Genomic DNA, 72089 nt, shown 5'->3' with positions numbered 1-72089 from the left:
TCCCATTCAGTTTCCCTTCCCTTCCCACATATGAATGAAACCATATGATAATGGTTCTCTAATTGACTTATTTCGTTTAGCATAATACCCTCTAGTTCCATCCATGTTGATGTAAATGGTAGGTAACCATCCTTTCTGATGGCTGAGTAATATTCCCTTGTATATATGAACCACATCCTTATCCATTCATCTGTTGAAGGACATCTCAGCTCCTTCCACACTTTAGCTATCGTGGACATTGCTGCTATGAACATTGGGGCGCATGTGCCCCTTCTTTTCACTACATCTGTATCTTTGGCATAAATACCCAGTAAGATAAAAAAGCTTCTGCATGACAAGGGAAACAGTCAAAAAAAACTAAAAGGCAACCTATGGAATGGGAGAAGACATTCTCAAATGGCATAACAGATAAAGGGCTAGTATCCAAGATTTATAAAGAACTTATCAAACTCAACACCCAAAAAACAAATAACCCAGTCAAGAAATGGGAAGAAGACATGAACAGACATTTCTCCAAAGAAGACACAAAATGGCCAACAGACACATGAAGAGATGGTCCACATCACTTGGCATCAGGGTTATACAAATCAAAACCACGATGAGATATCACCTTACACCAGTTAGAATGGCTAATTTTTTTTTTCTTTTTTGCTGCTGTTTGCCATTTTAATTACTATGTGTCTTGCTGTGCACATCCTTGAGTTGAATTTTTTGGGGGAACTCTGTGCCTCCTGAATAAATCTCTGTTTCCTCTCCCCAGATTAGGAGAGTTTTCAGCTATATTTCCTCAAATAAATTTCCTTCCCCCTATCTCTCTCTTCTTCTGAGATCCCTATAATGTGAATTTTATTATGCCTGATGGAGTCACAGAGTTTCTTAAGACTATTCTCAATTGCATGATTTTCTTTCCTCTCTTTTGCTTAGCTTTGTTACTTTCCATTACTGTCTTCCATGTTGTTAATTAATTTATCTGCTTCATCTAGCCTGCATTTTTTCTATCAACTGCATTTTTAATTTTATTAATTTTTTTCTTGATCTATGATCAATTCTTTTTTTGTCTTTGTGTTAAGGGTCTCATTGATGTCCTCTACTCTTTTCTTCAGTCTTGTGTGTATTTTTATGACCATATTTTAAATTATTTGTTAGGCATATTACTTATGCCTATTTCATTTTGGTCGCTTACTGTGGTTTGGTCCTGTTCTTTCATTTGGGAGATGTTTCTATGGCTCATTTTGTTTGACTTTGTGTCTGTTTCTATGTGTTAGGAAAGTCAGATACTTCTCTTGCTCTTAATGATAATAGCCTGGTGAAGAAGAGGTCTTACAGTGCCCTGTAATGCAGTGTTCCCTGTTCCCCAAGACCTGGTGTTTCTGGGAGTGTCTCCTATGTGTATTGTGTGTGTTCTGTTGTTTTTCCTTCATGCCAGTTGTCTGCAGAGGCTCCCTGCCTATTGTTGGCAGTGTTTTGTCCTCAGCAGGGGTGGTGTGTGTCTTAACAAGGTGTGAGGTGGCCTACTTGCAGAAGGATACTTGCCCCTGCTGGCACTGGAACTGTGGTCTCACACAATGTTGGAATTGGAAGATGTGGTATTGGTAGGGTTTGTGCAAGTCTTCTGGGGCAGGGGGGCCACAGCAGAAGAACTGAGGCAAGCATGCCTGGGAAGGGTGGATCCATTGAATGGGGAGGAGTGTGACTTGGTAAAAGTAAGTTAGGTAAAGATTCAGCATAGCACTGGTTTCCACAGGTGGCAGTTGTTTATGTTGGGGAACAGGGGAGGGAAATGGTTCCTGCCAACCACTTTTTTTTCCCTGGAGGACTCTTCCAACGATCCCTGTGTCTCTGGGCCATGGCTTGAGATGAGAAATTCACTTTTCCTTCTGTCTGCTCCTAGCATTTTTTAAATTGTTGGTTCTACACTGTATCTGTAGGGACTGTTTGTAGTGCCGTCTCTTTAAGGGTGGGCACAGTTTCCTAATGCATTCTAGGCTCTCCCAAATCCAAGGCTGTGTATTTTTTAAATTTCAGTCTTTAAGTCCTGCTGGTTTTAAGAACTCACAAAATTTGATGCCTCTCACTTTCAGTGGCAAATATTAGATATTTGTCCTCCCTGTTTGTGGGCTTCCTGGTATGAAAGTCTGTTTTCTGCCCTTCTCCATGCCACTGGTACCCTCCCCACCATGGACAGCCATGGTCCATTTTGGCCCCGGCCCATCTGTTCACCCTTCCTACCTTCTTTGATGTGGCCTCCTCCCTGCCTTTAGCTGTACAGGTTTTTTTCTCTATTATATTCTTTTTAATTAATTTTTTTTCTTTTTTTATCATAATTTTTTTATTATATTATGTTAGTCACCATACAGTACATCCCCAGTTTTTGATGTAAAGTTCCATGATTCATTAGTTGCGTATAACACCCAGTGCACCATGCAATACGTGCCCTCCTTACTACCCATCACCAGCATATCCCATTCCCCCACCCCCCTCCCCTCGGAAGCCTCAGTTTACTTCTCAGAGTCCATAGTCTCTCATACTTCATTCCCCCTTCTGATTACCCCCCCTTTCTTTATCCCTTTCTTCTCCTACTGATCTTCCTTGTTCTTATGTTCCATAGATGAGAGAAACCATATGATAATTGTCTTTCTCTATTGACTTATTTCACTCAGCATTATCTTCTCCAGTGCCGTCCATGTTGCAGCAAATGTTGAGAACTCATTCTTTCTGATAGCTGAGTAATATTCCATTGTATATATGGACCACAACTTCTTAATCCCATCATCTGTTGAAGCGCATCTCGGTTCCTTCCACAATTTAGCTATTGTGGACAATGCTGCTATGAATGTTGGGGTGCATATGGCCCTTCTCTCCAGTATGTCTGTATCTTTGGGGTAAATAACCAGTAGTGCAATGGCTGTATCATAGGGTAGCTCAATTTTTAACTTTATAAGGGACCTCCACACTGTTTTCCAGAATGGCTGTACCAACTTGCATTCCCACCAATGTAGGAGGGATCCTCTTTCTCCACATCCTCTCCAACATTTGTTGTTTCTTGCCTTGTCAATTTTTGCCATTCTAACTGGAGTAAGGTGGTATCTCAGTGTGGTTTTGATTTGAATTTCCCTGATGGCTAATGAAGTTGAACATTTTTTCATGTGTCTGTTAGCCATTTGTACGTCTTCATTGGAAGAGTGTAGCTGTAGAGTTTGTTCTGCCAGTCTTTGGGTGTTTCTTGGTTTTTTATTCAGATATTGGTGTTATGTAGTTGTATCTTTGAAACAAGGAGAGCCTAGGGTTCTCCTACTGAGCCAACTTGCCAGCCAACCAATTCAAGATAGAGCCATTGAGAGAGATGATTCACTATCAGATATCTACAGAGCTTAACAGCATTAACTCTACAAAACTTACTAACATTACGGGCTTCATTTTTTATAGCTTATTATGTGTAATCTTACATGTAATTCATGTAGCTCATTACCAAAGAAAGACTGAGGGATGGTTAGAGACAGAGTTACAATTAATGCTTATATTATAGGGCTCAATTCACCATCAATCATATTTAAATAACTGTATAGTAAGCAATATGGTATGTGCAGAGTAAAAACAGATGATTCTATTTCTTAATTATTGTGTCAGTTGAGTTTTTAGGCTTAAGCAACAGAAACTACTCCTGATTAATTTAAGCAAAGGATGTCTTTTGAAGATATTTGAAAGCTCAAAGGATTTCTAGGAAGACAAAAGAATCAAGCTTAGATTCTATGTGTCAGAAAATATGCTCCAAATAATGCCATAGTGTTAGGCTTCTAAAAACAACATAGTTATTGTTACTGTTCACAGACAGCACAACTTATTACAGTCACTAAGAAGAACTGTGATCAATGGTACTGCTATATCTGATGCCGCTCCAGCCTCTAGACATTGGATGTATCTATTGCTACTATAGTACATCATCACAATCAGTTATGCAGTGGCCCTACCTCTTCTAGCCAGTTTTCTTCTTCTTTTTAATTTTTTAATTTAAATTCAATTAGTTAACATATAGAGTATTATTAGTTTCAGAGGTAGAGGTCAGTGATTCATCAGTCTTATATAATACCCAGTGCTCATTAAATCACATGCTCTCCTTAATGCCCAGTTACCACATCCACCCAGCCACCTCCCCTCCAGCAACCCTCAGTTTATTTCCTATAGTTAAGAGTCTCTTATGGTTGGCCTCCCTCTGCTGGTTGTTTCTGATTCAAAATCTGAGACAGTGCATTCAATTAGTCAATATTAGTTCATATTCCTGCATCCTCATTGCAATGGGATTTTGGAATGTGAATATCTGACATTGTAAGTGTTTGTAATGAGAGAAAATCCTACATCATAAGGTGGAACATTCCTAAACATAGTAATTTTTGTCATCAGTCAACAACAACGGCTGGGATTTACAATGATTGGTCAACACAAAGTTCATTTAGTGTATCACACATAATAATTCAAGAGCTCTTCCTTCCATTCTTAAGGAAGAAGCTTTAGTTAACTTATGTTTATTTAATTATCATTCATTGAACCTTAAAATTGGAATTAGCCAGAGTTACTTAACATCATTGGAACACTATCACCACATAATTTCAAGTAACAACCTTACGGGAAAATTACTCTTTCCAGCTGGATCTTAGATGAAATGTGGTACAACGCACTTCCTTCTTCCTGCTACAATGATCCTTCAGCCAAGACTAATGTACCAAAATATGAGGACTTATTTCAAATTCTTTAGTGTAGAGATAGGAAAGTTTAATATCAAAATTATGATGGGATAGGGACAAAAATGAAAGTACTAACTTGAATGTCTCCTGAAGTTCATAATAATATAGGCTTTCTCAAAGACAGCTTTTCCCATGAATACTTCCTCTACTTCAATTATAGCTCTATTGCTTCAGTTTTGTTCTCATATGTTCAAAGAATCCTTTTCTTTAAGTATTTTAGTCAGAAACACTGCTTCCATTCTTCATTTCTGCCCCTTAGAGTTAAAAAAACAAAAACAAAAAAACAAAAAAAAAAACATCTCTAGATTCTCACCAAGGCCTACAGTTTGAACTTTGAACTCTGAATAGTGTCTTAGTCCACTCAATCTACCATTACAAAATACCACATGAAATTATCCACATACTGGGTGGCTTATAAACAACAGAAATGGAGCATTAAGATGACAGTGGAGTAGGAGGACCCTAGGCTTGTCTCACTCCTTGAACACAACTAGGTAACTATCAAATAATTCTAAATAGCTCAGAAATCAACCTGAAGACTTACAGAACAAACTCCACAACTAAAGGGAGAGAAGAAGCCACATCAATAAAGGTAGGAAGTGCAGAGATACGGTTTGGTGGGGGAGAAAGAACAGAAATATATTGCTCACACTTCTGGAGGCTGGTATCTGAAATCAGGGTGTCAGCATGGTTGGGGGGAGGCCATCTTGCAGGTTACAAACCTTTCATTATGCCCTCACATGGTGGAAGGAGTTCGAGAGCTCAGTCTTTTATAAGGGCACTAATCCCATTAATGAGGGCTTCACTTTATGATTTAAGTACCTCCCAAATGTCCCACTTCCTGTTACCATCACATCTCTCCTTTTGCTCTCTCTCTTTCTCTCTCTTTCTTCTCTCTTCTTCTTTCTCTTTCTTTGAAAATTCACTAAGCCAAGCTGAGATTTTAAAGGTTTTTGAAGTTTTGATATATATTATTTTTAAGCTTCAAACCATTAGGGAAATTGTTATTTTCATACAGTGTATTTAAATCCAATGTAATGTTCCAAATCTACAAATCTATAAAGAAAAGAAAAAGAGGGACAAATATGTTCAGTATGTAAACAAAGTTGTAAGAAAATTGGACTTGGAGGGCATGATAAAATTGAATAACCAAGATAAAGAAAAGTGTTGGTTGATTAGAATTACTTTCTGAAGATTAAATGATGTATTGGAATTACACATTAATTTATGCACATGGTAATATATATCCAAAAAGGCAATACAGTTAGAATTCCATGTGAGATGTACAAAACAGAAGGAGCATTCCTACCACAATAAAAAATGAGAAAATGTCAGATAATCTGAAATACCATTTATTTCTTTTAACTCCTCAAAGAGTTGATGTCACAGGGCAAACACAGCAAATGGGGCAAAGTGTTCTGAATTCTAAAGAGATACAAAACTTTCCAAAAAAGATCTGGTACACAAAAATTCTATCCTCAGAGGCAGAGCAGTTTTTGTCAGGGGCTAGGGGTGGAGGTAGGGATGGAAGAGAGGTCTGACTACAAAGTAACAGAGAGAACATTTTGTGATGATGAAAATGTTCTACATCTTGACTGTAATAAAGGTTACATTACTGTATGTGTTAGTTAAAATTCATAAAACTGTACATCTAAAAACAGTGAGATTTAGTATGTATAAGTTACAATTCAATAACCTGAGTTTTAAAAAATGTGAATATACAAGGTCTAATCTCAATTTTTTTGTGCTTGTTGAAGCCTGATTTGTAACCTACTGTGTGATCTATTCTGGAGAATGTTTTGTGTGCACTTGAAGAGAATATGTATTCTGTTTTAGGATGCAGTACTCTGAATATATCTGCTGTGTCCACCTAGTCCAGTGTGTCACTCAAAGGCATTGTTTCCTTGTTGATTTTCTGCTTAGATGATCTGTCCATTGATGTAAGTGGGGTTTTAAAGCCCTCTGCTATTATTGTATTATTGTCGGTTAGATCCTTTATGTTTGTTATTAATTGCTATATTAGCAGCAATATAGAATCTCCAAGAGCATAAATGAGATATAATCAGGCCAATCTTAAAAATGTTATGAATGAAATGCAGTCTAAGCTGGATACTCCGACTACCAGAGTAAATGAGGCAGAAGAATGAATTAGTGAGCTCGAAGATAAGATGATAGAAAAGAAGAAAACTGAGGGGTCCTGGGAAAGACAGATTAAAGCCCAAGAGATCAGACTGAGAGAGATTAATGACACCACAAAATGTTCTGATGTCAGAATTATTGGGCTACCTCAGGGGGTGGAGAGATATAGAGGTCTAGAAGATACATTTGAGCAAACTGTATCTGAGAATTTCCCTAATCTGGGGAAGGAAACCAACATTCATGTCCAAGAGGCAGAGAGGACCCCTCCCAAGATCAATGAGAACAGACTGACACCCCGACATACAAGAGTATAATCAGCAAAGCTTAGATCCAAGGAAACAATCTTGAAAGTGGCTATGGGGAAGAGATTTCCTACATACAGAGGGAGGAACATCAAAATAACATCAGACATGTCCACAGAGATATGGCAAGCCAGAAAGCACTGACAGGACATATTCAGGGTACTAAATGAAAACAAAACAAAACAAACAAACAAACAAACAAGCAAACAAACAAAAATCCATGCAACCAAAAACTACTTTATCCAGCAAGGCTGTCATTCAGAATGGATGGAAAGACAAGGAGCTTCCAAGACTGGCAAAAACTGAAAGATTTTGTGACCATCAAGCCGGCCCTGGAAGAAGTACTGTGGGGGGGCTCTATAAAAGAAGAAAGACCCCAAGAGTAATATAGACTAGAAATTTACAGAGAAGGGGCGCCTGGGTGGCACAGCGGTTAAGCGTCTGCCTTCGGCTCAGGGCGTGATCCTGGTGTTATGGGATCGAACCCCATATCAGGCTCCTCTGCTATGAGCCTGCTTCTTCCTCTCCCACCCCCCCTGCTTGTGTTCCCTCTCTCGCTGGCTGTCTCTATCTCTGTTGAATAAATAAATAAAATCTTTTTTTAAAAAAAGAAATTTACAGAGAAAATCTATGGAAAAAAAGGACTTCACAGGCAACATAATGGCAATAAAATCATGTCTTTCAATAGTCACTCTCAACATGAATGGCCTAAATACTCCAATGAAATGGGACAGGGTTGCAAATTGGATAAAAAGACATGACCTGTCTATATGCTGTCTACAAAAGACTCACTCTGAACCTAAAGATACATCCAGACTGAAAGTGAAGGGATGGAGAACGATTTTCATGTCAATGGACCTCAAAAGAGTGCTAGGGTAGCAATTCTCATATCAGACAAATTAGATTTTAAGCTAAAGACTGTAGTGAGAGATACAGAAGGACACTATATCATTCTTAAAGGGTCTATCCAACAAGAAGATCTAACAATTGTAAATATCTGTGCCCCCCAACATGGGAGAAGCCAGCTACATAAGCCAATTGTTAATAAAAAAAACCCTCAATAATAATACTTTAACAGTAGGGGACCTCAACACTCCACTCTCAGCAACAGACAGATCATCTAAGCAGAAGATCAACAAAGAAGCAAGAGCTTTGAATGACACACTGGACCAGATGGACGTCATAGATACATACAGAACATTCCACCCTAAAACAACAGAATACTCATTCTTCTTGAATTCACATGAAACTTTCTCCAGAATAAACCACATACTGGCTCCAAATCAGGTCTCAAATGATATCAAAAGATTGAGATTATTCTCTGCATATTTTTAGACCACAATGTTTTGAAAGTGGAACTCAATCACAAGAAAAGATTTGGAAGAAATTCAAAGACTTGGAAGCTAAAGTCCAATCTGCTTAAGAAAGTTGGGTCAACCAGGAAATTTAAGAATTTAAACAATTCATGGAAACAAATGAAAACAAAAACGTATTGGTCCAAAACCCATGGGATACTGCAAATGCAGTCCTAAAGGGGAAATACATAGCCATGCAAGCCTCACTCAAAGAAACAGAAAAATCCCAGGTACACAAGTTAACCTTACACCTTAAGGAACTATAGAAAGAACAAATAAAACCTAAACCAAGGAGAAGAAGAGAAATAATAAAGACTGAGCAGAGATCAATGAATTAGAAACCAGAAATGCAGAACAGACCAATGAAACTAGAAGCTGGTTCTTTGAAAGAATTAATAAGATAAAAAACCACTGGCCAGACTCATCCAAAAGAAAAGAGGAAGGTTCCAAATTAATAAAATTATGAATGAAAGGGAAATGACATACACCAAGGAAATAGAAACAATTATTAGAAATATTATCAGCAACTATATGCCAATAAATTAAGCAACCTGGAAGAAATGGATGCCTTCCTGGAAACCTATAAACTACCAATATTGAAACAGGAAGAAATTGACAATCTGAATAGATCAATAACCAGTAACAAAATTGAAGCAGTGATCAAAACCTTAAAAAAACAAGAGTCCTGAATGGATGGATTCCCAGGAGAATTCTACCAAACACTTAAAGAAGAAATAATACCTATTCTCCTGAAGCTGTTTAAAAAAATTGAAAGTAAAGGAAAACTTCCAGACTCATTCTATGAGGCCAGCATTACCTTGATCCCAAAACCAGGCAAAGACTTCATCAAAAAGGAGAATTACAGACCAATATTCCTGATCAATATAGGTGTCAAAATTCTCAAAAAAATCCTAGCCAACAGAATCCAATACTACATTAAAAGGATTATTCATCATGACCAGGTGGGATTTGTTCCTGGGATCCAAGGGTGGTTCAACATTTGCAAATCAATCAATGTGATAGAACACATTAATAAGAGAAAAAACCATATGATCCTCTCAATGGGTGCAGAAAAAGCATTTGACAAAATACAGCATCCTTTACTGATTAAAACTCTTCAGAATGTAGGGATAGAGAGAACATTCCTCAATTTCATAAAAACCATATATGAATATCCTACAGCAAATATCATTCTCAATGGGGAAAACCTGAGAGATTTTCCCTTAAGATCAGGAACACAACAAGGATGCCCACTCTTACCATTATTGTTCAACATAGTATTAGAAGTCCTAGCATCAGCAATCAGACAACAAAAAGAAATAAAATATATTCAAATTGGCAAAGAAGAGGTCAGACTCTCTCTCTTCACAGATGACATGATACTTTATGTGGAAAACCCATTAGACTCTACCCCCAAATTACTAGAACTCATACAGCAATTAAGTAATGTGGCAGGATACAAAATCAATGCACAGAAATCAGTTGCTTTTCTATACACTAACAAAACAACTGTAGAAAGAGAAATTAGGGAATCAATTCCACTTACAGTAGCACCATAAACCATAAGATACCTTGCAATAAACCTAACCAAAGAGGTTAAGGATCTATATTCTGGAAACTACAGAACACTTATGAAAGAAATTGAAGAAGACACAGAAAGATGGAAAAACATTCCATGCTCATGGATCAAAAGAATAAACATTGTTAAAATGTTTATGCTGCCCAGAGCAAGCTATACTTTCAATGCCATCCCGGTCAAAATACCAATGGCATTTTTCAAAGAGCTGAAAAAAAACAATCCTAAAATTTGTATGGAACCAGATAAGACCTCAAATCGCCAAGGAAATGTTGAAAAAGGAAAAGAAAGCTGTGGGCATCACAGTTGACTGATTTCAAGCTATATTACAAAGCTGTGATCACCAAGACAGCATGGTACTGGCACAAAAACAGACACATAGATCAATGGAACAGAAGAGAGAGCCCAGACATAGACCCTCAACTCTATGGTCAACTAATCTTCGACAAAGCAGGAAAAAATATCCAATGGAATAAAGACAGTCTCTTCAATAAACGGTGCTGGGAAAATTGGACAGCTATATAAAGAAGAATGAAATTTGACTATTTTCTTACACCATACACAAAGATAAACTCTAAATGGATGACAGACCTCAATGTGAGACAGGAATCCATTAAAATCCTAGAGGAGAACAGAGGCAGTAACTTCTTTGATATTGGCCACAACACCTTCTTGCTAGACACCTCTCCAAAGGCAAGGGAAACAAAGGCAAGAATGAACTATTGGGATTTCATCAAGATTAAAAGCTTCTGCACAGCAAAAGAAACCATCAACAAAACAAAGAGGCAACCCATGGAATGGCAGAAGATATTTGCAAATGACATTAAAGATAAAGGGCTGGTATCTAAGATCTATAAAGAACTCCTCAAACTCAACACACAAAAAGAAAGTAAAAAAAATGTGCAGAAGACATGAACAGACACTTCTCCAAAGAACACATACAATTGGCTAACAGACACATGAAAAAATGTTCAACATCATTATGTATCAGGGAAATTAAAATCAAAACCACCTTGAGATACCACCTTACACCAGTTAGAATGGCAAAAATTGACAAGGCAAGAAGCAACAAATGGAGAGGATGTGGTGAAAGGGGAACCCTCTTACACCATTGGTGGGAATGCAAGTTGGCACAGCCACTTTGGAAATCAGTGTGGAGGTTCCTCAAAAAGTTGGAAATAGAGCTACCCTATGACCCAAGAATTGGACTACTGGGTATTTACCCCAAAGGTACAGATGTAGTGAAAGGAAGGTGCACATGCACCCCAATGTTCATAGCAGCAATGCCCATGATAGCCAAGCTGTGGAAGGAGCCAAGAAGCCCTTCAACAGACGAATGAATAAGGAAGATGTGGTCCATATATACAATGGAATATTACTCAGCCATCAGAAAAGATGCATGCCCACCCTTTGCATCAAAATGGGTGGAACTCTAGGGGATTATGCTACGCGAAATAAGCGAAGCAGAGGAAGACAATTATCATGTGCTTTCACTTCTATGTGGAACATAAGGAATAGCAGGGAGGACATTAGGAGAAGGAAGGAAAAATGAAGGGGGGGCAATCAGCGGGGGAGATGAACCATGAGATACTGTGGACTCCAGGAAGAAATCTGAGGGTTTCAGAGGGGAGGGGCATGGGGGAATGGGTTAGCCCAGTAATGGGTATTAAGGAGGGCATGTATTGCAATGAACACTAGTTGTTATATGCAAACGATGAAGCATGGAACACTACATCAAAAAGTAGTGAAGTACTGTATGGTGACTAACATATAAAAAGAGGTGATTATATATAGATTATAAATTCTATATATAATAGATTTTATATATAGATGGATCTACCTATCTCTATATATAATAGAATATTACTCTGCCCTACAGAATAATGATTCTTCTTATTTGCAACATGGATGAATCTAGAGGGTATAATACTAAGTGAAATAACTCTGTCAAAGAGAAATACCATATGATTTCACTCATATGTAGAATTAAAGAAACAAAATAAACAATCAATGAAAAAAATAGACAAACAAAAAAACAGACTCTTGAATACAGAGAACAAACTGCTGTTTGCCAGAGGGAGGTGGGTGGGCTAAAATAGGTGTAGGGGATTAAGAATACACTTATGATGAGAACTAAGTAATGTATAGAATTGTTGAATCATATCATACACTTGAAACTAATATAATATAGTTTATTAGTTACACTTTCATTAATAATAATAATAAAACAATAACCTTGGGACCAGATTTCAATAAGATAATTTAAAACTTTGTTCATTTAGATAGGCCTTACAATAAATTGACATATAAACACATTAATTTAATTTTGAAATCTACTTTTCAGAAAATATGTAATTTTTCTCTTAAATTACTTCCCAAAATCTGAAAAATATTTTATGTATACCATGCATTTTTTAGAATTGCTTCGACCTGGAAAGTAGTTAAGTTGATACTTTTAAATAGATGCAGCTATTTATGGAAGATGATCTTCCTATTTTATTGTGTTATGAAAGAAGTCAAAGTACCACTGAAAACTACCCAAAGGTCTTTGATATAAGCCATCAGATGAGCATAGCTAAGTGTAGTTGGCTAGTGACCAGTGTCAAAGCCAATTTTGCTACTGCTTTAGAAAATATTTTTTGGAACTCCATGGTCATAGAGGCAGACCAATGGTTTCCAATGGTTGGAAACAACCTATGGCACACTTTGATCAGTAAGTTAAAATGGTTGCCAATTTCAAAGTTCCTCCTCTCTAAAAAAGAAGCTAGATGGTAAAGAGCAAGGCTGTAGCTCATTCAAAAGAAGACCAAAGGGAGCCACATCAAAAAGCTGCTGATGAGAGAAGTTTCTAAATGACCTTTAGAATATCATAATTGTGCCACATCACTAATTGACACCCTTTGATATTTTAAAAGCCTTAAAATATTCATTGAGGAAAATCAGATTCTCTGAATTTCAACTGTGGAATTTATTATTGTGATTGGAGAGAGATGGCCAGATTTCCTAGTAATACACCTAAAAATAAATGAATAAATAAAAGTGGAACAGAAGAAGATGAATGATTGATAAGTAAGGAGGGTTAGTCAGCATTTATTTGAATTCAGGACAGAGTTCTATCTCATATCATTAATTTATATTCTGGGACCAGTTACACTTCATTAAGAAAGAATATCACTCCTTTTTCACATAAATGTCATGAGAAATATACAGAAATTTACAAAGTAAGAAAATGTTCTGTGAATTTTGTTATGTGACTAACAGTCATAGATTACAGGTATTATAAATGAAAGGCTCTTAGAAATAAAATACTTATTTTTGAACTACCCATATGTTTTTGCTTTTTTAAATCAATATAAGCACATGAGATGGCTCTTCCAGGTTAAATAATTCACCTGGAAACACGGAGCAGAGATTTCTCCATTTTTTTTCCCTTTGTAGGCAATGTAAAACAATGGGGATAAGCATTAAATCAGGAGATAATAGCTTTATTATTAAAGTATCTAGGCTTACAATTGAGAAAATAGAAATTATGTATGTGTCTATACATATTCATACATGTTTAGTATACACATACCATCAAAATTTATAAATTTATCTTTCAAAAGTGGGAAAAAATAAATCTTAAATCCTCAATTTGAATCTTAAAGTACAGTACTACAAGGTTTTATTCAATTTCTAAAATAAAATTTTAAAATGTATACTTCATAGTTATATTATACTTACATGAGGAAAAACTGAACTAGTAGGGAAGAGTTGGAGAAGAAAGGAGATAGAGAAAAAAGCAGATGTACTATTTTAATATTTTTTCAAGGTCTGAAGAGGTAAATAACTCGTTTACAAATACCCATTTTTTTTCATTCAGGAAATATTTATTGAGAACCTATCATATGGTGTGTACTGCTCTGGGTATTGGTAAAACAAAATAAACAGAGAAAACACTTGCTCTCATGTAGCATAATTTTGTGAGAAGAAATTAAGTAAATATGTTCATATACGTGACATAAGGATGAAGCAAATAAAGCAAGGGAAAAGAAACAGAATGAAAGTATAGGTATAGGCATCAGAAGTGCTTTTATTTTGTTAACATGCAATATTATATTAGTTTCAAGTGTACAATATAATGATTCACCAATTCTATGCATTAGTCAGTTGCTCATCATGAAAAGTGTACTCTTAATCTCCTTACCTTGTCCATCCTCCCACCCACCTTCCCTCTGGCAACCATTAGTTTGTTCTCCTGTATTTGAGTCAGTTTCTTGTATCTTTGTTTTTTGTTGTGTTTCCACATATAAGTGAAATCATAGAGTATTTGTTTTTCTCTGTCTTATTTTACCTAGCATTATACCTTCTAGGTCCATCCATTTCAAATGGCAAGATTTCATTCTTTTTGGTGGCTGAATAATATTCCATTTTATATATAACCATATACTTATCATATATGTATATATGTGATGTACATATATATGTATTTTATGCATGTGTGTCACATATGTGATATATAAGTATATTATATGTGTACATGATACATATAACCTCTTCATATGTTAACATACATATACATGTATGTATGTATATCACATACATACATACTCAAAATGAAAACACTAATTGAAAAAAGATATATGCACCCCTATGTTTATTGTAGCTTTATTTTCAATAGCCAAAATATGGATTCAACCGAAGTGTTCACTGATAGAAAAATGGATAAAAAAGAGGTGGTGTGTGTGTGTATATATATATATATATATATATATATATATATATATATATATATAATATGTATATATTAGGTATGTATATATACTATTATAATATAATATATAATATATATTATATATATTAATATTATATATTATTATATATCATATATATATAATATTATTCTGCCATAAAGAATAATGAAATCTTTTCATTTGCAACAACATGGATGGATGTAGAGGGTATAATACTAAATAAGTGAAACAAAGACAAATACCATATGATTTCACCCATATGTGGAAATTAAGAAACAAAACAAAGAAAAAAAGAGACAAACAAAAAAAACCACAGACTCTTGAATACAGAGAACAAACTGGTGGTTGCTGGAGGGGAGGTTGGTACATCACATACATACATACATATGTGATAAATATATGATTATATATAAAATGGAATATTATACAATATATATTTATATCATATGTATCATATATAGTATATCTATATAGTATATATATCTATATCATATATATCACCTCTTCTTTATCCATTCATCTACTGATGGACATGGGTTGCTTCCATAATTTGGCTATTATAAATAGTGCTGCAATAAACAAGAGTGCATACACCTTTCAAATTAGTGTTTTTGTATTCTTTGGGTAAATGCCCAGTAGTGCAATTATTGAATCACAGGGAGGTTCTATTTTTAAATTTTTGAGGAATTATTCACAATTATTTACAACTTTTCTACATAATACTTCTAGAATTTGGAATAGCCTAATATAAAGATAATAAAGTGACAGGAAATGTAATTATTGACTGTAACAGAATATTGCCAAATGTCAGATTTTCTTTTTTGTTTTTACTTTAGGAGTATTTCATATCTTTTGGAAGTTGTCTACAAATTTAGGAGACTAAGAAGATGAAATAAACATCTTTTCACAAAGCTGATTTTAATATGATTTTGCCAAAATGTTGGTTTACCAATGGGTTATCCAAGAAATATTCAATATAACCCCCAAATTATCTGTTATCATTCTCTTCATTTCTTGCTGAATAATCAGTCAGCAGCATTATTCTAGTCTACATCATTTCTGCTTAAACACAAGTCATTTATGCAGTTTTGCATAGAAACATATCATTAATTTGGTAATTTCCCTTTAAATGACTCAAACAAAAGTAGATTTAGGGAACAGCAATGACTGTCCATATTCTACTAGCCTCTACCTTCTGTTCATGATTTATTAAAGCCAGGCATGCAAATCTGTACTCCAAGCCCCCAAGTCATAGATACACAGATAATAGTTGCAGAGGATATTAAACAATGTTTAAGAGGGAGCTTCTCTTTGAAGCATGAAACAAAAGATTTATACCTAACCCTTCACAGTTCTGTCCAAAGGTAATATAAAGAGTAGTATTTTTTATTTTTTTTAACATTTTAAAATTATATTTTATTTTTTAATAATAATATTTTTTATTATATTATGTTAGTCACCATGGAGTACATCCCTGGTTTTTGATGTAAAGTTCCATGATTCATCAGTTGTGTATAACACCCAGTGCACCATGCAATACGTGCCCTCCTTACTACCCATCACCAGCCTATCCCATTCTCCCACCCCCCTCCCCTCTGAAGCCCTCAGTTTGTTTAGAGTAAAAATTAAATTTGTTGTTCAATGAAAGCATTATCATAATTAATCATTCATTTTCTCTTATTACCTAACTTTTTCTTTTTCTGACCTCTGAGAAATAGAGAAATGATTATAAATATATGATATTTTCCCCGAACTTCCCCTTTGTAACCAGCTCCATTCTGTGTCCACATACCAGACAATAATTGCCAAAATAAACCACTTTGACTTGGCCCAACACTGAATAAAAATTATAGACCAGGAAACATTTATTTTCAGTGGATTTCCAAATTCTTTTCTATACCTAAATGACCTCATTCAATTCATTTTTTTTATTTGAATATAGTTGCACGATGTTACATTTTTTCAGGGAGATATATATATATATATATATATATGAAAGATATAAGATATATATAAGATAGAGATGGATATATCTATATCTGTATATCATATATATATATATATATATATATATATCTGAAAGATGTGAGATATACAGATATAGATATATCCATCTCACATCTTACTTATCCATTCACCTATTGATGGACATTTAGGTTGCTTCCATATCTTGGCTATTGTAAATAATGTTTCAATAAACATAGGGGTGCATATATCATTTCGTTTTTTTTTTAAGATTTTGTTTGTTTATTTGAGAGAGAGAGAGAGCAGGGGGAGGGACAGAGGGAGAAAGAGAGAAAGAATCCCATGCTGAGCACAGAGCCCAGTGTGGGGCTCAATCCCAGGACCCCAAGTTCATGACTTAAGCTGAAATCAAAAGTCAGATGCTCAGCCGACTGAGCCACCCAGGTGCTCCTGCATATATCACTTTGAATTAGTGTTTTTGTATTGTTTGGGTAAATACCCAATAGGAGATTTATTGGATCTATGACATTTCTATTTTTAATTTTTTCAGGAACCCTCCTGGTGGTTTCTATGTTGGCTGTACCAATTATCATTCCCACCAAGAGTGTACAAGGGTATTTTTTCTCCAAAACCTCACCAACATTTGTTGTTTCTTGTCATTTTGATCTTAAGCATTTTAATAGGTGTAAAATGTCTCTTTTTTTATAATATTTTTTTATTATATTATGTTAGTCACCATACAGTACATCCCTAGTTTTGGATGTAAAGTTCCATGATTCATTACTTGTGTATAACACCCAGTGCACCATGCAATACGTGCCCTCCTTACTACCCACCACCAGCCTATCCCATTCCCCCACCCCCCTCCTTTCTGAAGCCCTCAGTTTGTTTCCCAGAGTCCATAGTCTCTCGTGGTTCATTCCCCCTCTGTTTACCCCCTTTTTCTTCATTGTGGTTTTAATTTGCATTTCCCTGGTGATTAGTGATATTGAGCATCTTTTCATGTATCTGTTATCCATCTTTGTGTCTTCTTTGGAAAAATGTCTATTCTTGTCTTCTGCCCATTTTTAATAAGATTATTTGTACTTCTGATGTTGAGTTGTAAAAGTTCTTCAAAACATTTTGGATATTAACCGCTTATCAGATAAATCATTTGTAAATATCTTTTCCCATTCAGTAGTTTGTCTTTTTTTTTTCATGATTTCTTTTGCTTTGCAAAAGCTTTTTATTTCTTATTTTTCTTTGAAAAAGCATTTTATTTTGATGTAGTCCCTATAGGTTATTTTTACTTTAGTTTCCCTTGCCTTAGGAGACATATCTGGAAAAGTGTTGTTACTGCCAATGTCAGATAAATTACTAGATGTGTTATCTTGTAGAATTCCTATGGTTTCGGGTCTCACATTTAGGTCTATAATCCATTTGGAGTTTATTTTTGTGTGTGTGGTGTTAAAATATAGTCCAGTTTCATTCATTTACATGTAACTGTCCAGTTTTCTCAGTACCACTTATTGAAAAGACTGTTTTTCCCTCCTTGTATATTCTTATGTAATTTGTCACAGATTAATTAACCATAAAAGCATGGGTTTATTTCTGGATTCTCTATTCTGTTCTATTGATCTGTTTGTCAGTTTTTGTGTGAGTACCTTATTGTTTTGATTACTATAGCTTTGTTATATGTCTTAAAATCTGGAATTGTGGTACCTCAGCTTTATTCTTCTTTCTTAAAATTGCTTTGGCTATCTGGGGTCTTTTCTGGTTCCTAAAAAATTTTAGTATTATTTGTTCTAGTTTTGTGAAAAATGCTGTTGTTATCTTGATAGGGATTTCATTGAACCTGTAGATTGCTTTGGGTAATATTGACATTTTAAAATTTTTAATTCTTCCAATCCACAAGCATGGGATATCTTTCCATTTGTTTATCTTATCCTCAATTTCTTTTTTTAATGTTTCATAATTTTCCAAATACAAGTTGCTCACTCCTTCAGTTAATTTTATTCCCAGGTATTTTATTGTTTCTGGTGCAATAGTAAATGATGTTGCTTTTTTAATTTATTTTTCTTCTATATCATTATTAGTGCATAGAATCACTATTGATTCCTGACTATTATTTTTGCATTTTGACTTTGTTTATTACTTCTAGTAGTTTTGGGGGGAGTCTTTGGATTTTCTATGTATAGTATCATGTCATCTGGAAATAGTGACAGTTTAACTTATTTATCAAATTGAATGCCTCTTACTTCTTTTTCTTGTCTGATTGCTGTGGCTAGGATTTTCAGTACTATGCTGAATGAAAGCAGTGAGAGTGGACATCCTTGTTTTGTTCCTGATCTTAGAAGAAAAGCTCTCAGTTGTTCACCACTGACTATGATATTAGCTATGGTTTTTCCATACATGGCTTTTATTATATAAACCACTTCATTGCAAGTATTTATTGTGAATGCATGTTGAATCTTGTCAAATAATTTTACTGCATCTATTGAGATGATCATATGGTTTTTATCTTTTTTTGTTCTTGTTGTTGATATGGTACGTCACATAGATTTGTTAATATTGGGCCATCCCTGGAATAAATTCTACTTGATTGTGGTGAATGATCTCTTTAATGTATTGCTGTAATATGGTTTGCTAATATTTTGTGGAGGATTTTTGCATCTATGTTTATCAGGTATTTTGACCAGTAGTTTTCTTTGTTGTGCCTTTGTCTGGTTTTGTTATCAAGGTAATGCTGGCCTTGAAAATGTACTTTGAACTTTGGAATTTGGAATTTGAGAATGTATTTGTTCTGGACTTTCAGGTTTTTTTATAGTTTTTTTATTACTGATTCAATTTCTTTACTAGTGATTGGTCTATTCATATTTTCAATTTCTTTCTGATTCAATTTTGAAAGATTGCAAGTTTCTAGGAATGCATCCATTTCTTCTAGGTTGTCCAATTGTAGAAATACAATTTTTCATACCATTCTCTTATAATCCTTTGTGTTTCTGTGATGTCAGTTGTTACTTCTCTCTCATTTCTGATTTTCATTATTTGGATTCTTTCTCTTTCTTTCTTGATGAATAATTTGTTCTTGGGTTGCAAGTGTGGTTCAATCGTCACAAATGGATTAACATGATACACCACATTAATAAAAGAAAGGATAAGAACAATATGATCTCTTCAACAGATGCAGAAAAAGCACTTGACAAAATACAACATCCATTCATGATAAAAACCCTCAACAAAGTAGGGATAGAGGGAACATACCTCAATATAATAAAAGCCATATATGAAAAACCCATACCTAATATCATCCTTAATGGGGAAAAACAGCTTTTCCTCTATGGTCAGGGTCAGGAACAATACAGGGATGTTCACTCTCACCACTTTTATTCAAGATAGTAGTGCAAGTCCTAGCCTCAGCAATTAGACAACAAAAACAAATAAAAGGCATCCAAGTCAACAAGGAAGAAGTCAAATTTCCACTATTTGCAGATGACATAATACTCTATGTGGAAACTCAAAAGACTCCACCAAAAGATTGCTAGAACTGATACACAAATTCAGTAAAGATACAGCATACAAAATCAGCATACAGAAATCTGTTGCATTTTTATATACCAATAATGAATCAGCAGAAAAGGAAATCAAGGAACTGATCCCATTTACAATTGCACCAAAAACCATAAGACACCTAGGTATACACCTAACAAAAGAGGTAAAAGATCTATACTCTGAAAACTATAGAACACTTATGAAAGAAATTGATGATGACAAAAAGAAATGGAAAAAATATTCCATGCTCTTGGATTGGAAGAACAAATATTGTTAAAATGTATATACTACCCAAAACAATCTACACATTTAAGGTAATCTCTATCAAAACACCAGCATTTTTCAAAGAACTAGAATAAATGATCTTAACATTTATATGGAACCAAAAAAGACCCTGAATAGCCAAAACAATCTTGAAAAAGAAAAGTAAAGCTGGAGACATCATAATTCCAGACTACAAGCAGTATTACAAAGTTGTAGTTATCAAGACAGCATGATACTGGCACAAACACAGACACATAGATCAATGGATCATAATTAAAAAAAAAACAGAAATGGACCCACAACTATATGGTCAACTAACTAATCTTTGACATAGCAGGAAAGAACATCCAATGGAAAACAGACAGTCTCTTCAACAAATGGTGCTGGGAAAACTGGACAGCCATATGCAGAAGAATGAAACTGGACCACTTTCTTACACCATATACAAAAATAAATTCTAAAGGAATGAAAGACCTAAATGTGAGATAGGAAACCATCAAAATCCTAGAGGAGAAAATAGGCAGGAACCTCTTTGACATCAGCCATAGTAATTTCTTACTAGGTAATGTCTCCTGAAGCAAGGGGGAAAAAAGAAAAATAAACTATTGGGACTTCATCAAGATAAAACATTTGATGAGTCTTCTAAAGATTTATTGGTTTCATTGATTTTTTTATATTATCTTTTTAACCTCTATATCATTTATTTCTGCTGTGGCCTTTATTATTTGCTTCCTTCTACTCACCTTGGGCTTTTTTGTTGTTGTCGTTCTTTATGTAGTTCCTTTAGGTGTGAGTTTAGTTAGTTTATTTAGAGGTTTTTCTTATTTCTTGAGGTAGGCCTGTATTGCTCTATATTTCCCTCTTATAACTGGTTTTTCTGTGTCCTCCAAATTTTGAACCATTGCATTTTCATTTTAACTTATGTCCATGAATTTTTCTATTTCTTCTTTAATTGCTTAATTGACTCATTAGTTGTTTAGTACCATGTTGTTTAGTCTCCACATGTTTATGTTTTTTCTAGTTTTTTTTTTCTTCTTGTGATTTATTTCTAGTTTCATACAGTTGTGATCAGAAAAGATGCATGGTATGACTTCAGTCTTAAATTTATCAAGGCTGGTTAGGTGGCCTAATATGTAATCTATTCTGCAGAATGTTCCATGTTTACTTGAAAAGAATATGTATTATGCTGGTTATAGATGGGATGTTCTGTATATATCTTTATGTCCATATGGTCCAATATGTTATTCAAAAACATTGGTTTTTTTGTTGATTTTTTTGCCTGGATGATCTACCTATTGATGAAAGTGGAGTGTGAAATTTCCCTACTCTTACCCATATCATCAAGTTCTCTCTTTACATTCACTAATATTTGCTTCATGTATTTGCATTCTCCAGTGTTGGGTGCATAAATATTTACAATTGTTACATACTATTTGTGGATTAATAATGTTGTTATTATGTAATACCATCTGTCTTTTTTACTGTCTTTGATTTCAAATATATTTTGTCCTGTATAAGTATTGCCACTTTGACTTTTTTTTAAATTTCCATTTACATGCTAAATGTTTTTCCAAGCCTTTGCTTTCAGGCTGTATGAGTCTTTAGGTCTGAGGTGAGTCTCTTGCAAACATTATATAGATGGGTCTTTTTTTAAAAAAATTATTTATTTATTTGAGAGAGAGAGCACAAGCTGGGGGAGGGGCAGAAGGAGAGTGAGAAGCAGACTGCCCTGCTGAGCAGGGAGCTTGAGGTGGGGCTCGATCCCAGGGCCCTGGGATTGTGACCTGAGCCAAAGGCAGACACTTAACTGACTGAGGCACCCAGGTGTCCCAGGTCTTTTTTTTTTTTTAAACCATTCTGCCACCCTATGTCTTTTGATTGGAACATTTAGACCATTTACATTTAAGGTAATTATTGATAGGATTGTTATTTGTTTTCTGATTATTTTTGTAGTTCTTATCTATTCCTTTCTTCTCTTGTTTTCTTTCTTTGTGACTGATTAGTTTCTAGGGCATTATGTTTGGCTTTCTTTTTCCTTTGTGTGTGTGTGTGTGTGTGTGTGTGTGTGTGTGTGTGTGTCTATCTTAAGTATTGGGATTGTGGTTACCATGAGATTCATTTATAACATCCTAAGTAAGTAGCAATCTGTATTTATTTGATGGTCATTTATGTTTGAACAAATTATTTAAAAAAGAAAACAGAAAAAGAAAAAACTTTCTTCTTTTTCTTTTTTCCTTTCCCCCTTCTTTCATTATTCCACCCTCCTACAAATTTTATGTATATGTTATTATCTTTGCATCTTTTCATTCATAATTTTCTTATGTCTAATTATGGCCATTTCTTTTCCACTTGAAGTTCCTTTAACATTTCTTATAAGCTTATTTTAGTGGTGATAAACTCCTTTATCTTTTGTTTGTCTGGGAAAGTCTTTATCTTTCTCTCATATCTGAATGATAATCTTGCTGGGTAGAGTATTTTTGGTTGTAGTTTTTTGTTGTTGTTTTTGTTTTTTGTTTGTTTTGCTTTGTTTTACCTTTCAGAACTTTGAAAATATCATGCCACTCTCTTCTGGCCTACAAAGTTTCTGCTAAAAAAAATCAGCTCATTGTCTCATAGGTTTTCCCTTGTAGATAACTTTTTGTTTCTCTCTTGCTGCTTTTAAGATTCTCTATCTTTAACCTTTGCTATTTAATTATTATCTGTTATGGTATGGATCTTCCTGGGTTCATTTTTTTTGGCACTCTCTGTGATTCTTGGAGTTGGATGTCTATTTCCTTCTTTAGGTCAGGGAAGTTTTCAGCTATTATTTCTTCAAATAAGTTTTCTACGTCTTTCTCTCTTTTTCTTCTTCATAGATACCTATAATGCAAATGTTTGTTCACTTGATGTTGTCCAAGAGATGACTTAACTTATCCTCATTTTTTTTTAATTCTTTTATCTTTTTGCTGTTTAGCTTGGATGTTTTCCATTATCCTGTCATCCAGGACACTAATACATGCTTTTCCATCTGCTAATCTACTGTTGATTCCTTCTAGTGTTTTTTTTTTCCTTTTAATTTCCATTATTGTATTTTTTTAACTCTGGCTCTTTGTGTGTGTGTGTGTATTTTATATCTCTTTGTTGAAGGGCTTACTGAGTTCTTCCACTCTTCTCTTCAGCCTGTTATCCTTATGATCATTAATTTAGATTGTTTATTAGGCATATTGCTTATATCTTTTTCATTTGGTTCTTTTTCTGAGGGTTTGTGTGTATGTGTGTTCTTTTTTTTTGGAGGATATTTGTTTTTCCCCCTTTTTGCATGAATTTATGTGCTTGTTTTTATGGATTAGGTTGAACAACAACTACTAAACTTGAAGGAATGGTCTTTATGGTCATCCCCTATGTAGACTATGTATGCTTGGTGATTTTGCTGGATAACTGGAGCTGTGGCTGGCATGGGCTGGGGAATCTTGGGACATTCCACATAGTAGCAACCTACCAGGAGAGCTAAAACTGCCATGGATGCAAGCTGGCATATTCCAGGGTTCTGTTTACTAAGGGCTCCCTGGCAGGATAGCAAAAGCTAAAATGGGTGCAAGCCATGGTGTCCTGGTGCACTCCATGCATGGGATGCCTGGACAGGGTGGCTGGAGCTAATGTAGTATGTCAGCTATGAGGTTCCTTAGCACTCTGACATGGGGGTGCCCTGGCAGGATAGTTGAAGATAAAGTGGGTGCAATTTGGTGGACCTGGGGTTCTACACACAGAGGGCAACTTGACAGGATAACTAAAGCAGAAATGTATGTAAATGGAGTTGTTCCTGAGCTCTTCACACAGAGGGTTCCCTGAAGGGTCTGCTAGAACTGAGTGTGAGTATAGGCCTGGAGGTCCTGGGGTGTTCCACGCCTGGGATGTCCTGCTGAAACATCTAAAGCTAGAATAGGCACAGGATAGTGTGTTTCCTGTGGTCTCCATGCAAAATGTACCCTAGAAAGACAGCTGAAGGTGAATTGGATGCAAGCCAGAGTGTCCCAAGGTGTTTAGCACAGTAGGAGCCCTGGCTAGGCAGGTGGAGCCAAAACCAGCAAGGATAAAAGTGTTTCTGATGCTCCACACATAGGGTACCTTGAAGAGGTGGCTGAAACCAATATAGGCATGGGCCTAGGGTTCTTAAGACACTCCACATAAGGGTCACCCTGGCAGGATGCCTGGATCTGAGGTAGACATCAGTTGAAATGTTCTAGAGTTCTCTGCACTGTAGGTGCCCTAGCAAGTCATCTGAAGTCAAAGGGATGTAGGTCTGCAGTGTTCTGGGGTATCTTGTGTCTGCGTCACCTCGATGCAAAACCTGGGCCTATAGTAAGCACTAACCAGGGGTGTCCTGTTGTGCACTGTTCTGTGGCCACCTTGGTAGGAGAGCTGGGTGTGGTGTGGGCAAGGGGTCCAAGGCTCACTGAGTTATCACACTGGTTAGGGCACCTAGACTATGTGCTCTGGTCTGTGCTTTCAAGGTGGAAGGGGTGTGTAGGCCATGTCCATTAGCCCCACCCACACAGAGAATGGCCCAGCAGCTTCCCCCACCATTTGGCAAAGTTCCAGGGCTGAGTCTCATATTCTATTTGCTCTTCTAAACTGTAACTGTTTACATAAAGAAAAGGGGCACCTAGATGCCTCAGTCAATTGAGCATCTGACTCTTGGTTTTGGCTCTTGTTCATGAGATTGAGCCCGGGATGGACTCTGTACTCAGTGCAGAGTCTGCTTGAGATTCTCTCCCTCTCCCTTCCCATCTGCCCCTCCTCCTACTCTCCCTCTCAAACATATAAATAAAATTTTTAAAAAATAAAAAAGAAAGGAAGAAAGAAAAACTAAAATAAATTTTAAAAAGAAAATAAAAAAGAGAAAAGACAGAAAGAAAAAATAGAGAAAGAAAAAAGAAAAAAGAAAAAAGAAGAGGAGCAAAAAAGTAGAAAAGAAAATAGAAAAAAATGAAAGAAAAAGAAAAAAAAGAAAAACAAAACAAGACGAAAGAAAGAAAGAAAGAAAGAAAGAAAGAAAGAAAGAAAGAAAGAAAGAAAGAGAAAAGGTGGAGGGGGCTTATTTTCTGTGTCCCAGTGTGACTGGGGCTGATGTAGGCTTTTAGACACTGGGTTCACTGAGGTTTCAAACTCACAGTTGACTGGACCCTGCTCTGGTCTAGGCTTTTAAGGTGGTTTTGTCTTATTTCATTTTTTCCTCTCTTCCCCTATAATCCTCTGCCTCGTTTCTCAAATTCTACATATCAGTGAGATCATATGATAATTGGTTTTCTCTGATTGATTTATTTTGCTTAGCATAATACCCTCTAGTTCCATCCACATTGTTGCAAATAACAAAATTTCATTTTTTTGATGGCTGAGTGATATTCCATTGTGTATATGTATATATTTCACATCTTCTTTATCCATTCATCTGTTGATGGAAGTCTGGGCTCTTTCCATAGTTTGGCTATTGTGGACATTGCTGCTATAAACATTGGGGTGCAGGTGCTTCTTCAGATTACTACATTTGTAACTTTGGACTAAATACTCAGTAGTGCAATACACTGGGTCATAGTGTAGCTCTATTTTCAAAGTTTTGATGAACCTCCATACCATTTTCCAGAGCGGCTGCACCAGCTTGCATTCCCACCAACAGTGTAGGAGGGTTCCCCTTTCTCCACATCCTCACTAACATCTGTTGATTCCTGACTTGTTAATTTTAGCCATTCTGACTGGTGTGAGGTGGTATCTCATTGTGGTTTTGATTTGTATTTCCCTGATGCCAAGTGATGTTGAGCAATTTTTTATGTGTCTGTTGACCATTTGGATGTCTTCTTTGCACAAATGTCTGTTCATGTCTTCTTCCCATTTCCTGTTTGGATTATTTGTTCCTTGGGTGTTGAGGTTGATAAGTTCTTTATAGATTTTGGATACTAGCCCATTATCTGATATGTCATTTGCAAATATCATCTCCCATTCTGTCAGTTGTCTTTTGGTTTTGTTGACTATTTCCTTTGCTATGCAAAAGCTTTTTTATCTTTATGAAGTCCCAATAGTTCATTTTTGCCCTTGCTACCCTTGCCTTTGGCGATGTGTCTAGGAAGTAGCTGTTGTGGATGAGGTCAAAGAGGTTGCTGCCTATGTTCTCCTGAAGGATTTTGATGGATTCCTGTCTCACATTTATGTCTTTCATCCAGTTTGAGTCTATTTTTGTGTATGGTGTAAGGAAATGGTCCATTTTCATTCTTCTGCATGTGGCTGTCCAATTTTCCCAACACCATTTGTTGAAGAGACTGTCTTTTTTCCATTGGATATTCTTTCCTGCTTTGTCAAAGATTAGTTGACCATAGAGTTGAGAGTCTATTTCTGAGCTCTCTATTCTGTTCCATTGGTCTATGTGTCTGTTTTTTTGTGCCAGTACCATACTGTCTTATGATTATAGCTTTGTAATAGACCTTGAAGTCTGGAATTGTGATGCCACCAGCTTTGGTTTTCCTTATCAACATTCCTCTGGCTATTTGGGGTCTTTTCTGTTCCATACAAATTTTAGGATTGTTTGTTCCATTTCTGTGAAAAAATTTGATGGTATTTTGATAAGGATTGCATTGAATGTGTAGATTGTTCTAGGTAGCATGACATTTTCACAATATTGGTTCTCCCAATCCATGAGTAGGGGACATTTTTCCATTTCTTTGTGTCTTCCTCGATTTATTTCATGAGTATTCTATAGTTTTCTCGGTACAGATCCTTTTCCTTTTTGGTTAGATTTATTCTTAAGTATCTTGTATTTTTTGGTGCAATTATAAATAGGATTGACTCCTTAATTTCTCTTTCTTCTCTCTTGTTGTTGATGTATAGAAATGCAACTGATTTCTGTGCATTGATTTTATATCCTGCCACTTTGCTGAATTCCTGTATGAGTTCTAGCAGTTTTTGGGTGGAGTCTTTTGGATTTTCCACATCAAGTATATCATCTGCAAAGAGTGAGAGTTTGGTTTTTTTATTATTTGAAAGGCTTTTATTTATTTTTGTTGCCTGATTGCTGAGGGTAGGACTTCTAGTACTGTGTCGAACAGCATTGGTTATAGTGGACATCCCTGCCATGTTCCTGACCTTAGGGGAAAAGCTCTCAGTTTTTCCCCAATGAGAATGATATTCTCTGTGGGTTTTTCATAGATGGCTTTTATGATTTTGATGTATGTACCCTCTATTCCTGCATTGTGAAAAGTTTTAATCAAGAAAGGATGATGTACTTTGTCAAATGCTTTTTCTTCATCTATTGAGAGGAGAGTATGGTTCTTGTCCTTTCTTTTATTAATGTAGTGCATCACATTGATTGATTTGTGGATACTGAATCACCCTTGCAGCCCAGGAATAAATCCCACTTTGTCATGGTGAATTATCCTTTTAATGTACTCTTGGATCCTATTGGGTAGTATTTTGGTGAGAATTTTGGCATCCATGTTCATTAGGGATATTGGTCTCTAATTCTCCTGTTTGGTGGGGTCTTTGTCTGGTTTTGGGATCAAGGTAATGCTAGCCTCATAGAATGAGTCTGGAAGTTTTCTTTCCATTTCTATGCTTGGAACAGTTTGAGAAAAATAGGTATTAATTCTTTAAATGTTTGGTAGAATTCCCCTGGGAAGCCATCTGGCCCTGGACTTTTATTTGTTGGGAGATTTTTGATTTCTGCTTCAATTTACTTGCTGGTTATGTGTCTGTTCATGTTTTCTATTTCTTCCTGGTTCAGTTTTGGTAGTTTATACATCTCTAGGAATACATCCATTTCTTCCAGATTGTCTAATTTGTTGGCATATAGTTTCTCATAATATCTTCTTATAATTGTTTGTATTTCTTCAGTGTTGATTGTGATCTCTCCTCTCTCATTTATGATTTTACTTATTTGGGTCCTTTCTCTTTTCTTTTTGATAAGTTTGGTCAGGGGTTTATCAATCTCATTAATTCTTTCAAAGAACCAGCTCCTAATTTCTTTGATCTGTTCTATGGTTCGTTTGGTTTCTCTTCATTGGTTTTTGCTCTAGTCATTATTATTTCTCTTCTCCTGCTGGGTTTAGGCTTTATTTGCTGCTCTTTCTCCAGCTCCTTTAGGTGTAGGGTTAGATTGTGTGTTTGAGACCTTTCTTGTTTCTTGAGAAGGGCTTGTAGTGCTATATACTTTCCTCTTGGGACCACCTTTGCTACATCCCAAGATTTCGAACAATCGTGTTTTCATTCTCATTTGTTTCCATGATTTTTTAAAGTTCTTCTTTCATTTCCTAGTTGACCCATTCATTCTTTAGTAGGATGCTCTTTAGCCTTCATGTATTTGAGTTCTTTCCAACTTTCCTCTTGTGATTGAGTTCGAGTTTCAAAGCATTGTGGTCCAAAAATATGCAAGGATTGATCCCAATCTTTTGGTACTGGTTGAGACCTGATTTGTGACCCAAGTTGTGATCTATTCTGGAGAATGTTCCACGTGCACTTGAGAAGAATGTGTACTCTGTAGCTTGGGATGGAATGTTGTGAATATATCTGTGAAGTCCATCTGGTCCAGTGTGTCATTTAAAGCCCTTATTTCCTTGTTGATCTTTTGCTTAGATGATCTGTCCATTTCAGTGAGGGGGTTGTTAAAGTCCCCTACTATTGATGTATTATTGTTGATGTGTTTCTTTGATTTTATTTTTAATTGGCTTATATAATTGTCTGTTCCCATGTTAGGGGCATAAAGATTCACAATTGTTAGATCTTCTTATGGGATAGACACTTTAACTATAACATAGTGTCTTTCCTCCTCTCTTATTACAGTCTTCGGATTAAAATCTAATTTGTCTGATATGAGGATTGCCACCCCAGCTTTCTTTTGCTCTCCATGAGCATGATAAATGGTTTTTCACCCCCTCACCATAAATCTGGAGGTGTCTTTGGGTCTAAAATGAGTCTCTTGCAGACAGCATATTGATGGGTCTTGCTTTTTTATCTAATCTCTTCTGGGATCCAATTATTCTAATATTGTTTTGCTTTATGGTATCACTTATTTCTCAAATTCTCCCTTCATGATCCAGTAGTTGTTTATCTCTCTTTTTCTCAGATTCTTTATTCTCTATCATTTAGTTTTCTATGTCACTAATTCTCTCTTCTGCCTCATTTATCCTAGCAGTTAGAGCCTCCATTTTTTATTACACCTCATTAATAGCCTTTTTTATTTCGACTTAGTTAGATTTTGTTTCTCCAGGAAAGGAATTCTCTAGTGTCTTCTATGCTTTTTTCAAACCCAGCTAGTATCTTTATAATAGTTATTCTGAACTCTAGTTCTGATATCTTACTAATGTCTGTATTGATTAGGTCCCTGACAGTCAGTACTGCCTATTGTTCTATTTTTTGAGGTGGGTTTTTCCATTTTTGTCATTTTGTCAAGAGAAGAATAGTTGAGTGAGAGAACAAAATGCTAAAAGGGTAACAAAGACCCCAGAGAAATATACACTAAGCAAATCAGAAGAGACCTGAAATAGGGGGGAGGGGGGAGAAAAAAGAAAAAAAAATGATCATGCTGGTGAATAGAACAGAGCCATACACTAGATTTTGGGTATGTTTTGCTCTGTTAGAAGAAACTGCATTCCAGATTGTAAACAAATAAAAACTTACATATGTACAAAAATATTAGGGTAAATACAATGAAAGTGTAGAAAATAACTGTAAAAATTAAAATTAAAATGATTTTAAAAAAGGAATAGATAAGAAGTTGGCTGAAAAGGGAAGAAGAATAATTTTTAAAAAAGAAAAAGAAAAAAGGAAAAAGAAAAGAAAATTAAAAAAAATTAAAGTTGAAAGACAAAAGAATCACGGGGAAAAAGCTATGGATTCTATGTGCTGTATTCCCCTTGCTCTGGAGTTTTGCAGTTGGCTGGATGTTCTTGCTGATCTTCTGGGGGAGGGGCCTGTTGCATTGATTCTCAAATGTCTTTGCCCTAAGTGGAATTGCACTGCCCTTGCCAGGGGCCAGTCTAAGTTACCTGCTCTGGCTGTTCTCTGTAACTTGTTCCCTGAAGGCTTTCTGCACAACTTTAGAGGACGAGAATGAAAATGGCATCCTTCCAATCTCTGGCCCTGGAGGAGGCAAGAGTTTGGGGCCCCACTCCTCAGTGAGCCCTCAGAGAAAAGCAATCACTCCCCTCTCCCTGGTCTCTGTCTGTACTCTGTGCTCACTTGGCCTGTGACTGAGCTTTTCTGTCTCTGGCATGCAGCCCTGTTTGGAGTCTCCAAACCTAGCAGATTCCTGTGGCATGCTCCTGCGCAGCTCCTCCTGGGGGAGGAAGGGGCATCTCCCTGGATCTGCCATTTGTTGGGCCCCTGCAGAGGATCATGGTTTATGACAACCCCGAGCTGAGAGCCCACTCCTCAGCTCACTCTTTGTGGCTGGCTTCCCCAGTCTGATACCTGGGAGCTCTGCCACACTCAGGCACCCCTAGTCTTTCTGTGATCCTGAGGGTCCTGAGACCACACTGTCCCAACCGTGGCTCCACCCCCTGCTTAACCACTAGAGTGATGTTCCTCACCAGAGCAGACTTCTGAAAGTTCCAATTGTTTTGCTCCTCTGCTCTATCACTTGCCGGTAGCTGGCTGACGGAGACTCCCTTCCCTTCACTGTCTATCTTCTCATATATCACCTCGGATTCACTTCTCTGTACCTCCCACCTTGCAGAAACTGGTCGCTTTTCTGTTCATAGAGTTGCTGCTATTCTTTTCTTTGTTCTCCAGTTGAGTTCTTAGGTATTCAGAATGGTTTGATAGCTATCTAGCTGAATTCCTGGGACCAGACAAAATTTAGGTCTCCTTTGGGGCGCCTGGGTGGCACAGCGGTTGGGCGTCTGCCGGTGTTATTTTGATCAGGATTGCACTGAATGTGTAGATTGCGTTGGATAGCATAGACATTTTAACAATATTTATTCTTTCAATCCATGAGCATGGAACGTTTTTCCATTTCTTTGCATCTTCTTCAATTTCTTTCATAAGTGTTCTGTAGTTCTTAACATATAGATCTTTTACGTCTTTGGTTAGACATATTCCTAGGTATCATGTGCAATTTTGTATTTTGTGTACAATTGTAAATGGGATCAATTCCTTGATTTCTGTTTCTGCTGTTTCATTATTAGTGTATAGAAATGCAATAGATTTTTGTACATTCATTTTATATCCTGTGACTTTATTTTAATTCATGTATCAGTTCTAGCAATTTTTTGGTGGAGTCTTTTGGGTTTTCTACAAAAAGTATCATGACATCTGTAAAGAGTGAAAGTTTCACTTCCTCCTTGCTTATTTGAATGCCTTTTATTTTTATTGTTGTTGTTGTTTTCTGATTGTTGAGGTTAGGATTTCTAGTACTATGTTTAACAACAGTGGTAAGAATGGACATCCCTATTGTGCTCTTGACTTTAGGGGGAAAGCTGTCAGTTTCTCCCCATTTAGGATGATATTAGCTGTGGGTCTTTATTATAAGGTGCTTTTTGATTAAGCATAGACACAGAAGCAACCAGAGTAGGGATATCATTCCAGGAAGAGGTAATTGCATGTGTGAAATATCTTTAGCAGGATAAACATAATGGAATATGCTTAAAGGACTCAAGGAAAAGTCAGTGTGACTGGAGCTTGTAAGGAGAAGGAGAGATTGATGTATGATAAGGTGTGTGAACTAGGTAGAGAACAAATTCTGCAAAGCAATACAGCTGATCTTTGCAGTTTTTATAATTTAATAGGAGATTTGACATTGACTATCACAGTGATATCATGATAAACATATTATAAATATATATGAAATAAATTGCAAAACATGTATGTCAGATTTCAGTTTCTGAGAATATAGTTAACAATGTAATAGGAGAAGCTCTCCTAGTAAGAACAGCTAAAGATGCTGGGTGAAATGTAAAAGTACACTTTTAAATACATGAATAAATTATTGAGAATGAAAGGGGAACAATAAAGGGCAGGATTAATGAGAAATACAACATACAGATAGGTAAATGAGCCCTGAAACCAGAGTTTTCCCTGGGATTTCTCCCACCCCTTGTTGACTATAACTTTTTTAAAGATTTGATTTATTTATTTGAGAAGGAGAGTATGAGGGAGAGAGAGCATGAGAGGGGGAGGGTCAGAGGGAGAAGCAGGCTCCCCACTGAGCAGGGAACTTGATATGGGACATCCCAGGATCATGACCTGAGCCGAAGGCAGTCGCTTAACCAACTGAGCCACCCACGTCCATATAATTTGAATTTTAATAGGACACACACATGTGGGGATGAAAAGACAAATCCTATGATAGTCACTAGATCAACAAACCTTGAATGAAACTGATGTACTAGAAGGCTACAATTTTATAGAAGCAGAAAAAAGTGTGTGTCTGTGCCTGTGTGTGTGTGAGAGAGAGAGAGAAAGAGAGAAACAGAGAGATAGAGAGGCAGAGACAGAGAGGAAGAGTCTGAGACAGAGAAAGAGAGGAACAAACTTGATAAGGGAGATCAACACTTGACTATATTGGCCTTGGCCCTGAGTAGAGAAATAGAAAAAAGAAAAATAAATCCTCATGTAATCTCAATTCTCATGTGAACATGGATTATGGGGTTTTAATTCATACTATAAGTGTGGCCAGAAAAAAAAACTAAATTAAAATTTTAAAGTATTCTAATATTCAAAGACACTTGACAACGTGCAAACACCTCTTTTCCACAAAATTCTAAATAACAAAAATTAAAAATCCAATCTCAAGAACTATATATTACTCAGTCATCAGAAAGAATGATTACCCAACATTTGCATCAACATGGATAGACTGGAGGAGATTATTCTAAGTGAAATGAATCAAGCAGAGAAAGACAATTGTCATACGGTTTCACTCTTTTGTGGAACAGCAGGGAGATAGGTACGAGAAGGAAGAGAATAATGAAGGGGGGTAAACAAGGGGGAAATGAACCACAAGAGACTATGGACTCTGGGAAACAAACTGAGGGTTGGGGGTGGGCTGGCCCAGTGATGGGTATTAAGGAGGGCATGTATTGCATGGAACACTGGGTGTTATACACAAACGATGAATCATGGAACACTACATCCAAAAAAAAAAAAAAAAAAAGGGAGCAGGGATCGAAAATAGCTCGATTTTACCTGGGCTGTGGGAATGGTATTATGTGTGACTCCCACTCTTCATTCTATCACTTTCCAAGACAGACAACTGGGTTGCCAAATGAAATAATTGCCATCCTTCAAGAAAAAGAAAAAAAAAACTATATAAGAAAATCATTTATCATGAATGAGGATTAGCAATAATAATAAAATGAAGTATTAGATCCATAATAACTTTTGATTGTAAAGTTATAGGGAATACTACACAAAATATAGATGTTTAACACTTTAAAGTACCTGAAAAGGGTTACCAATATTATGAAAGCTGTGTAAAGTACTTTCACAAAATTTGAAAAATAAAAATAAAAAAAGAACAAAAATAACTCTTAGAATGAGAAAATTAATTATTTACTTTAGAAAGAAAATGGAGGGCTTATAAAGTAAACACAAGTGAGGAAAAAATTGTTAAAAAAGAAATATAGTCTGAAGAAATTATCAAAAATAATGATGAGACAAAAAAGAAACAAATATGAAAGGCAGTTTAAGAAACATGTAGAAGAAAGTTGAATTCGGTCATATATCTAAGCAACAGTATCAGAAGATAAAAAAAGAGCGCTAAGGAAATATTTAAAGAGAATGACAGAGAATTTCCCCAAATGTATCAACAACACCAATCTAAAGAGCCAGACAACCAGCAGCTCACAAGAAGAATAAAATCAAATAAATCTATATCACAGTACAACTACAAAAAGCAAAAAATGATAACATTTTTTAAAAAGCCAGAGAATACAGATAACCTACAAAAACTGACAAATACACTGACTTCTCAAGAGCAATAATTTGAAGCCAAAAGACCATGAAATAATATCTTTATCAAAATGAGAGACAGGGGTGCCTGGGTGGCTCAGATGGTTAAGCATCTGCCTTCAGTTCAGGTCATGATCTCCAGGTCCTGGAATCGAGCCCTATGTCAGGCACCTGGCTGGCTCAGTGGGAGCCTGCTTCTTCCTCTCCCTCTGCCTCTCCCCCTGCTTGTGTACTCTCTCTCTTTCAAATGAATAAATAAAATCTTTAAAAAAAAAAGAAAGACAATAACAGTATCAAGTTAAAAGTGTATAGGCATTGAAACTATCTTTCAAAAATAAAGGCAAATAAAGATATTTTCAGGTAAGAAAAACTGAGATTTACTTTTAGGGGATAGTCCCCAGAAGGAAGAAAAATAACCTCAAAAGAGATTTTAAAGAAACACAAAAGAATAAGCAAAAACATCATAAAAGTAGATCAATCTTTAACAAATAATAAAATAATAGTAACGATGTCTACTTTTAAAGGTTAAAAAATAAATTAAGAGAATTCTGTGGAAGATGGTAAAGTAAGGATTCTTGGTTCACCTTGTCCCATGGATATAATTTGAGAACACTCACAACAGTGTAAATAACTCAGAAAACAACTTTAACACTGTCAGAATAAACTCCACAACTCAATGTAGAGAAGAGGCCACATCAAAAAGGGTGGGGAGGGCAGAGATGTAGTCAGGAGCTAAACAGACTGACAGGCCTCTCCACAAGAGGAACGATACTGGGCATGGAAAGGGGAGAGAAACAGACCCCCTTACTCCAGCACTCACAAGAGGAAGACAAATATCCTTAAGGTTGGACTTTGAAAACCAGAGGGCTGAATTTCACAAGTTTTTACAAAGAAAGGAAGTTAAATCCTGAAACTTAAAAAAAAATCAACAGACTCGGCTTTGGGAAAGCCTGGAGGGCAGGAGGAAACTGAGTCCCACCCTTAAAAAGATAGCACTATAATAGCCCATGGAGATACCATATAAGCAGCAGTTTGAAAGGAGCTTAGGGCATATGGGAGGGAGTTATTTGCTCTTCTTAGAGCCTGTCCTTGAGGGACAGAAATCACTGGGGAACTCTTCCAAGAATGAAAGAACTAGCAGACACCATTTCTCTTCCCCACACCAGAGTAAACAAATAGGCAACTGAGGGACTAGCTACCTAACTTGCTAGCACTGCTGCCCACCCTTATACCCTGTGCTTCTGCTAATCCACATCTCTGGACGGCCTGCTTCAGTCCAGAGTGGCAGGGCCCCTCCCACAGAGGAACCACAGTGTGCAAAGCTTACTAGTACCATCATCCTGTTGTCCCACCCCCACCCATGGTGGTGTTTCCATGTGGGACTCTTCAGTCCTGGGGTTATAGGATCCCTTCCACAAAAGACAGGACCACACAAAGCTTCCTAGCACCCCTATCCTGCTGCACCACCCTTTGTACTATGCTTCTGCAAAACCCCACAGGCTGCTTTAGTCTTGGTGCTTCAGGGCCCCTCCCAAGGTGCTCAAAGCTTGCTAGCACCAATGCCCTACAATACCACCCCCTCGCTGTGCTTCTGTGGATCCCCCCCCCAATATATTCTTAGCTAGAGCCCATATAGGGAAGTGCCAGAGACGTGGCATTGTGCAAGAAATCCCTATAGTAGCCAGCACCACTTTAAAATGACTCCTGCCTAGAAAGACGGAAAGACAACCACATACACCAGTCAGACAAAGGACCTAGCAGTAGGCTGGAGGCATAAAACTGGTCTGCTACAGCATTCCCCCCAACAAAAGCTTTTCACAGAACAACACAGGGAAAGAACCCTGCAGCTTGGTACAAATACATCCTTGGCAAATGCCTTCTTTGCCTAAACTCAAGCCTAAGGCATCCCTAGCTTGGCCTGATGACACCACAGGGATGAAACATATACCACCACAGGCAAACACAGCCATTTGGGATGACTGGATTGCAGGAAAAAGCAAGCCAATCACAACAGCAAATCACACGCATCACACATAGGATATATCCTTTAAGCACAAGAATCTGGCGAAAAGGAAACACTACACGGTGGGACACTACAGGACTTCTTCTTCATGAGGCCACTACTTTCCAATGCAGGAAACACAGCTGTCTTTCCTAACACATAGAAACAGATACAGAGAATCAGATAAAATGAGGAGACAGAGGAACATGTACCAAATGAAAGAACAGGACAAAACTATAGCAAGATACCGAAGCAATATGATTATAAGTAATATGCCTTATAGAGAGTTTGAAGTAATGATCATAAAGATACTCTCTGGACCTGAGGAAAAATTAGAGGACATCAGTGAGACTTAACAAAGAGAAGGAAAACATAAAAAAGAACAATTCAGTGATGAAGCACAGAATAAATGAAATTAAAAATACATTTGATGGAATAAATAGCAGGATGGAGGAAGCAGAGAAAAGAGTTAATGACCTGGAAGGCAGAGTAATGGAAATTAATCAAGGTGAGCAAATGAGAGAAAAAAATAATTATGCAGGGACATCTGGGTGGTTCAGTTGGTTAAGCATCTGCCTTTGGCTCAGGTCATGATCCCATGGTCCTGGAACCAAGTCCCACATTGGGCTCCTTTCTTAGTGGGGAGTAGTGGGGAGCCTGCTTCTCCCTCTGACTGTTGCTCACCTGCTTGTGTTTTTTCTCTCTTTCTCTCTCTCTCTCACAAATAAATAAATAAAATCTTAAAATAAGGGGGAAAAAAAGAAAGAAAAATTATGCAAACCAAGAATAAACAGGAAAATCAGTAATTCCATCAATGATAATAACATTTGCATTATAGGGATTCCAGAAGAAGAAAGAGAAAAGGGGGCAGAAAATGTATTTGAAAAAATAATAGTAGAAAATTTCCCTAATCTGGGGTAGGAAATAGATATATATTCAGGAAACACAGAGATCTTCCAGCAAAATCAACCTAAGGAATTCCACAGCAAGACACATAGTAATCAAAATGCCAAAATGTAGTAATAAAGAAAAAAACAAATTAAAGCAACGAGAGAAAAATAACATACAAGGGAAACCTCATAAGGTTATGAGCAGATTTTTCAGCAGGAACACTACAGGCCAGAAGAGAGTAAATAGCATGATATATCCAAAGAGTTGTTTTTCCTCTCACAGGAAATCTGACCATGTAAGATTATGAAATTTCTCTGTAATCACCAAACTGGAAGTAACCCTGAAATTTATGAAAGAGGGATAAATTGAAAGTGTTTCTTTTTGTAAAAATAAAAAGGTTATTTTTCATGGGAAAAAAAGTGCTAAAGGGAAAAATCTTCAGCCAAGAAAATTCTATCCAGTAAGGTTACCATAAAGGATAGATGGAGAGATAAGGAGTTTATCAGACAAACAAAAACTAAAGGATTTCATGACCACTAAACCAGCTTTATTAAAAATATTAAAGGAGACACATTAAGTGGAAAGGAACAACCATAAATAAGAGTATGGAAAATAAGTATACCTGTAAAAATAAGTCAAGGGATTCACAAAAAAAAAGGATGTAAAATATGGCAGCTTATACCTAAAATGTGGAGGGGAGGAGGAGTAAAGAATGGGTTCAAACTTAAGTGACATCAAATTAATACAGACTGCTATATGCAGAAGAAGTTATATACAAATCTAATGGTAAACACTAACCAAAAGCCAGTAATAAATATGCAAAGGATAAAGAGAAAAGAAATCCAAGTATGTCACTAATGAAAACCAGCAAACAATGAAAGACAGCAAGAGAAGAAATAATCAGAGAAAAAGTACAAAAACAACCATAAAACAAGTAACAAAATGGCAATAAATACATATCTATCAATAATTACTTTGAATGTAAATGGAATAAATATTCCAATCAAAAGACAAAGAGTGACAGAGTGCATAAAAGAGCCATCTGTATGCTGCCTGTAAGAGAGTAATTTCAGAACTAAAGACACCTGCAGATTGAAAGTGGGGGGATGGAGAAACATTTATCATGGAAATGGATTCAAAAAATAGCCAGAATAGCAATACTTATATCAGATAAAATACACTTTAAACAAAGACTTTAACAAGACACAAAGAAAGACACTATATAATAATAAAGGGACAATCCAAGACTATATAACAATTATAAATATTTATGCACCCAACGTGGGAACAACCAAATACATAAAACAGATAAAAACAAGCATAAAGGAACTAATCAGCAGGAATAAAATAATAACAGGGGAATTTACCACCCAACTTACATTGATGGACTGACCATCCAAACAGAAAATCTACAAGGAAATAGTAGATTTGAATGACACACTGGAACCAATGGATTTAACAGATATATTCAGTACATTCCATCCTAAAACAGCAGAATACACATTCTTTTCAAGTGCACACAGAACATACTCCAGAATAGATTACATGTAGGCCATAAAACAAGTCTCAACAAATTCAAAAATGTGATAGTCATATCATGCATATTTTTGGACCACAATGCTATGGCACTAGAAATCAACCACAAGAAAAAATCTGGAAAGACCACAAATACATGGTGGGTAAATAATATACTACTAAACAATGAACAGGACAACCAAGTATCAAATAATAAATGAAAAAGTACATGGAAATAAACAAAAATGAAAACACGGTCATCTAAAGCCTTTGGGATGCAACAAAATCCATTCTGACAGGGAAGTACACAGCAATACAGGCCTACTTCAGGAAGCAAGAAAAATTTCAAATAAAAAACCTAACTTTATACCTAAAGGAGCAAGAAGAAGAACAACAAACAAAACCCAAATCCAGGGGAAGGAAGGAAATAATAAAGATTAAACAGAAACAAATGATATAAACACTAAAAAAAATAGAAGAGATCAATGAAACCATGAGCTGTTTCTTTGAAAAGATTATCAAAATTGATAACTATAGCTAGACTCATCAAAATCAAAAAGAGAGAGTAAAGTACCCGAATAAGCACACAAATGAAAAAGGAGAAATGATAACTAACACCACAAAAATAAAAACAATTAGAAGAGACTATTATGAAATACAATATGGTAAAAACTTAGACAACCTACAAGAATGGATGAACTAGAAATATATAATTTTCCAAGAACTGAAGAAGGAGGAAATAGAAAATTTGAAGAGACCAATTACCAGAAGATTGAATCAGTAATCAAAAAACTCCCAACAAACAAAAGTCCAGGAGCAAGACAGCTTCACAGGCAAATTCAACAAAACATTTAAAGAAGAGTTCATTTCTATTCTTCTTAAACTATTCTAAAAATAAAAGAAGGAAAAATACCAAATTCATTCTGTGAGGCCAGTATCACCGTGGTACCAAAACCAGATAAAAAGCACCACAAAAAAAGAGAACTATATCCAATATCTCTGATGAACATAGATGCAAAAATCTTCAACAAAATACTAGCAAACTGAATCCAATAATACATTAACAAAATCATTCATGATAGTCAAGTGGGATTTATTCCCAGGATGCAGAAGTGGTTCAATATTCAAAAATCAATCAAGATGATATCAATAAGAGAAATGATAAAACCCATATGATCATTTCAATACATGTGGGAAAAAAAATTTGAGAAAGTCCAAATTCATTTCATGATAAAAACCCTCAACAAAGTAGGTTTAGAGGGAACATACCTCAACATAATAAATACCTTATATGAAAAACTCGCAGCAAACATACTCAATAATGAAAAACTGAGAGCTTTTCCCCTAAGTTCAGGAACAAGACAAGGATAGCCACTCTACTTTTATTCTACATAATACTGGAAGTCTTAGCCACAGCAATTAGACAACACAAAAAATGAAATGCATCAAATCAATAAGGAAGAAATAAAATTTCTACTATTTGCAGATGACGTGATACTATACATTGAAAATTGTAAAGACTCCACCAAAAAACTACTAGAATTGATAAATGAGTTCAGTAAAGTCACAGGAGATAAGATCAACATACAGAAATCAGTTGAATCATTATATATATAGAAGGAGCAGAAAGAGAAAAGGGCACCTGGGTGGCTCAGTCAGTTAAGCATTTGCCTTTGGCTCAGGTAATGATCCTGGGGTCCTGGGATCAAGTACCATATCAGGCTCCCCACTCAGAGGGGTGTCTGCTTCTCCCTCCTCCATTCCCCCTGCTTGTGCTCTCTCTCTCTCTGTCAAATAAATAAAATCTTTAAAGAGAAAAAAAGAAATTAAGAAAATAATCCCATTTACAAATAAGACAAATCCCATTACAAATGAGACTTTATTGCCCCAAAAGTAATAAAGTCCCAGGCTTAGTTAGTAGAGAATATGGCTCTTGATCTTGTGCATATAAACTCAAGCCCCACATTGGGTGTAGAGCTTACTTAAAAATAAAATCTAAAAAAAAAAATTAGTAATAAAGTCCTTAAGAATAAACTTAACCAAAAAGGTGAAAGACGCATAATCTAAAAACTATAAAATGTTGATGAAAGAAAGACATTTCATGCTTATGGACTGAAAGCAAATATTGTTAAAATGTCTATACTACAAAAAGCAATCTACAGATTTAAGAAAGTCCCTATCAAAATACCAACAACATTTTTCACAGGACTGGGGAAAAAAAAAAACCTAAAATTTGTATGGAACCACAAAAGACCCAAAATAGTCAAAGCAATCTTGAAAAGGAAAAACAAAACTGGAGGCATCACAATTCCAGACCTCAAGTTATACTATAAAGCTGTATTAATCAAAACAGTATGGTACTGGCACAAAAATAGAAACATATATCAATGGAACAGAATAGAAAACCCAGAAAAGAACCCACAACTATATTGTCAAATAATCTTGGAGAAAGCAGGAAAGAATATCCAATGGGAAAAAAAGTCTCTTCACCAAATGGTGCTGGGAAAACTGGACAGCTACATACAAAATAATGAAACTGGACCACTTTCTTACTCCATATACAACAGTAAACTAAAAATGGATTAAAGGCCTAAACATGAGACTGGAAACCATAAAATTCCTAGTAATTTCTCTGACAGTGACCATAGCAACAACTTTTAATATATGTCCACTAAGGTAAGGGAAATAGGAAAATAAACTATTGGGACAACATCAAAGTAAAAAGCATCTCTGCAGCAAAGGAAACAACAAAACTAAAGGTAACCTAATGAAGGGGAGACTATATTTAAAAATGACACATCTGATAGTGTTAGTATCCAAACTATATAAAGAACTATATAACTGAATACCCAAATTCAAATAATACAATTAAAATGGGCAAAAGACATGAAGAGACTTATCTCTGAAGAAGACATCCAGATAACCAACGGACACATGAAAAGATGTTCAACATCACTCATCATCAGGGAAATGTAAATCAAAACCACAATGAGAGGTCACCTCACATCTGTCAGAAAAGCTAAAATCAAAACCACAAGAAACAACAGATGTTGGCCAGCATGTGGAGAAAAAGGAACCCTCTTGCACAATTGATGGGAATGAAAACAGTTGCAGCCACTGTGGAAACCACTGTGGATGTTCCTTAAAAAGTTAAAAATAGAAATATCCTATGACATATTAATTGCAGTACTGGGTATTTAACCAAAAAATACAAAAACACTAATTCAAAGGAATACATGCAAACCTGTATTTCAGGTTTGCATTATTCAGAATAGACAAATTATGGAAATAGTCCAAATTTACAACAACTGATGATAAAGGAGACAAAAAGCAATCTATGGAATGGGAGAATATATTTGTAAATGATATATCTGATAAAAAAATTAGTATTCAAAAGATATAAAGAACTTTTAGAATATTACAGGCAAAAACATGAATAATACAATTAAAAATGGGCAGAAGACATGAATGAAATTTTTTCCAAAGACATACTGATGGCTAATAGTATGTGAAAAGTTGCTCAACATCACTTATCATCAGAGAAACACAAATCAAAAATACAATGAGATATCACCTTACACTAGTCAGAATGGCTACACTTGAGAACACAAGGAACAACAGGTGTTGGCAAGGATATGGAGAATGGGGAACCCTCTTACACTGTTGATGGGAATGCAAATTGGTGTTTGCAACTGTGGAAAACAGTATGGAGGTTCCTCAAAGAGTAAAATATAGAACTGCCCTATAATCAAGCAATTGCAGTACTAGGTATTTACCAAAGGATACAGAAATACTAATTCAAAGGGTTACATGCACCCGGATGTTTATAACAACAAAATCATCAATAGCCAAACAATGGAAAGAGCCTAAATTTCCATCAGCTGATGAATGGATAAAGAAGAGGTGATATATACACAATGGAATATTACTCAGCCATAACACAGAATGAAATCTTGCCATTTGCAATGGCATGGATGGAGCTAGAGAGTATAATGTTAAAGGAAATAAGTCAGTCCGAGAAAGACAAACACCATATGATTTCACTCATATGTGGAATTCAAGAAACAAAACAAAGGAAAAAAGGAGATAGAAAGACAAACCAAAAAACAGACTCTTAACTATAGAGAACAGATTTTTACCAGAGGGGAGGTAGGTCGGGAATGGGTGAAATAGTTGATGGCAATTAAAGAGTGCCATTGTCATGATGAACAATGGGTAATGTATGGAACTGTTGAATCACTATATTGTGCACCTGAAACTAATATAACACTTTATGTATACTATATTGGAATAAATACAAAAACTTAATAAATATAAAATTAAATTAAACATTTGGCAATAACATATACTTTGGGAATAGGGATTATTGGAACTAATTTACTCTAATATATTTGGTAAGAAAAAGTTTAAAGATATTGATTAATTTTTGATGGTAGTTATATTAAAATTTCTATGATCATCCCTTAAAGAGTAATACTACTATATGCTTAAATAGCATATATTTTAGGTATATATAACTGTGATAAAACTATAAAGAAAGAAAAGGAAATAAACTACAAAAATTCTGGAAAATGATTACTCTGGTGGATGGAGATTGCTTCAGACACAGAAACAAAAGGATCTTAAAAATACCAGCAACATTCGATGGGAACAAAGATGGTGACATAGTAGGAGGACTATAGGCGAGTCTCATCCCTGAAACACAACTAGATAACTAATAAACTATTTGGAACACCTCAGAAATCACCCTGAGGACCAACAAAACAAACTCCATAACTAGAAGGAGAGAAGAGGAGACATCAAGGGTGGTAGGGAGTGCAGAGACATGGTTTGGGGAGAAATGGACTATGGGTGTTGTGGAGGGGAGGGAGTCATGGTATCAGAGAGAGAGAGAGATTGAGAGGGAGAGAGAGAGAGAGAGAGAGAAAGACGCTCACAGAGGATCACACAAGGAAAACACTACCCCTAAGGCATTGGCTGGGAAAATGAGAGGGGATGATTTTCACAAGTTCTTGGAACCAGTGGGGCTTGAAGACTGGAGTTTAAAAGGTGGGCAGGCTTGGCAGGAATAGAACACACAGGGCACATAGCTGCTCCTGGAGAGAAGGCAGGGAAATAAACCAGAGGCAGACAGCATGAAAACAGAGATCAGAGGAATGCCTGAGACACACAGTGGGGAGATTATTTGCTCTCCTTGGAGCACATCTCTGAGAGGTAGCATTCACAGAGATGCTTCCCCCAGAACAAAGGAGCTGGTCGCTGCCATTTCCCTCCCCTGCCCCTCAGCATAAACACAGAGCCACCTGTGGTAAACAGGACAGGGTCTACACTGGCTGCCTGACCTGCTTACACCAAGTCCCACACCCCTCTGCTCTGCCAGGAGTGCCCCTCCGGGTCAAGCCTGCCCGAGTCCCAGTATGGCAGGGCCCTTCCCCAGAGGGCCAACAGAAACCCCTACCACATCACATCTCCTGATCAAAGAGTTCTGTAAGGCTTCAGTTCTACTGGAAGTAGTATCAGGTCTTATTTCAAAAGCAGACCAGAGCACACCTAGATAAAACTCACCACATTCTGGCCGCTGACCAAACACTACCCACTGCAGGCAAGGAGCGCCTCTGCAGATGACTGGCCTGAAGGATAGAGCAGCCAAAACACAACAGCAGAGTGCACACAGCACACACCAGAGATACTCCCTGAAGTGCCGGGCACTGGATGCTATGTGACCTCTTCTTCATAAAGCCATTACACTCAAGAGCAGGAAACATAATGGGCTTTTCTAACATACAGAAGACAGAGACTTTGACAAAATGCCAAGATGGAGGAATTCAATCTGCATGAATGAAGAGGATGAGGTCACAGCAAAGATCTAAGTGAAACAGATATAAGTAACATGCCTGACAGAGAATTTATTTTTTGTTTATTTTTTATTATTATGTTCAGTTAGCCAACATATGGTACATCATTAGTTTTTGATGTAGTTAAAGCAACAATCACAAGGATACTCATTGGGGTTGAGAAAAGAATGGAAGACTTCAGGGAGGCCCTTACTGCAGAGATAAAAATGTTACAAAGAATCAGTCAGAAATGAAAAATACAATAACTGAAACTGGAAACAGCCCCCTTTTTTTTTTGAGATTTATTTACTTATCTGGCAGAGAGAGAGAAAGAACAAGCAGGGGAGCAGGAGATGGAGAAGCAGGCTCCCCGCTGAACAGGGAGCCTGATGCAGGGCTTGATTCCAGGACCCCGGGATCATGACCTGAGCCGAAGGCAGATGCCCAACTGACTGAGCCACCCAGGGGCCCTGGAAACAGGCTTGATGCAATGAATACAAGGCTGGAATAAGCAGAGGAATGAATAGGTGGTATAGACGACAAAATAATGGAAAATAATGAAGCAGAACAAAGGAAAGAAAGAAAAACTATGGAACATGAAAATTGAGTTGGAGACCTCATTGAATGTAATAACATTCATATTATAGAAGCCCCAGAAGAAGAGAGGGAAAAGGGGGCAGAAAATGTATTTGAGGAAATAATAGCTGAAAACTTCTTTGATCTGGGGAATGAAACAGATATCCAGATCCAGGAGGCACAGAGAACTCCCACCAAAATCGACAAAAGCAGGCCAACACCAAGACGTATTGTAATTAAATTTTCAAAACATGGTGATAAACAACAACAACAAAAATCTTAAAAGGAGCAAGACAAAAGAAGACAGTAACTTACAAGGGAAAACCCATAAGATTAGTTAGAGATTTCTCAACAGAAACTTGGTAAGCCAGAAGTGAGTGGCATGATATATTAAAAGCACTGATTGCGAAAAATATGCAGCCAAGAATACTCTATCCAGGAAGACTATCATTCAGACTAGAAAGAAAGATAAAGAGTTTCCCAGACAAACAAATCTAAAGGAGTTCGTGACCACAAAAACAGCCCTGCAACAAATATTGATGGGGGCTCCTGGAGTGGAAAGGAAAGACCAAAAGTGACAAAGACAAGAAAGGAACAGAGAAAATCTCCAGAAACAAAGACAAAACAAGCAAGAAAATGACAATAAACACAAAACTGTCGATAATGACTCTGAATGTAAATGGACTAAATGCTCCAATCAAAAGATGTAGCATTTCAGAATGGATAAAAAAACAAGACCCATCTCTATGCTGCCTATAAGAGACTCATTTTAGACCTAAAGACACCAGAAGATTGAAAGTGGGGGGCGGGGGGAGAAACATTTATTATGCAAATGGATGTCAAAAGAAAGCTGGGGTATTAATACATATATCAGACAAAAAAGACTTTAAATGAAAGTCTACAACAAGAGATGATGAAGGACACTATATCATAATAAAGAGCTCTATCTGACAAGAAGATCTCAAAATTGTAAATATATATGGCCCCAACATGAGAACACCCAAGTGTAGAAAGCAATTAATAACAAACATAAAGGATCTAACCGACAATAATACAATAATAGCAGAGGGCTTTAAAACCCCACTTACATCAATGGACAGATCATCTAAGCAGAAAATCAACAAGGAAACAATGCCTTTGAGTGACACACTGGACTAGGTGGACACAGCAGATATATTCAGAGTACTGCATCCTAAAACAGAATACATATTCTCTTCAAGTGCACACAAAACATTCTCCAGAATAGATCACACAGTAGGTTACAAATCAGGCTTCAACAAGCACAAAAAATTGAGATCAGACCGTGTAAATTTTCTGACCAAAATGCTATGAAACTTGAAGTCAACAACAACAACAACAACAAAAATTGGGAAGACCACAAATACACTGAGGTTTAACAACATGCTACTAAACAATGAATAGGTCAACAAGGAAATCAAATAAGAAATAAAAATAACAAATGGAAATGAGAAAGGACCTAAATGAAAATGAAAACACAGTGGTCCAAAACCTTTGAGATGCAGCAAAAGCTGTTCTAAAAGGGAAGTATACAACAATACAGACCTACCTCAAGAAGCAAGAAAATTTTCAAATAAACAACCTATACTTACATCTAAAGTATCTAGAAAAAGTACAAAAAACAAAGCATAATGCCAGCAAAAGAAGGGAAATAAGAAAGTTTAGAGCAGACTTAAATGATACAGAAACAAAAAAATAATAGAACAGTTTAATGAAACCAGGATCTGGTTCTTTGAAAAAATCAATATAATTGATAAACCCCTAGCCAGAGTTAACTAAAAAAGAAAGGGCCCAAGTAATTAAAATTACAAATTAAAGGAGACATAACAACCAACACAGAGAAATACAATTATATGAGAATATTATGAACAACCATATGCCAAAAAATTACACAACCTGCAATAAATGGATAAATTCCTAGAAACATATCAACTACCAAAAGTGAAGCAGGAAGAATTAGAAAACTTGAACAAAGAAATCACCAGCAAAGAAATTGAATCAGTAATAAAAAATCTCCCAAGAAACAAAAGTCTAGGCCCAGATGGTTTCACAGGTGAATTTTACAAGACATTTAAGGAAGAGGTATTACCTCTTCTCAAATTATTCCCAAAAATAGAAAAGGAAGGAAAACATCCATATTCCTTCTATGAAGCCAGCAGTACCCTGATACCAAAACCAGATAAAGACTCCACTAAAAATACAAAATTCTGGCCAATAACCCTGATGAACATGGATGCAAAAATTCTCAGTAAAATACTAGGAAACTGAGTCCAACAGTACATTAAAAGAATCATTCACCACAGTCAACTGGGATTTATTCCTGGGATGCAAGTATGGTTGAATATTCACAAATCAATTTGATTCACCACAATAATAAAAGAAAGCATAGGAACCATATGATCCTCTCAATAGATTTAGAAAAAGCATTTGATAAAGTACAACATCCATTCATGACAAAAACTCTCAACAACGTAGGGTTAAAGGGAACACACCTCAACATAACAAAGAGCATATATTGCTTTATCACAGCTAATATCATCTTCAATGGGGAAAATTTGAGAGTATTTCCTCGATGGTCAGGAATAATACAGGGATGTTCACTCTCACCACTATTATTTAACATAGTGCTGGAAGTCCTAGCCACAGCAATCAGACAACAAAAAGAAATAAAAATCATTGAAATTGACAATGAAGAAGTCAAACTTTCACTATTTACAGATGTCATGATACACTATATAGAACACCCAAAAGACTCTGTCAAAAAATTACTAGAACTGGTAAATTAATTCAGTGAAGTTGCAGGATACAAAATCAATGTACAGAAATCTTTTGCATTTCTATCCACTAATAATGAGGCAGCAGAAAGATAAATCAAGGAATCAATCCCATTTACAATTGCACCAAAACCATAAGTTCACGAGGAATAAACCTAACCAAAAAGATAAAAGATCTATACTCTGAAAACTACTAAACACTGATGAAAGAAATTGAAGAAGACACAAAGAAATGGGAAAACATTCCATGCTAATTGGAAGAACAGATATTTTTAATATGTCTATACTACCCAAAGCAATCTACACATTTAATGCAATCCCTATCAAAATACCACCATTATTTTTCACAGAACTAGAATAAACAATCCCAAAATTTGTGTGGAACCACTAAAGACCCCAAATAGCCAAAGCAACCTTGAAAAGGAAAAGCAAAGCTGGAAGTATCACAATTTCAGACTTCAAGTTATATTACAAAGTTGTAGTGATCAAGACACTATGGTACTGGTACAGAAATGACACTTAAATCAACAATACAGAATAAAAATTAACCCACAACTGTATAGTCAATCTATCTTCAACAAAGCAGGAAGGACTATCCAATAGGGAAAACCCAGTCTCTTCAACAAATGGTGTTGGGAAAATTGGACAGCTACATGCCAAAGAATAAAACTGGACTGCTTGCTTACATCATACACAAAAACAAATTCAAAATGGATTAAAGACCTTAAAGTGAGACCCGAAACCATAAAAATCCTAGAGGATAATATAAGTAGTAACCTCTTTGACATTGGCCATAGCAATTTATTACTAGATCTGTCTCCTGAGGCAAGGAAAACAAAAGCTAAAATAAATTATTGGGCCTTCATCAAAATAGGAAGCTTCTGCACAGTGAAGGAAATAATCAAGGAAACTAAAAGGCAACCTTTGGAATGGGAGAAAATATTTGCAAATGACAAATCTGATAATGGGTTATTATCCAATATCTATAAAGAACTTAGAAAACTCAACACCCAGAAAATGAATAGTCCAATTAAAAAATGCACAGAAGACATGAATAGACATTTTTCCAAAGAAGACATACAGGCGGCCAACAGATACACAAAAATATGCTCAGCATCACTGATCACAAGGGAAATACAAATAAAAACTACAATGAGATATCTCACATCAGAGTGGCTAAAATTAATAACAGGTGTTGGCAAGGATGTGGAGAAAGGGGAACCCTCTTACACTGTTGGTGGGATTGCAAACCAGTACAACCACTGTGGAAAACAGCATGGAGGGTCCTCAGAAAGTTAAAAATAGAACTACCCTATGATCTAGTAATTGTACTAACTGGGTATTTACCCAGAGAATACAAAAGCACTAATTCAAATGGATACACACAGCCTTATGTTAATGCAGCATTATTTACAATAGCCAAATTGTGAAAGCAGCCCAAGTGTCCATTGGTAGATGAATGGATAAAGAAGAGGTGGTATATATATATATATATACAACGGAATATTACTCAGCTATAAAAAGAATGAAATCTTGCCATTTGCAGCAACATGGATGGAGCTAACAAGTATGATGATAAGGGAAATAAGTAATACAGAGAAAGAAAATATCATATGATTTCACTCATATATGGAATTTAAGAAACAAAATAAATGACCATAAGGTGAATAAAAATGAGAGGATAACCAAGAAACAGACTCTTAACTATAGAGAAAAAAACTGATGGTTACCAAAGTGGAAGGGGGTGGGGAAATGGGTTAAATAACTGATGGGAATTAAGGAGGTCACTTGTGATGAGCACTGGGTATTACATGTAATTGTTGGATCACTGAATTCTGTACTTGAAACTAATAGCACAGTGTATGTTAACTAACTGGAATTTAAATAAAAACTGAAAAAAAAGAAAAAGAAAAGCAAACAAAGAAACAATATACACTAGCAATATTATGTTTCATAGCTGAGTATTGGTTATCTCTATATTTATTTTATTATTTTAAGTGATAACCACATATATATGTATAATCACACACACACACACACACACACACACACACACACACACATGTAATCTGTGATGGAGCCCATATAAAGTATTTAAAATTTATCATCTTATGTGAAGAAATACTTTGTAGACTGAAAGACACATAAATTGCTTCCATACTCGTTTCCAATGACACATAAATAAAATGATGTCCATTTTCTATCACTTCATGCCTTTCTACAAATTGATTGTATACGTTAAAGTCTAATTCATTAAAATAGAAACCTTGCTACAAGTCCATTCAAAATATAAGACTGCTCCATATTTCTAAAAAGTTTCATCTTGGCCCTTTGCTGTTGATCTCATCAGGAAACTTGTCTCTTGCATTAAATGATCTGCTTCCTGGCACTGTGTATTTGTCTTTTGCAGAATTTTATAGAAATTAATTAATATAGTAACCCACCATTTTTGTTTAACTTCTTTGATGTAGCTTAATGTTTTTGAAATCCAGCCATGCTTTTTCATATATTAATATATTTTCTTTTCACTGATGAGCAATATTCTCTAATATGAATATATTATGGTTTGTTTATCCATTTATGTTGATAGACCTTCAGATTGTTCCCATTTAGGGAGCTGGTATAACTACTGCTGCTATTGACGTTTGTGTATAAATCTTTGTATAGAATTATGCTTTAATTATCTTGGTAAAAGTACTAAGAATAAGATTTCTGGTTCATATAATGCATATGTGTAATATATGTTAAACATATTGTGCATACGTGCAGAGCATATGTTTAATGGCTTAATATACTGTGATGTTGTTTTTCTAAATGGCTATATCATTCTGTACACCCATCAGCAATGTATGAAAGCCCCAGTTCTACATTGTCATCAACACTTGATATTATCAGTCATCTTAATTTTAGTCATTCTAATGTTGTATAGTGGTATCTCATTGTATTTTTAATATATATTTTTCTAATGGTTTGTGGTGTTGAACATATTATCTTTTAAGTTTTTGATACCTGAATAGCTTCTTTTCTAAAATGTCTGTATAAGTATTTGTACATATCTTATCCTTAATTATAAAATGTTCTGTATGTATTCTGATTTCCCTTTTAATTTTTTCTTTGACCATTAGTTAGTTAAGAGTGTGTTGTTTAATTTTTACATATTTGTGAGTTCACCAATTTTTTTTCCTTTTGTTGGTTTCTAATTTTATTCCATCATGGTCAGAGAATATACTTTGTATTATTTAAATCATTTAAAATATATTGTTTGTCTTATTGCCTAGCACATATATGGTCTATCCTGGTGAATGCTTCTTGCGTGTTTGAGAAAAATGTATATTCTGTTTTTGTTGAGTGAAGGTGTTCTGTCAATAGGACTGGTTGATTTATAGTCTTGTTCAAGTCTTCTATTTCTTTCTTTTTTTAAGATTTATTTATTTGAGGGAGTGAGAGAGAGAAAGCATAAGGGCAGGGGCAGAGGAAGATGGAGAGAAGCAGACTCTATTGAGAACAGAGCCTAATGTGGGGCTCAATCCCATGACCCTGAAATCATCACCTGAGCCAAAATCAAGAGTCACAGACTGAACTGACTGAGACACCTAGTTACCCCTTCTATTGCCAATCTATATTTCTTTTGGTTGCCATTTCCATGATATACATTTTTTCTCATCCTTTTATTTTCAATTTTTTCTGTGGCTGTTTCCTTTATTAATGAGAGTAATAATACCTGAATTTCCTTAAGTCACAAGCTTGAATAAAGTTGACAGTTACGAATTATGTAAGTGTCAAGCAGGAAAATTACAACATAAGGCAAAAGCGGATTGATGTGAGCTATGCATTCCAACAAATGTTTTCAATTTGTTATGTAATAATTCAATGCTATGATACTGAGGAGGTGAGCATTTTTCAAGAAAGAACAATGTGTAACTATGGAAGTTTGGAAAAACATAACATGCTTTCTCTCTGTAACTGTTTCATTGACCTGAAATCCATTAACAATTATGAGTCAGAAATATATAGATCAAATAGAAATAAACTATGTATTTATATGCATGTGTGCTTGTACTACAAATTTGTGTTTGAGAAATATCTGTAATGCAAAATATATTCACCACAATTAAAATTATATTAAATGGCACAACCCAATTCAAGTATTTTGTTCAGTAAAAATAAAAATAGTTTTAGCAATAGACATATATGTCTTTTGCAAAAGAAAAATAATAAGCAGAGGTCATTTGTTTTTGAGAGAGAGAGAGAGCACACAAGTAGGGGTGGGGGGCAGAGGGAGGGCGAGATGGAGAGAATCTTAAGCAGTGACACAGGCTCAATCTCATCACCCTGAGATAATGACCTATTCTGAAATCAAGAGTCAGATGCTTAACTGACTGAGCCACCCAGGCGCTCAGAGAAGTCATCTTTCTTTACATTTAGTTTTTGTGTATTTGAAAATCTAATTAATATACTACTTTTTATCAGCATCTGAACTAATAAAATGAACACAGGTAACATGAATAGCACTGGTTCTTACTCTGTTCTCTACAGCACAACCAATTTTTTTTCTAGACTCTCTGTAAAGAACAGGATGATTGGGTGAATACTCTCCACAGACAAGTTTCATAAAATAATGTACTAACATAGTTTTTTCACCCAGCTCAGAGTATGCCCTAAAGTGGTGAAACTGAATGTTAATTTATTTAAATAGCCTTCTTTAAAACAATGAGGCAATCTGGGTAAAGTGTAACCATGCATTTGTCAGAAAGCTGATTGAAAGAAACATATGTCTACAGAGCTAAAGAAGCTGAGTGCCACGATTTCATGATTTCAATCACTGTAGAATCTGAAAATATGTTTGTGTAACTGTAGTCTCCATAGACATTTTTTATAATAATTTTCTATTATGTTATGTTAGTCACCACGCAGTATATCCTTAGTTTTTGATGTAATGTTCCATGATTCATTAATTGCGTATAACACCCAGTGCACCATGCAATATTTATATTTGTCCTAGATTAAAACTGAAGAGTGGCTGACTACTGCAGATGTGAATAACAATTAGCAAATACATTAATTGTTTTTATTGGTAATAATGATTGATGTTTTGAGAATTATATGTGTCTGCATTTCTTTTTAACAACATAAATTTTGCTTGTTTTTCATTTTTAAGAATTTTATTTATTTATTTATTTATTTATTTATTTATCTATTTATTTATTTAAGATAAGCTTTATGCCCAACATGGGGCTTGAACTCACAACCTTGAGATCAAGAGTGGTATATTTTACTGACTAAACCAGCCAGGTGCCTCAAATTTTGCTTGTTTTTCAAAGGGCTTGTGTTACAACATAGACTTAAGTTCATCCCACATTTTCAGGTAATGTTTTCTATTAAGGCAGAAGAATGTTACAAAAGTAAAATGGTCTATATTCTTCATAATAGCATATGGACAGGTATTTTATTTGCCATATATTCTTACCTACTGTAGATAATTCACAGCTTTATATATGTATATATACATGCATTATACATGTGATGTATATAATACACATATACTACATATACACATGTTATATGCATATGTATATTATATATACTTATATATACATATAACATATACTAATATAATGTAATATATGCATATATTATATACATGTTTATATATGTGTGTGCTTATATACATATGTGCTTGTGTATATATGCATCTATTGTACATGTGTATAATATGTGTGTATATATATATCACCCTCCCTCTGTCATTTCATATACCCACACAACTTCAATTATCACCTCTACATACAAAATTTTTATATGTCTAGTGACAATATTCCTTGAGGTCCAGATCTTTATTATCAGTGTTATGGAAAATATTTCTATGTTTATATTCTACCAATACTTACCTAAATCTGAATTCATCATCTTATATTCCCAAGGCAACTCTTGCAGGAGCTTCTTATCATAAAGTCTACCATTGCTGTCTGAGCTTAATCAGTTGTCAAATTCAGTTAGGTCTTTCCTATTTCTCTCATATTCCTTTCTTTTTTTTCCCTCCCAATGTTACATGAATTAAAGTCCTTGTCATTTCAAGGTCTTTCTATTTGAAGGACTTCTAAACTACCTTCTTGGTTCTAATGTCTGATATTTCACACCTCTATAATATGCAGTAACTATTACTTTATGTAATTCCCTTAAGCTATTATTATCTCTTTATATTTTGGTAAAATTCTGCCCTTAGTCAATGACCTAACATTGGAATCCTTCACAATCTGACTATGTCACCCATGCTATCATTATGTGAAGTACACTTTACATGAATTCAAGGCTGATTATATTTTCTAAAACAAACAAAAAAATTGTGTTGGGCTAAATAATGGTCCCACAAATGTGTATTTCCTAATCTCTAGACTCTCTGAATAAGTTACCTTACATGTAAAATGAATTGAGAGAGAGAGAGAGAGAGAAGCTTTAAAAAAAATTATCTCATTCCATTATGGAGTCTGAGAAGTCCCAATATCTGCATTTGGCAAACTGGAGACCCAAGAGAACCAATGGTACAGTTACAGTCCGAGTCCAAAGGCAGGAGAAGACTGGCCTCCCAGCTCAAAGACATTCAGGCAGAGAGCAAACTTTCCATTGCTCAACATCTTTGTTATATTCAGGCCTTTAATGGATTGGATGTGGTCCACCCACATTGGAAAGAACACTCTGCTTTCCTTAGTCTACTGATTCAAATGCTGATCTCATCAAACACCCTCACAGGCACACCCATAATAATATTTAGACAGATATCTGGGCACCCCATGGTCTATCACATTGACACATAAAATTAAGCCTCACAAATCCACCCCTTGGCAACTTGGCATCCATATTCATTGCCTTAAACCATATTTAATCTCCAAATAAAGATAATTATAAGATAACACTGCCATCTAACATGATAGAACAATTCTGTGTGCAAATAAAAATAGAATCACCCATTCCCCAGGAAAGGAGATAAATGTCTTGAGTGATATCTTCTCTTTTTCTTCATATCCTGCAACTTAAATATAATCATATAAAGTTAAAACTTAAATACTCTAGTATGAAGTCAATATATCTTATTTTGCAGAATGAGGGAATAAAAGAGAGAGGAGAGAAATTTGCAAAACACACACACAGAAACACATGCATACAAATGTATTCATAACAAAATAAGGAAGAGATACACATGACAATTACAGTCCTCATTTCTGTAACTGATCATGTGGCTTTAGCTGGTATTTATAACTACTTCCTTCCACTACCCATTTTGTATTCCTTTATCCTTTATCCTGTATCTTAGCAAGGACCTCAGCTGGTCATGGTTCTTAATCTGTCAAAATAAACCAAACTTTTGTTGACAGTAGTTTTCCATCCACCTTAATTACAGGGCATGGTAACACTAACAGGAACCCTAAGGGATCTCCTCTATTCCAGACATAGTCTTCCTTACTTCCATTGTAGAATAGTAGTCCAATTCCCTGTTGGTAGTCAGGATCAATCATTTGACACAACGGTTACTCCCTTCTTTTCCTGTTGATCCAGAAACTTGGGGATCCTAAAGTGACCAGGTAGCAGTTTTAACTTCCAGGTCCGTGGAATCATTGCATCTACTGGTGGAAGCATTCCTCCCTGTGGAATTAAGACATCTAGGCTGGCACAGCATATGATCATAGGATCAGAAAGCAAAAATTTTGCCAGTGGGTCACTAGGAGTAATAGTGAGTGGTACCACTACCATTTCTTTCCCTTGATTCCTGGATCCATGAATCCTGGCTATGAAAAATAGAGCACCATATATTGGATGCTGGTTCAGAGGATATACACCATTCTGGAGAACTTTGCCTCAGCACTGCAAGGTATTGCCACCTTGCTGGTGCTGTTACTGAGCCTTCAAATGACTGTTCTACTGTTCTATTGGAAACTGCTTCAAGATGGTAATGAATGTGGTAAGACCAGTGAATTCTATGAGCATGAATCATTGCCATACTCCTTTTTTTGTGGAGTGAGTTCCTTGATTCCAAGCAATGTTATTTAGAACATTATAGGTATTATGTAAGTCCATGGATAGTAGTTTCAGCAAAAGGATTGCATGCAGGGAAGGCAAATCCATATCTAGAGTAAGTGTATATTTCAGTCAAGACAAAACACTGCTCCTCAAATCAATGTGATCAATCTGCCAGCAGGTAGCTGGCTATTACCTTGGAGCATGATGCCATATATTTGGGACTCAGTGTTGCTTTCTGTTGCTGGCAGTTTGAAAACTCAGCAGTGGCCATAGGCAGGTTGGACTTGGTGTATGAAAGTCCATTTTGCTGAGCCCATTAATATCCTCCTAAGCTTGCCATCATATCCACTTTACTATTGAGTCCATTGGGCAATGACAGGGGTGACTGGAGAAAAAGGCTGCCTGGTACTCATAGGATGAATGACACTATCCACTGTATTATTAAAATCCTCCTTTGCCGAGGTCACTTTTTGGTGAACATTCACATGCAACACACATATCTTCATGTTTTTGCCCATTCAAAAAGGTATATCCACATACTTTTCCACCAAAATCCCTTGTCAACAATTTTTCAGTCATGTTCCTTTCACATAACTCGCTATTTGCCAAGCCATCGTCCACAACCAATGAGTCAGCATATAAACACACATCTGGCCATTTCTCCTTCTATGCAAAGTGAATAATCAGGTGCACTGCTCAACGTTCTGCCCTATTAGAGGATTTCCTTTTGCCACTGTCCTTCAGGGATGTCCCAGAAAAGGGATATAATGCTGAAACTGTCCATTTTAACAGAGTACTTGTATATCATGCAGAACCATTTGCAAATCAGCCTCTATTTTTATATCCTCTAGCAGCTGATTGTCAGGAACTCTCCATTAAGCCATAGATGTGGGCTGGGAGAGAAAAGACTGTAGCAGGGTTGGAATCATGATTGTTTGGGCCACTTCATGTTACTTGTGTGTACCTTTAGGGCCTGCTCAGGCCAATCATTTATATGATTTCCATTTGATGATGGAATGCTGCTGTGCATATTGAAATTTATGGCTTGGTGGGTCAGCTAACACCCAGTTCATGATGGGAAGCTAAGTTTGAATGGTAACTTGTTGAGGCATAGTTAAGCAATCAGTGTCTATTAAGACCTAGTAGCAGGCCAAGAACTTTTTTTTTCCAAAAGGAAGCGTAGTTATCCATAGAGTACGGCAAGCTTTGCTCAGAAATCCTGAGGATCTGTGTCATGATTCACCTATAAGAGCCTGCTAAAGGTTCCTAACAGCATCCCTTTCTGCCACTGACCCTTCAAGCATCATTGGGTTATTGGATCATATGACCGAAGTGACAGAGCAACTTCCACAGAAGCATGGACTTGTTGCAACCCTTTCTCTTCTGAGTTCCACCCAAATCTAACAGCTTCTCAAGTACCTTGACCAATGAGCCAGAGTAAGATACCTAAATGGGGAACATGTTGCCCTCAAAATCCAAAGAAGCCCACCAGGCATTATACCACCTTTTTGGTTGTAGTAGGGGCCATATACAGCAACCTATCCTTCACTGTCTTAGTTTGGGCAACTATAACAGAATACCATAGACTGAGAGTCTTATAAACAACATAGATTTACTTCCCATAGTTCTGGAGGCTGAGAAGTCGAAGATCAAGGTGCTAGCAAATTCAGTGTCTTTTGAGACCTGCTTTCTGGTTCACGGTCAGCCATTTTCTCTGTGTTCACACACAGTGGAAGACACAAGGGAGTCATCTGGGATCTCTTTTATAAGGACATTAATCCCATTTATGAGGATCCACCCTCATGACCTAATCACCTCCCAATGACCTCACCTCCAAATACCATCACACTGGAGATTAGCTTTCAACATTTGAGTGGGGGAAGGGGGCACAACATTGTCTATAGCATTCACCTTAAAAAAGAATATCTCAACGTGCCCCATACACCACTGCCATAGATATTTACTGAGGTAGAATAACTGAAATCTTGTCAGATTTATTTCCCACCCTCTGACATGCAAATGTCTTACCATTAAGTCAATAGTAGCTGCTAATTCCTGATAACTATGTCCAATAAGCATAATGTTATCAATGTAATGGGTAAGTGTGACATCTTGTTGGAGGACAAGGTGATCAAGATCCCTGTGAACTAAATTATGACATAAGGCTAGAGAGTTGCTATATTCCTCCAAATAGGACATAAAGGTATATTACTGGTCTTGTCAGCTGAGAGCAAACTGCTTCTGGTAGACTGTATGGACAGGGATGTATAAAAAGCCATTTGGCAAGTCAGTAGCTGAAAACCAGGTACCAGGGGATACATTAATTTCCTCAAGCAATAAAACCAAGTCTGGTACAGCAGCTGCAATTGGAGTCACCACCTGGTAAAGTTTATAATAATCCCCTGTTATTCTCCAAGTTCCATCTGAGTTTTGCACAGGCCAAATACGATAATTGAATGAGATGTGGTGGGAACTTCCACCCTTGCATCTTTCAGGTCTCTAAGTCTTTCAAGTCTTGGCTTTTATCTCTGCAATTTTTTCTAGGAATGTGGTATTGTTTAGAGTTTAGTTTTGCTAGGTAGAGGCAGTTCTAATGGCTTCCATTTGGCTTAATCCACCATAATGGCCCTCACTCCACAGATCAGGGAACCAATGTAAGGATTCTGCCAGCAGTTGAGTGTATCTATTCCAATTTTGTATCCTGTGGGACTATAACCACACCATGGGATTGGGGACCCATTGAGCTCACTGTGAGATCTGAGCTAAAATTTCATTAATCATCTGACCTTAATAAATTCCTACTCTGAAAGGTTAACTATAGTGATGTTTTGGGTGTCCTCAAATTAGTGTCCTTTGACAGCCAGGGTCTGGTAATCCCTAAAAGATCTGTTATTTCTTTTCCCACAATACAGTTACCCTGGTATAAAACCACTGGTGCCTTTGGAGAAGGCTGGGAAAAAGAGTAACTGTAAACTTTTGGCACTGTATTGGAGTTCTTCCTCAAGAGGGCCTGGCTTCTCTTTCATTCGAAGAGTTCTGGGTATGTAAACTGGCTCAAGACTGGGAAGTGATTAAGGATCCATGACTCTTTTTATGATCCAACTTAGACTTTTTTCACTTCACCTTGAACTTTTCTGCTAATACAGATGAAATAAGAATTTAAGAGACTCTTAACTATAGAGAACAAACTGAGGGCTGCTGGAGGCGAGGTGGGTGGGGAATGGGGTAATTGGGTGATGGGCATTAAGGAGGGCATTTGATGTAATGAGCACTATGTGTTATTGCAACTGATGAATCACTAAATTCTACCACTTAAACTAATAATACACTATATGTTAACTAAATTGAATTCAATTTAAAAAATAAAAATAAATAATTTAATTTTAAAAATTAAAAAAAATAATTTAGAAGACTTCTTACCTATTTCACTTCCACAATCACCATGATCAATTATCCAATAACATAGGGTCTGCATGAGTCAGACTATTCTGACTGCTGCTTTGATTCTACTGTTCATTATAACAACCACACTCACCTTACCTTTGGTGGCCGAGTGCTATTGCTTGAGTCCTGCCACCTGACATCCAGTTACTAATTGTATTTAGATTTGCCAATTTAGTGACTGTGATCCCATGAAAAAGTCTTGCTTACATAGAAGAACAATTATAGAGCTCTTTAAGGATGCTGGGACTTCCCTCAGAAATTTATTTCTCAAAGTTGTGTTAAAAGGTGAAAGGTACATCTTTTGAACATTCCCTGTGTTGGTGAATAGGTCTTAAATGATGTACCCACTCTAACATCCCAAACTCCCTAAGCCTTTGAATCCTTTCTTCTACATTAAAAGAAGGCAGGGTTGGCTTTTCTAATTCACTCTTTGTGGGCCACTTTTTATCCATGCTTCAGCCAACCAAACTGTTAAATCCCTTCCTAACTCCCTGAGCTACAACATGAAATGCAGAATTTCTGCTGGTGAGCCCATCTCAATTTTTTTTTTCTGATCCAACATTAAGTTTCTACCACCATTATTCCACACCTTCAATTTTCCTATTCATTCTCATACATATCCCTGAGATCTGCCTGTATAAATTAGAAACTCAAGTAGTTCTTTCAGTTTGTGACACACAATTTCATGGGTCACAATTTGTACCTCAACTTTAGAGACCTGTTGGGACTTGAGTCTAGTTAAAGATCTAGAAGCAAAGATAAGCTGTAGGGGTGGTTCCTGAGAAGAATTAGCAATGTCTTGTGGGGCAACTGTGTCAGGGATGCCATTACAATTTCCTCAAGCAATGCAAGGCTAATCCCCTCAGATTATTGTAGACACAACACTCTTAATGGGGTTGAGGAGTCCTCTTCCACTGGAAAAGAAGAATATTCAAAATTTAGGGGCTCAGTGTCTAGGTAATTAATAGTAATTTTGAAGAATTCATTATTCTTACTCACATCAAAGAGGTGGGAGGAAAATCTGAATCTGGTTACAGTTACTTTTAATAGTAATCTTTTAATAATTTTGTAAGCAATGTTTTTCTCCCCATGTGCCATTTATTTTGCCTTAAAGTAAAAGGTTCATGTTATTCTAATAGTTACAAATACTTCTTAAAAAGAAATGCTATTTTCAGATACAAATTTGAGAAGAGGGTGGTGAATGAATATTCATTCATTAGTAAGTTTGCAAACCTGAGATATTTTTTTTTGGAATTGATATTGTTCACATAGGCCTTCTTTTTGGGAATGATTTTATACATGTACACAAGCAAATGAAAAATATTCATTTGCCCACATGGATAGAATTGCAAGTTCAACTAATCTTGTGGAAGCTAAAACTAAACATATGTGCTATAGATAGTGTAGAAAATTGACTTTTTTCCCAGCTTTATTGAGATATAATTGACATATAACTTTGTATAAGTTTAAGGTGTACAATGTGGTAATCTGATACACTTATATGTTACAAAATGAGTATCACAATAAGGTTAATTAACACATTCATCACCAGACATATATATATTTATATATATTTATATATACAACCACAAAATGATGACATTTAAGATCTACTCTCTTCACAACTTTTATGAATATAATACAGTATTGCTAACCATAGTCACTATGCTGTATATTAGATACCCAGAATTTATTCATCTCAAAACTGGAAGTTTTTATCCTTTGGCCAATGTCATCCCATTTCCCCTATCCCCAACCGCTGGATATCACCATTCTACTTTGTTTCTGAGTTTGGTTTTGTTTGTTTGTTTGTTTGTTTGTTTGACTGATTGCACATATAAAGGAAATCATATAGTATTTATCTTTCTCTGTATGGTTTATCTCACACAGCATAATACCCTCAATGTCCATCCATATTGTTATAAATAGCAGAATTTTCTTTTTATGGATGAATAATATCCAATTATATATATATATAGATAGATAGATAGATAGATATCACTTTTACTTCATTCATCTGATATACACTTAGGTTCTTTCTAGGTCTTGCCTATTGTGAATAATGCTGCAATGAACATGGGGCTACAGATATCTCTTTGAGATCCTGGTTTCATTTTCTACAGATATATACTCAGAATTGAGATTGCTTGATCATATGTTTGCTCTATTTTTTTTTTGAAAAAGCTCCATACTCTTTTCCATAATGGTTGTACCAGAAATTTGACTTTTAATAAAAAGAATGTTCAGAAGTGTGACAATAGACATTTTTCTTATGATAAAATGTCCTTGATATTGTTTCCCTATAGGTCTATTTCCACAAGATAAAATTCAAGTTAAAATTAAGTTTGAGACTTATGTCTGATATTTTATACTGCATAGATACTTTTATTTAAAATATTTTTAAAAGATCAATTTTATGGATTTGGACAACAACTTAACCATTCACGTGTTCATAGATTGCTTATAGTTTCCTACTTTTTAAAAAAGATGTATTTATTTATTTGAGAGAGAAATCGAGAGCAGGAGTATGGGGAGAGAGGCAGAGGGAGAGGGAGAAGCAGACTCCCCACTGAGCAGGGAGCCCGATGTGGGACTCAATCCCAGGACCCTGAGTTCATGACCTGAGCTGAAGACAGATGCTTACCTGACTGAGCCACCCAGGCACCGCTTATAGTTACCTACTTTTGAGAAGAGGGTGATAATATAGAAATATTACCTACATATATCAGTGAACAAATTAAGTTCTGTAGTGCTCCAGTGACTGGAGTCAAACGGGAATGTAGGTTTCCCTCCAGTAATTTTGAAGAATCCATTATATTTTCCATGTTATAAATCCTTTTAGGATTTATTTTAAAAAATCCAAATTTAGATTAGATTTAGAGAAATTAATTTTGGTCACTATGCAGATGCTTGGTTAATCAAAGAAAACAAAGAAATTATGATTTAGTTTTGTCATAAAGGAAGAAGAAAATTTAAAAGAAGCAGGTCTTGTCCAAATATAAATTACACTAGTGATTTAGCTTCTCCTGACCATCTGATTACTGGACATCTCAGTCACAGTTCGGTATCATCCTATGGCTACTTTTATCTCTCTGGCACTTCCCTGTAGTCAGGTTAACTATAAATGGATGAATGAACTTGAACTTAAAGATTTGTGTGATTGAAATGATATCATTACAGATGATTGGGTATTCTTCAGCCACCTGAAGAAGTTAGACAGACAGATACTAATACAGTCAACATATTCTCTCCCTGTTCTTTCAATATTCAACATCCACAATTTCTCACATGTATCACATATTTCTCAGTAAAAATAGCCAGCATTTCAGAGCTTACTATGTGTCAAATGTAGTTCTGGGTTCTTTTATGGATTATCTCCCTTAATCATCACAACAGCCCAATGAGTAAGTACTATTATTACCTACTTTTTACAGATTATTAAATTGAGACCTAGAGAGTTAAATAACTTACCCAATGTTATGCAGATGGTGAGTGGTGAAACAGTTATGTATATGAATGATCTACTTTCAGAATCTTTACCCTTAATTGCTAACGTATATCATTACCAAAACCTATTATTCTTTTTTTTTCTTTTTCCACACATAAGTGCTTTGTTAAATTCAATTGTAGACTGACACACACATAAAATGCTGTGAAAGGAGTGACAGCTTCAGGCCATGGGGAGCTACTAGTAGCCTCCATAACCTTGTATGATCTCTGAAATTGCTTGGAAAATAATCAGTGGGCCAGTGGTGAAAATAATAAGGAACATAATGATCAGAAAGAGGCCTAAGGGGCGCCTGGGTGGTGCAGTTGTTAAGCATCTGCCTTCGGCTCAGGGCATGATCCTGGCATTCTGGGATCGAGCCCCACGTCAGGCTCCTCCGCTGGAAGCCTGCTTCTTCCTCTCCCACTCCCCCTGCTTGTGTTCTCTCTCGCTGGCTGTCTGTCTCTGTCAAATAAATAAATAAAATCTTAAAAAAAAAAAAGAAAGAGACCTAAGACCAGGGCCCAGATGTTCAGACACTTGGTGGTGGAGGCATAAGCCTGGGACCTAATCGCATCACCCACCATCTTCCAGTCCCTAGACTTCATGGAGTAGGCCAATGCCACAAAGCCCAGTCAGCACAAGTTCATGAAGATTGTGCTGAACAGGGACCAGATGATGTGGTTGGGCACAAACATCTCACTGTGGATGTTGATCATGGTGGTTATCAAAGGAGCCCAGCTCTGGTGTGTCCCAAGTACAACCACCTCATGCTCCTCCTTGAGCAACTCGTAGGTTGGAGATTTGGGTGTGGGCACCAGGGAAGAAGGGCTGGGAATTGGGGTTCATGGTGTGAGATGGAACAGCTGTTACTTTTTTTCTTTAAATAGCTTTATAAGCTGACCAAATTTCGTTAATTGATGAATAGTCCAATGTTTTAATCCTTTAGAATTGCTTATATTAAATCTTTACTTTATTCCCAATAATCATTCAATTCATAGAAAAAGGATTAGCAAAACATAAATAAAGTAGAAGTAAAAGTTTCCCCATAATCTCACCAATGCTACTGAGTTAAATTTCTCTGGATTTCATTTTCTCCATCTAAATCCTGAAGTAAAGCCTGATTATTTCTACCAACACTTTCTTATTATTCAGATCAACTTAATATTAATGAATGTTCATTTGGAATTAATATTTCAAGTATATTTGAAATTTTGATAAACACTATCTTTTAATTCCTTCACACAATGTGCATGCACACACACACACACACACACAAACTGACACACAATTGTCAATTATGTATTACTAAGTAGTTTTCAGATGAGGAAATTGAGGCACAAAGGTTATAAATTACACCAAGTAACATAATCAGAAAAAGGCAAAGTGAGGTTTAAACTGATGTCTTCTGACACCCAATACTTACTAACACATTATGCCAAATACAAATTGAAGCTAGCAATTGAGAAACACTATAGACCTGAAAACCATACTTATTATGAGATGGATGGTGATGAAAGCATAGTGTCCTTTATAACTCCATTTTGGTTATAGAAGAAAAACTATTGAGGGATGCATTAATTAGAGTAGGCTAGACTGCAGTAACAGATTAAAATACAAAACGGATCAATAAATAAATAGTTTATTTCTTGCTCGCCTAGGAGTCGTGGGATCATATAGGTTTGTTAGTTCTGCTTTTCTAAAACTTGATTTCTATGTTACCCAGCAGATTGCCATCCAGGTGGCCAGAAAGGGAAAAGAACATGGAGAAAACATACTAGCTTAAGAGCTTTGGCTTCAGAGTGACACAGGTCACTTCCACTAACATACCACTCATAACTTGTTGGCTGGGTATCTTGGTACAATTGATTGTGAAAAATAAGAAATTAGATTGAAATGGACAGATATTCATCTTTATCATGGGAGGTTATTGATACTGAGTTCAATAATGGCCTAAATTGATTGCATATAAGAGGGTATTTTTTTATTGTTAAATGTGGGCCAACGGATCAATATACATTTATGTGAGCACCCCTGGCATTTGTACACACATATACATCCTTGGGTGTTCTTTTTTTAAGTGAGAAAATATGCCTAAGGCAATTACCAAAGAAAATAAACATGAAATTATACAAGCTCCTTTCTTCCATCCTCAAAAGGCTCTTTAATAGTCACTTATGTCTAATAATTCTTAAATGAAAAGTAAATAAGATTGTAATGATGTTAGAATAATTTACTGTTCATCAGAAATGAGAAATGAATAGAATACTGTTCACACATTTATAATCAAAATCAAATGAGAACTTTTTTTTTTAATTGAAGTCTTAAGCGTCTAAGCCATCGGAAGACAAACTAGTAAGTAAAGACAAATGGCACTGAGCTGCACTTGTTATCTCTGTAAACTGTCAGTTTCTTTGTTAAAAAGGCCTTCACAAATGAAGTTAGCTTAGAAATCAAATTTAAACCTATTTTATTCTGAAGACTGAGAAAATACTGAGATGAGACATAAACGTCAGATTTTGTTTGGCAGGCTAAATAAAATAATTGTAATTTGCATGTTGCTATTAAAAAAAAGAACACTCGTTAGGGGATGATCATTTTAACTATAAAATAAATTTGGTTGTTGGATCATTTATATAGACCTAAATCACATCTGAAATGGTATGGAATAAAGGATAACATTTTACCCTATGCTGCACTATTTATGTTACCCAAGTACCATTGTATTACTTTTATATCCTCTTCAAGGTCAATGAATTGACAAACATATTGCCTATATAAGTGTTAGATGAATAAGGACTATGTCTTTTTATCAATGTACGATTTGTAATGGTGTGCTAAATTTACCATATGTTTTTAGTTCCCACACTGGAAGTCTAAACGTGAAAAACACATACCAACAATAGGAGAGTTTAGCTTGTTCTTCCTTTGTCTGCATATTTCTCAGTCACTTAAGTACTTCTAGACCCCAGAAAGTTGAAACCACTAAATTATTATGCTGCTTGAATTTTCTTTGCAAAATATATGAAGGTCTGTTCTGCTGTTGTTAGATAGAGTACTCAACAGATGTGTATTAAAACTAGTTGGGTTATTTCGTTGTTCAAGTCTTCTATAGCCTTGCTGATCTTCTACCTAGGTATTTAACCATTATCGAAAGTGGAGTATCGTGTCTCTATTGTTGAATTTACTATTTCTCCCTGAAATTCTACCTGCCTCTGTTTTACATACTTTGATGCTCTGCTGTTCAAAGTATATATTTTTATGATTATTATAACTTCCTAATGTTTTGGCACTTTTATCATTATAAAATATTTTTGTCATTTCTAATAACATTTTTGGTTCTCAAATCTATTTTATATTACATTAGTATAGCCACTGAATCTTTCTTATGTTTTCTGTTTGCAGGATACATCATTTTCCATCTTTTTTTCAACTTTTTTAAATCTTTATTTTAAGTCATTGATGTCTAAGATGTTTCTCCTCTAGACAGCATATAGTTGAGACTCTTTTTTTTTTTTAATTTTTAAACCCAGTTTGACAATCTGCATCTTTTGTTTGGATTAATCAATCCATGCACATTTACTCTAATTCCTGGTATAGTTGAATTTATGTCTACCATTTTACTTTTGTTTTCAATATGTCTCAAGTTGCTTTTTTGTTGTTGTTGTTGTTCCTCTATGCCTCTTTTACTGCTTTCTCTTGCATTAGGTGAATATTTTCTTGTTTGAGATTTTTAAGTCCTTTAATGAATTTTCACTATATTTTTGAGTCATTTTCTTAGTGGTTGTTTTAGGGTATGCCATATGCATCTTAAATTCTTGGAATATTTAAATTTATAATAAATTTAGTAAGATACAGAAATGTCACTGTTATTTAGATTCATTCCATTTTCCCTTTTTGGGCTATTGTTTGTATACAAATTATATCTCTACATGTTACAGACCTAACTTATGTTGTGATAATTTCTACTTTTGAGGAATTTATGTCTATTGTAAGACTGATAAAAGAAAGGAGAGCAGTTACACATTCATTAGATTTGTTATATATGTATTTTTTAAGATTTTTTATATTTAACTTCTTATTTACCATTCCTGATTTTCTTTATTGGTTTCTGCATATTCAAATTACCATTTAATGTAATTTCCTTACTACATTACATCTTTGATTTTACTTACGTCCTCTGCTTTTATTGTCAAGTATATAACATTTCTATATGCTTTGGGCCCAACAATACAGTAACATACATATTTTTAACAGTCTTCTGTTTTTACATAAGAAAGGAGAAGATAGGGACATTTATTATTTTATAATTTCAATTTTTCCTCTACCAATGATTTTTGTTTTTTGTTTTTGAATTTAAATACATGTTTACTATTTTTCAACCCAGGGAACTTTTAGCATTTCTTGTAATATGAGTCTACTAGCAATGAATAGTGTCAGTTTTTGTTCTTTGGGGAAAGGCTTTACTTTGCCCTCTTTTTTGAAAGATAAACTTGCTGGCTATAAGTTTGTTTATAATCTTTTCTTTCAGCACTTTAAATATATCATCCCCCTTCTGGTTAGGCTTCCATATTTTTCTGATGAGAAACTGTTAATATTATTTGGGTTCCCTTGTATGTGATGATTTGTTTTTCTCTTCTTATTTTCAAGACTTCTCTCTCTTTCTCTCTCTCTCTCTCTCTCTTTTTTTTTTTTTTTTTGCTTTCCCAGTATGTTTCTGGGTGTATATCTTTTTTTTAATGTTTTTTATTATATATTGTTAGTCACCATACAGTACATCCCTGGTTTCTGATGTAAAGTTTGATGATTCATTAGTTGTGTATAACACCCAGTGCACCATGCAATATGTGCCCTCCTTACTACCCATCACCAGTCTATCCTTTTGCATACTTTGCACAGTGCATTGAACTTAAAGTCCTGAGTTTCACATCTGTGGTCATCAAGAACTTATTCTCTTCAAATTTGGAAGTACAGGGGATAAGAAATGTTGGCCTTATGCCTTTCACAGAAAGTAATAGTAATACTTGGTTGGAAGTTGCAGGGAGAGGTAACTCCATCTTCTTGACCACACCCCCCCAAAATGGAATTCAAGCCAAGATTAGCCAGGCATAAGGGAGGGAGGGAGCCTATCCAGCTCAACTCAGGGGACCAGCTGAAAAAGGGGACCCCTACTCCTCTGCCATCTTAACTCCCCATCTCCAGCCTGAGATGCAGGAAGATACATCTGGATCTCTACAAATGAACATCTCCAGCACTGAGTATTGAGGTACAAAGAAGGGAGCCGTGAATCTGCACACAGATATCAGAAGATAAACGGAAGGAGAGGGAGCCACTACGTTCAGGTGCCAGGAAGCGGTAGCCACCTGCACTAGGGAATGGCCTGACTTGTGGACCGCCACCCGTGAGAGAGCAGACTGAGACCGTGAGCCAGGGAACGCGTGCAACGAGTCTGAAAACCAGAGCTCGGGAGTGCGCATGAACCACACTAAAATGGAGCTCCGGAGCTTGCGGGGGCAGCTGGTGGCTGGTGGTGTTAGAAAAACAGAGGACAGAGATGGGCCGGCCCTGGAAGTGAGGGCTGGATGCCGGGTGTGGGACGCACATCCCAGGACACTGTAGGGTTTAGCAGCACCATCAGAAACAGAGTTAAAGAGTCATGAAGAGCTCAGTGGAGAGTGGATTGCGATCCCTCTGTTCTGAGACAGAGGCTGGGATTCGGCCACGGCTGCTCTGACTCATAGAAGAGGCACAGCAAACCGCCAGGAAAAACTGCCAGAGAACAAAAGCCTAGATACCGGCTCACAGTGTGCCCATCCCCAACCCCCTCACAGGGGACAGGGAGACTCTACCCTAACAGGGTGGCCTGAGTATCAGCATGGCAGGCCCTTCCCCCAGAAGGCAGGCTGAAAAATCAAGAAGCCCACATCCCTAAGATCCCTATAAAACAAGTGCACACTGCCTGGGTCCTGGTCAATAATTTGGGCTCTGGACAACCCTGCAACCTCTCCTCATCAGAATGAGGAGAAGGAGAAATCCCCCCAGCAAAGAAAAGACAATGAGTCTGTGGCCTCTGCCACAGAACTAATGGATATGCATATAAACAAATTATCAGAAATGGAGTACAGAGTAATGATGGTAAAGATGATGTGTAGACTTGAAAAAAATATTAATGAAAATATTAACAAGAATCTCAAAGGGTGGAAATGAGAGCAAATCTGGCAGAAATTAAAAATACTATGAATCAAATGCAGTCAAAATTATTTGCTCTGATGGCCAGGGTGAATGAGGCAGAAGAACAAATTGGTGAATTGGAGGATGGGTTAGTAGAAGAGAAAGCTAAAATAGAAACTTGGTGCAAAAAAATCCAATCTCAAGAATGTAGGTTATGGGAGATTACTGACTCAATGAAGCATTCCAATGTCAGAATCATCAGCATCCCTGAGGGGGTGGAGAAAAACAGAGGTCTAGAAGAGATATTTGAACAAATTGTAGCTGAAAACATCCCTAATCTAGCAAAGGAAACAAGCATTCATGTCCAAGAGGCAGAGAGGACCCCTCCCAAGCTCAACCACAACAAACCTATGCCACGTCACGTCATAGTGCAATTCGCAAATATTAGATCCAAGGATACAGTATTGAAAGTGGTCAGGGCAAAGAAATTTCACACATACTGAGCAATGGTATCAGAATTACGTCAGACCTGTCTACACAGACCTGGAATGAGAGAAAGGGTTGGAGGGGCATTTTTAAAGCTTTTTCAGAGAAAAACATGCAGCCAAGGATTCTTTATTCAGCAAGGCTGTCATTCAGAATTGATGGAGAAATAAAGACCTTCCAGAATCGCCAGTCACTGACCAATTTTGTAACCACAAAACCAGCCCTACAAGAGATATTAAGGGGGGGTTCTATAAAAGTAAAAAGGCCCCAAGAGTGGTACAGAACAGAAAGTCACAATCAATAGAAACAAAGACATTACAGGCAACATGGCATCATTAAAATCATCTCTCTCAATAATCACTCTCAATGCAAATGGCCTAAATGCTCCTATAAAACAATAGAAGAACAGGCCTAATCCATGCACGAGAAAGCAGGTGATCAAGATTAGAGCAGAGATCAATGAATTAGAACCAGGAGCACAGTAGAGCAGATCAACAGAACTAAAACTTGGTTCCTTGAAATAATAAATAAAATAGACAAACCACTGGCAAGACTTATCCAAAAGAATAGAGAAATGACCCAAAGTAATAAAAGTATGAATGAAAAAGGAGAGGTTACAACCAACACCAATGAAATTGGAAGAATTATTAGAAACTTTTATCAGCAGATTTATGCCAAAAAATTAAGCAATCTGGAAGAGATGGAGGCCTTCCTGGAAACCTATAAACTACCAAGACTGAAACAGGAAGAAATTGATTTTTTAAACAGGTCAATTAATTATGAAGAGATTGAGTCAGTGATAAACAACCTTACAAATAACAAAACTCCAGGCCCGGACAGTTTTCCTGGGGAATTCTACCAAACATTCAAAGAAGAAATAATACCTATTCTCCTAAAGCTATTTCAAAAAATAGAAACAGAAGGAAAGCTACCAAACTCATTCTATGAGGCCAATATTACCTTGATCCCCAAACCAGGCAAAGACCCCATCAAAAAGGAGAATTACAGACCGATTTCCCTGATGAATATGGATACCAAAATTCTCAACAAGATCCTAGCTAATAGGATCCAACAATACATTAAAAGGATTATCTATCATGACCAAGCGGGATTTATCCCAGGGATGCAGGGGGTTCAACTTTTGCAAGTCTTTCAGTGTGATAGATTATATTAACAAGAAAGAAGCCAAGAATCATATGAGCCTCTCAATAGACACAGAAAAAGCATTTGACAAAATACAGCATCCTTTCCTGATTAAAACCCTTCAGAGCGTAGGAATAGAGGGTACTTTCCTCAATCTCATAAAAACCATCTATGAAAAGCCTACAGCAAATATCATTCTCAATGTGGAAAAGCTGGGAGCCTTTCCCTTAAGATCAGGAACATGGCAAGGATGCCCACTCTCGCCATTATTATTTAACATAGTACTAGAAGTCCTTGCAACAGCAATCAGACAACAAAAAGGGATAAAAGGTATCCAAATCAACAAAAAAGAAGTCAAACTGTCTCTCTTCACAGATGACATGATACTCTATATGGAAAACCCAAAAGAATCCACCCCCAAATTACTAGAAGTTATAGAGCAATTCAGTAATGTGGCGGGATACAAAATCAATGCTCAGAAATCAGTTGCATTTCTATACATGAACAATGAGACTGAAGAAAGTGAAATTAGGGAATCCATTCCATTTACAATAGCACCAAAAACCATACGTTATCTTGGAATTAACTTAACCAGAGACGTAAAGGCTCTATATTCTAGAAACTACAAATCACTCTTGAAAGACATTGAAGAAGACACAAAAAGATGGAAAAATATTCCATGCTCATGGATCGGAAGAATTAACATAGTTAAAATGTCCATGCTATCCAGAGCAATCTATGCTTTCAATGATATCCTGGTCAAAATACCAATGACATTTTTCAAAGAACTGGAACAAACTGCCCTTAAATTTGTGTGGAACCAGGAAAGGGCAAGAATCGCCATGGAAGTGTTGAAAAGGAAAAACAAAGCTGGGGACATCACAATGCCAGATTTCAAGTTGTACTACAAAGCTGTGATCACCAAGACAGCATGGTACTGGCATAAAAACAAACATAGACCAATGGAACAGAATAGAGAACCCAGAAATGGACCCTCGGCTCTTTGGGCAACTAATCTTTGACAAAGCAGGAAAAAACATCCAGTGGAAAAAAGACAGTCTCTTCAATAAATGTTGCCTGGAAAATTGGACAGCTACATGCAAAAGAGTGAAACTTGACCACTCTCTCACACCATACACAAAGATCAACTCCAAATGGATGAAAGACCTCGATGTGAGACAGGAATCCCTCAAAATCGTGGAGGAGAACATAGACAGTAA

The sequence above is a fragment of the Ursus arctos genome, chromosome X, assembly GCF_023065955.2.
Source record: "Ursus arctos isolate Adak ecotype North America chromosome X, UrsArc2.0, whole genome shotgun sequence".
NCBI lineage: Eukaryota > Metazoa > Chordata > Mammalia > Carnivora > Ursidae > Ursus > Ursus arctos.
The sequence above is the reverse complement of the archived record's forward strand: the minus strand, read 5'-3'. Positions refer to the sequence as shown.